General features: G+C 32.9%; 8 protein-coding genes across 10 annotated transcripts in view; 2 read left to right on the top strand and 6 right to left on the bottom strand.

The window, feature by feature from the left end:
* Positions 1 to 746, bottom strand: part of LOC133690151 (alpha carbonic anhydrase 7-like) — a 1,977-nt gene extending 1,231 nt beyond the window's left edge. The window contains exons 1-2 of the mRNA XM_062110364.1: positions 506 to 746; positions 125 to 342 (exon numbers count right to left, since the gene is read on the bottom strand). Of these exons, the coding sequence (XP_061966348.1) occupies positions 125 to 342; positions 506 to 596 (309 nt within the window). The 5' untranslated portion in view covers positions 597 to 746. The remainder of the gene's footprint in view (positions 1 to 124; positions 343 to 505) is intronic.
* Positions 747 to 21,457: 20,711 nt separating this feature from the next.
* On the top strand, positions 21,458 to 25,417 carry LOC133688657 (probable pectate lyase 12). Its single transcript, XM_062108227.1, has 5 exons — positions 21,458 to 21,799; positions 22,072 to 22,535; positions 22,900 to 23,342; positions 24,475 to 24,683; positions 25,112 to 25,417. Exons 1-5 carry the CDS (start codon positions 21,669 to 21,671, stop codon positions 25,323 to 25,325), a joined length of 1,461 nt encoding a protein of 486 aa, XP_061964211.1. The 5' UTR covers positions 21,458 to 21,668; the 3' UTR covers positions 25,326 to 25,417.
* A 5,114-nt stretch (positions 25,418 to 30,531) lies between these two features.
* Positions 30,532 to 32,579, bottom strand: LOC133689648 (transcription factor MYB27-like). The gene is made up of 6 exons (XM_062109599.1): positions 32,399 to 32,579; positions 31,821 to 32,069; positions 31,597 to 31,728; positions 31,386 to 31,515; positions 31,191 to 31,291; positions 30,532 to 31,079 (listed from the first exon to the last, which is right to left on the bottom strand). Exons 2-6 carry the CDS (start codon positions 31,828 to 31,830, stop codon positions 30,733 to 30,735), a joined length of 720 nt encoding a protein of 239 aa, XP_061965583.1. The 5' UTR covers positions 31,831 to 32,069; positions 32,399 to 32,579; the 3' UTR covers positions 30,532 to 30,732.
* Positions 32,580 to 32,724: 145 nt separating this feature from the next.
* Positions 32,725 to 36,507, bottom strand: LOC133689650 (uncharacterized). The gene is made up of 3 exons (XM_062109600.1): positions 35,901 to 36,507; positions 35,228 to 35,296; positions 32,725 to 33,134 (listed from the first exon to the last, which is right to left on the bottom strand). The coding sequence occupies exons 1-3, from the start codon at positions 36,159 to 36,161 to the stop codon at positions 33,084 to 33,086; spliced, it is 381 nt and encodes a 126-aa protein (XP_061965584.1). The 5' UTR covers positions 36,162 to 36,507; the 3' UTR covers positions 32,725 to 33,083.
* Positions 36,508 to 42,599: 6,092 nt separating this feature from the next.
* LOC133689920 (serine/threonine protein phosphatase 2A 57 kDa regulatory subunit B' beta isoform) lies at positions 42,600 to 47,018 on the bottom strand. 2 transcript variants are annotated; one of them, XM_062110023.1, is made up of 3 exons: positions 46,741 to 47,018; positions 45,360 to 46,542; positions 42,600 to 43,148 (listed from the first exon to the last, which is right to left on the bottom strand). In XM_062110023.1, the coding sequence occupies exons 2-3, from the start codon at positions 46,506 to 46,508 to the stop codon at positions 42,825 to 42,827; spliced, it is 1,473 nt and encodes a 490-aa protein (XP_061966007.1). In that variant the 5' UTR covers positions 46,509 to 46,542; positions 46,741 to 47,018; the 3' UTR covers positions 42,600 to 42,824. The 2 variants fall into 2 exon arrangements, with proteins under 2 accessions (XP_061966007.1, XP_061966008.1); XM_062110024.1 differs by having other exon boundaries at positions 46,758 to 47,018.
* Positions 47,019 to 47,759: 741 nt separating this feature from the next.
* Positions 47,760 to 49,739, bottom strand: LOC133688154 (protein NUCLEAR FUSION DEFECTIVE 4-like). The gene has a single exon (XM_062107556.1). The coding sequence runs from the start codon at positions 49,728 to 49,730 to the stop codon at positions 47,898 to 47,900; it is 1,833 nt and encodes a 610-aa protein (XP_061963540.1). The 5' UTR covers positions 49,731 to 49,739; the 3' UTR covers positions 47,760 to 47,897.
* A 12,165-nt stretch (positions 49,740 to 61,904) lies between these two features.
* LOC133689429 (uncharacterized) lies at positions 61,905 to 66,822 on the top strand. Its single transcript, XM_062109286.1, has 13 exons — positions 61,905 to 62,150; positions 62,348 to 62,485; positions 64,625 to 64,706; positions 64,830 to 64,906; positions 64,989 to 65,095; positions 65,253 to 65,361; positions 65,464 to 65,580; positions 65,705 to 65,796; positions 65,890 to 65,956; positions 66,028 to 66,109; positions 66,232 to 66,323; positions 66,416 to 66,559; positions 66,672 to 66,822. The coding sequence occupies exons 1-13, from the start codon at positions 61,905 to 61,907 to the stop codon at positions 66,816 to 66,818; spliced, it is 1,500 nt and encodes a 499-aa protein (XP_061965270.1). The 3' UTR covers positions 66,819 to 66,822.
* A 1,882-nt stretch (positions 66,823 to 68,704) lies between these two features.
* Positions 68,705 to 69,853, bottom strand: LOC133688864 (uncharacterized). Of its 2 annotated transcripts, none has more exons than XM_062108494.1 (4): positions 69,707 to 69,853; positions 69,542 to 69,619; positions 69,358 to 69,462; positions 68,705 to 69,042 (listed from the first exon to the last, which is right to left on the bottom strand). In XM_062108494.1, the coding sequence occupies exons 1-4, from the start codon at positions 69,707 to 69,709 to the stop codon at positions 68,980 to 68,982; spliced, it is 249 nt and encodes an 82-aa protein (XP_061964478.1). In that variant the 5' UTR covers positions 69,710 to 69,853; the 3' UTR covers positions 68,705 to 68,979. The 2 variants fall into 2 exon arrangements, with proteins under 2 accessions (XP_061964478.1, XP_061964477.1); XM_062108493.1 differs by having other exon boundaries at positions 68,705 to 69,045; positions 69,707 to 69,852.
* Positions 69,854 to 70,603: the final 750 nt, after the last annotated feature.

Genomic DNA, 70,603 nt, shown 5'->3' with positions numbered 1-70,603 from the left:
CAGGGCATTTCAGTCGCCGGGGAATTTGGCATTTCAGTCGCCGGCTAATGACATGAGTTGCACTGATGAAAAGCTTGAATTTTATCACCTTGGAAGGAAAAAAAGAGCATAATAATATCCTTACCATAATGTCATGGCCTCGATTCTTCAGGGTTGCATTAAAAGGTCTGTAATTCCTCTTTATGTTTTCTGTCTTTCGGACCATTTTCACTCTACGATCTGACATGTCAATGGGAGATTGCAAACTTCCGGTTTTGCAATCTGCCCATTCGTTCTTAATGTCTCCCCAATGTGCTGGCCCCTTCTCGCTCCCTTCAGTGTAATCAAACTCCCTCTCATCCTCTGCAGCACATAATTATATATCTATACATGCATCAAATATTGCATATCTAAGCTATAACCCGCTACTTAAATCTCACCACTGAAAATACCAAAATGCAATGGAATATAAATGATCATAAACTAATAAAATAACAGAAAAAGTTTAAGAAAATGCATTCATTACCAACTTCTTGAGCTGTGACTGATAACGGTGAGAATACAAGCACAAAAATGAGAGTACAAGAACAGAGTACGTATGTCCTTTGTTGCTTCATGCTTCGAGGACTGGACAGCCAAGATAAAGGGCTGCAAAATGGAAGATTTGCTGGTGAAAGAAAACGAAAGCTTCTTTGTTATTCCAGATGGTAATTTGATGCAAGAGGGCGTACGTGGGAGGTTTAATATATAAAGAAGGTCTCTCTCTTGAAGAAAAGAAAAGAAAAGAAAAAAAACAAAAACAATGACCTGCATGGAAGCTTCTTTTCGTTATTTAATCCGGCTGATCAGAAATGTTCCCTACGATACATAGATTTCTTGGATCCTTTGCTTGTAACCCAGAAATTAAAGGTCTTAATCAAATTAAAGTTGACATTATTGTTAAATAATAATTAAAAAAACATGATCGCTTAAAAGAATCCTTCAGCTGTACCGCGTCAACTCTTTTTTGTCCTTTTTGTCCATGAAAAGAGCAATTACGTACAGCAAGGTTTGACCTTTGAAATTTATGAATTTGTGGGAAGATTTGATTCGTTTATTTGTTTTTCATTCATTTTCTTCCCACCTAACCCTCTTAAGATTCGATAGGATGGGGAATTAATGCTTCAAGGCACTCCTTTTATTTGCAAGGAACTCTAAGAAAACAGACACAAGCACAATCACTCGAAAATATTTTTGAGGTTAACTGATATCGCTATTCCTGTTCCCAAACAAACTTACCTTTCATGAGCTCAAGAACATTTCATCAAAATCTCTGAGTTTTGCCCGCATGCATAGTTCCCCACAATAATTTGGAAAGCCCTTTTATTTTCCTTTGTAAAACTAATCTTGCAGTAGCTTAGCTGGAATCAAAATACAGTAAGGAATTCACCAAACACGTTTTCTAAGAAACATTACTCAAAATATCTAGCCACATAGTTTAATGATTCATTCACTGAAAAATATAAACTAAAAAGGATACATGATTAATTTCAATCAAACTATTCAACTAGCATTAAAATTAATTTTACAAGATAAACTATAAATTTAAAATAAAAATATACAGCAAACTTCTAAAAATTAAACAAGAAGAAAAAAAAACCATAACATACTAAAAAGATAAAAAAAAAATCAAGTTAGAAACTTTTTCTTTGTTATTTCATAAAATAAAAAACTCTTCCTTCATCTCTTATTTTATAATGAATTTTAGAAGTTAAAAAAAATAAAGAATTAATAAGAATTAATTCCCACTATTATCAACTATTGATTAATCATCATAAATCAAGAATTAAATATATATAAAAAAACAAAAGTTAATTTTTTGAGTGGAAAAATAAAAAAAAATTAGATTAATTTCTCATTCACCTATATAATTTATTTATTTAAAACAAATTTCCAACACTATCTCCATAGTTTTGATTAACTAAATTCTGATATGAGCTTAATAGAAAGTCCACAATCAGATATTGCTAGGTTTTCCACCCTCTCTCCCCTTCTTTAAGTAGCCATGCATGTATGTATCTTCTTCCTAAGCATAAAAATTAACCACTTGCAAAAGCTAATTAAAAATTAGAGTAATAAAATACTCCAACCACCCTCAAGTCCATTATATTTTTTTTTTCTTAATGTCTCTACATGTGATGGTTGACTTGACTTTCGATGGATAGAAAAAGATAGATGTTGGTTACTGAAAATAACTCTTAACAACAATTTTGATGTTGCGGGTTTGAAATTGTAGGTAATTTAAAAAAATATACGAGTATATGTCAAAAATAAATTATGTGTAAATAAATTATGTGAATAGTTTATTTAAGACCCTAACTTTTAATTCAATTATTTGATCAAATTCAACTATTTGATGAGGTTCAAATTTATAAAAGAGGTTTTAGAGGTTATTTTCTCTATATTAACTCTATTAGACGCTACATGGACTATTGAATCATGATATGTCAAAAATCTCATCTCAAGGCCCTGATTTGGGTAAAAAAAAAATATTATTATTATTATGTATTATTTTGGATTTTATGATTATTTTCTTTGTATTTTCAGATTTTTATTTTTTTTTAGTTGGGATAGAGTTTTTAATCCAATTAAAATTTTATAAACTTTCTATTAAGGTAGACTTCATCAGTATTATTAAATAGAAATAGAGTTGCAAGTTTAAAAATTATATATATACAATCTTTTTTGCTCATCGAATTTTAATGTTCTGCGTTTGTTTGTTATCTTTAGCTCTGCACATCATTAAAAGATTTATTGGGTGATTAGATGCATGATTTAATTGTTACATTAATTAATTTCCTTTTTTTACTTGGCTTTAGTTTAAAAGGAATCAAATTCTATTATTAATTAAATATCAACTAATATCCTCAATTGAATATTTGTATGATTGAGATAACCATCTGAGGTGCAAAATAAATAAATAAAAGGAAAAGCAATCATACAAAATAAGCAACCATGAACAAGCTCAATAGGGCGACCGAGCATCCATAATCATCGCCGTAAAGTCAATAACGCAACAAAGGTATCTTTAGCACGATATATATATATATAACAAAGGTATCTTTAGCACGATATATATATATATATATATATAAAACAAAGGGAACATGACAGCTCTAGCTCCTTGTATTTAAATAGATTCAAATCGAAATGGGAAAAAAAATTAAAAAAATAATTAGAAGGGGCTAAGTTACCGTGCAAGAGTGCATTTTGTAAAACCTAGTGATCGCTTTGTGTTTTGAGCAAGGAAACTGAAGCCAAAACATGTGGAATCAAGAAGATTGCATAGATCATCAACCAGCAACAGATTTCATGACACAAAGGAAGTGTTCAAAAGCTTTGAATTGACCACAAATCCTACCTTTAATAGAAAACAATTAGAAGTCTGAAAAGGTAAAAGAAATAAACAAGAAATCCGAATTAAAATATAGAATCCAAAAAAATTATAGAAAAAATAATAAAAACTGTCATATCATGAGTAATAGTGCTCAAAACATGATTATAAAAGATCTTTTAATTTGTTAAGCAACATAATGGTTATTCTAGAAAAAATTATCTACAAAATTACCTTAAAAAATTGAGTCAGATCCAATTATCAGATATCATGTTATCACAATTTTAAATAATGAACCAATCCTAACCGTTCCAAACATTTTTTTTGAACCTAAACCTATCTCACTAGTTCATAAAAGAATCTACCAAATCATTTATAAAATCTGATTAAATCAAATCTTCATTTAATAATGTCACATCATTACTCAAATATTCAGAATTGTCCATATCTATATGCTCAACTACATCACATTACCACTACAATCTTGTCATATTGGTTTAACAAAAGAAGGTATGAAATGCTTCATAGAAAAAAAAAAAGAAGGGAAAATGAACAGCCGTAGCCATAGACAAGTAAAGAAAAGAAAATCAAACAAGATTAAATTGTGTGAGAGTTGAGCCAGCATGATCTAGTTAACTTAACGGGTCTAAAGAAAACTCAAACTATCAATAAAAATATAGTTTGACTCAAAAAATTCAAAACAATATATGTTTCAAAAAAATATTAAGACAACAATATTTTTGATCAACCGAAGTTAACTTGCCAAATCTACAACCCATGTCATAAGACCGTGAAAAAAAAATTATGAAGTTCAATTATCAATCAACTTAGTGTTGAAGGATTAAAGTGAAAAAATAATAATAAAAAAGAAGATAATAAAAAATAACTCGAGTTAACTTGTCAAACTCACAATTTAGGTCATAAGATTAGGATAACTCCATAAAAAATAAATTGAACAAATTATGAAACCTAATTTCCAACCAACCTAATATTCAAAGGGAATAAAATTAAATTAAAAAAAAAGACATAAAAAAGACCTAAATTAACTTAGGTTAACCCGCCAAACCCATAACCCGAGGTCATGAGGTTAAGATAACCTTATAAAAAATAAATTAAAACAAATTATTAAGCTCAATTCTCAATCAATCCATTGTTAAAGTATGAATTAGAAAAGAAATTCAATCTAAAAAATGACACAATAAAATGACTTTAGTTCACCCAAGTTACCTCGCAAAACTCGTGACCTGAATCATGAAATCAAGATCATCTTATATAAAGTAAATCAAGATAAATCATGTAACCTCATTCCTAATAGACCCAAAGTTAAATGATGAAATTAAAAAAAATACTAATTAAAAAAAAAACTCAAGTAAAGTGGGTTAACATGTCAAACTTGTGACACCGGTTATGAGATTAAGATAATCATATAGAAAGTAAACCGTGACAAATCATAAAGCTCAACCTCCAAGAAATTAAGAAAAAAACATATTTTTTAAAAAGAAATGCAAGAAAAAAGAAGAGAATGAATAGTATTTTGTTAAGTGATGTACAGTAAAAACATCTTTTATTTTAGTTTTTTTAATTTAATTTTATAGTAATTTTGAAAATCAAATTGTTTTTCTTGGCATTAACGAGCCTGGTATGCATAATTTCCAGCCCTTTGCGCAAATATAGTTAAAAAAAAACAAATTATAGTATTATCGTTTCATCAATTCATTTCAGAAGTTCCAATGATGATAGATTTTGTGTTTTATGCTTGAGGCCTCTGTGGTTCCAATCCAACTCCACTTTGAATTATATCATTCAATTGCTAGTCTGGGCTTCAGGTTTTCTAACCTTGGTTGGTGGCTCGTTTTAGGGCCTCCTCTATCTACTACTGCATTGATTGGGCCGTAATTAGTTTGCACGAAGCCTTGGTTTCCCTTGGAAGCATTAACATTTACTAATTATAGGCAACCCTTTTCAAAAAAAAAAAAAGAATAAAAAAAAGAAAGTATGTATAAGTATTTTTTTTAAAAAATTACTAAAATTATTTATTATTTGATAAAACCTCATACCATTTATATTTTATCAATTACTGAATTTTATATTTATAATTACTTAATTAAATATTATGAGACCTACATTTTATTATTTGAAATTCATAGTTCTGTCATTTAGTAAATAAATTCTAGTAAAAGTATTTACTGCCCCTTACGTTACATATTCACACAATGAGAGGATTTTCTTTAGACAATCGTATATATTCTATGCTAAATTAGTCATAATCCTCCTTTAATGGTTTGTGTAAAATAACAACAACAATAATAATTATAGTCAGTAACAAGTTTCTTGTGGACGACCAAATATTACCAAACTGGAGTTAATTAAAACCTTATAATTCTTATTTATTAGAGAATGAGAATGATAATATGCAAAAATAAAATAAAAATTCCAGCCATTTAGAACACCCTTCCATGCATTTTTTTTAGATTCCTAGGAGTCACGCCCACAAACTTTTTATGCAAATAGTTTTTTCTATGAGCATATAAATTTTTTTATATATATAAGCATATACTATTTTCTACACCAATAACATTATTTATCATTAGTATTTTCACCAATGACATGCAAGACACAATCCAGGCATGGTACAACAACCAATAAAGTCATTATGGCTAGCTAATAGTAGCACACAAATTTCTAAATCAATGATACATCTATTTCTCTATTAAGAAAGTTAAAGATATAGGTGTTTAAATAGGGTGTGTTTGGCTTGGAGATGTGATGGCTTTTTGTCAAAGGTACAATACCTTTTAAACACAAACCACACCTCTAAAAGCTATAAAAACATGCTTTTTACTCAAAAAAGCACAAGCTACCTCCCATTCAAACACCCTCATACACCTAGTCACTAGCCAAAATCTAAATTTCATCCCTGGCCACATTGAGCTATAGATAGGCATAGAAAGTTAAAGCTCGTTTGGTGTTATGATAACAATTGCTTTTCAAAGTGTTTTCACTTGAAAATATATCGAAATAATACTTTTTTTATTTTTTAAATTTTATTTTTAATATCAGCACATCAAAACAATCTGAAAACACTAAAAAAATTAATTTGAAGCAAAGAAAAAATAAAATTCAATTCAATTTTTTCATAAATTTTTTAAAACGCAAAAACAAACAAGTTATAACAACACAAAAGTTAGAGCATTCACAACCACAGTCAGGCCATACTATACAATTTCTAGCCAACACATACACAAGCTACACCTCAAATACACATTTTCTATGACTTCATTTTATTTTTTTTTCTTCTTATACATTATTTTATCCTCTTGCATTTACTAATTTAAGCATAGAAAACTCCTTTATTCTTCAAGAAACTTGTCTTTTCAGGAAAACATCTAGCCATCAGACTAAACTCATCAACCAAAGGCCAACCTAGCACTTCATCACCATTAACCCAGGAAACAACCATGGACATTCAATTTCCATCTAAAGTTTTTTCACGACTTCATCAATGACACTATTTATAGGAAACTGAAAAAGTGAATTCATTCCCTTTGACCTATCATATTTTTTCATGGCTGATAAAAGTCCAGAAAAAAGGAGTAATTAATATTTTTACTAGATAAACTCAAGCTCTTTAATAGCTCTCACATCAAATACAAGTGCTTAACAATGTTGTTCTAGCCATACAAGAACAACATCGTACCCTTACATTTCATCAAAAGGAAATATAAAATACAGCTCCATTACATGTACTAGAGGTAAAAAAGACAATTAGTTTCACGAAGGAACATGATAAGCAGCTATAAGCCATTACATCTCTAATTTTCTAAAAGTTAAAGAGGCAAAGTTAAATACCTTATCCATTAAAAATATTCTCCTTATCCATCAAGGCAAAGAGACAAGTTTAGTAATTCATTTTTGTTGAGTTAGACTTCTAATTTTCTACTCCATTAAATACTTTAAACTGTGTTGATCAGTTTTTATGTTAACGGGTATAGCCTTCACTTTTGTTCTACCAATACTATAGCTAGAAATCTTTCTTATAGGTAGGTAGATAATAGTTCCTTCCTTTTAAGTCTTTTACTAAAATAAACAATAGTTTTTTTTTATTATTTTGCATTAGTACTGCCCCACATCTCTTTTTAAAGCATCATACTCTACTATAAATACTTTTAAGAAATCCCGTAGAACCAAAATCATGGCTTGAAAAGTTAAAGAGGCATTAGTCAACCCAAAAGGCATTACTATAAATTTATAATACCCTTTATGTGTCCTAAAAGTTGTTTTAAGTATGTCTTCATCCTTCGTACAAATCTGATAATAACATGAATATAGATCAAGCTTAGAAAATAAATAGACCCATGTAACTCATCTAGAAGTTCCTCCACAACTGGAATTGAGGATTTATCCTTGATGATCTCTTTATTAAGGGCATGGTAGTTTATACACATCCTCTAAGAATCATCTTTTACTATGTTCTCAATTTCTGTCTTTTGATAGTATAAGTATCGGTAAAGGTGAACATTGATAGGTGAAGTTTCTTCCTTCAACACTATAGTATGATCATGGCTTCTAATATGTGGCAATTCCCTAGGTTCCTTAAACACTTTATGAAACTCTATAAGTAAGTCATACATTTGAACCGGTACCTCATTGAGACTTTATTTCATGGGCTTATATTTGCAAAATCAAATCATTTACCTCTCTTTTAAGCTTTGAATAAACTTCGGCCCACAATCAATTTTGGACTTTTAGGCTCCAACCTTTTTTAACTCTATAGGAAGCCCATCAATTTTAAAAACCATAATTAACTATGTAAAATCATATAGAATGGGCTCCAAGCCTTTAAGCCATTGAATCCTTATGACCATATCATACCTACTAAGTTGTATTATTAGAGCTTGTGTTAAAAACTTATACCTTTAAATCTCCAGCCTAACTTTGAAACACCTTCCATTACTTTATAATCGAATGTCATCTGCTATTTTGACCCCACCTGGAGAATGTGATTAAACTTTTAATCCAACTCTTTTTACAGCCCTAGGTACATAAAATGAGTGATTCCTATATTAACAAGAATAACCCAATATTATTTGTTAAATTTTGCATGTGCCCATATTGTCCTAGGACTAGGACTACTTACCACAACATGCAATAAGATTTCAACCTCCTCACTATTGTTAAGAGGTTAACCAAAATCAATTAGATTTCTTGTTGTGTTCATATTTCCTTTTTCTTCCACCTCATCTTCCATGTTTTCAATTAAAAATATTTTTGGGACTTCACATTTATGACTTATTATTACTAAAAAAAAATACAAGTTTTTTTCTTGCTTTTCTTTTAATTAGGTTAGAGTTAGCATTTCTATAAGTGGGCATAATTTATTCCCAATCTTAGAAGGAGTTGAAGAAGTTAAACTCGCTATCCTAGAATTGATATTAAGTATCTAATACCTCTTCATGGTCTTCAAGTTCTCTTTCTTCATACAGCCTAACCTATAAGTTACAACCAAATTGGGTGGTTAAGCATTCTTAAAGTCTAAGTGTATCAAATAACCCCAATTTTAATCTCTTCTCAAAGTCCTTTAAAAAAAAAACTAAGTCTAAATGTATCAGATAACCCTTTCACCCTGTTTGAAATCAACTCAAAATGGATTTTATATTCCTCCATTATAGATTTATATTTAAGATATATCAGTATTTTCATAGGATCATCATAGGTAGAAACTAAAAAACGTACCTGTACTGTTTTAGTAAAAGACTCTAATTTATAACCTAATCTCCTTCATTTCTTGAATTAACCTTGCCTCTCTCTCCCCTATTTTTCCTATAAATACAAGGGGAAGAGAGTAGGGAAAAAAAGGAGAGGAGAGGCTCTGAAAAGAGGGAAAAAGGCAGAAGAGGAGACCAGAAAAGAAGAAGAAAGAGAAAAAAAGGAAAGAGAAAAAAGAAGAAGGAGAAGGCAGGGGCAGGGGCAGAGAAGGAGGACGACCACCTTCAACCCAACAGTGCCTTCGTTGGGCTTCCTCTCCATCACCACCACCAGCAACAGCTCGTCGAGCAGAAAAAGAAAAGAAAAGGAACAAAAAAAAACAGATGCTCTCGCCTCTGCACAGCGAAGAAGAAGAAGCCAATAGCGCGCCACCATGCCCCCAGCCACCGCTAGTAGCGCCATTGCAACCACCACCGCCAGCAGCACCCCCTCGACGCCATCATAGGTCGACCTTCTCTGCAACCTTTATCGTCCCTTCCACGCCTCCATTGTTCATGAGCATCTGAACAGTGAAGAGCATTGTTCACACGGGCTGGGCTCAGCCCATTTAAAAAAAAATTTAAAGAAAAAAATATTTTTCAATATTTGTGATTTCCCCACGTTTTGATTTATGTCTTTTTTTGCTTAATATTGATCTGTATTTTACATCATAAAAATAAAAATCTGGTATTAAAATACACGGTTTTCGTCAACTTTTGAAAAGTACAAAAACAAATTTAAAAAAAAAGAGAGGAAAAAAAAAGAAGACAAATATTTTTTGTGCATACAGCCAAGTATCTCAAAGCTAAAAAATCATATTGTGTTTTCCATACACTAAAAAAGAGTTATTTTTTTAGCATGCATTTTGGCTTTAATAACCAGTTTATTAAAGTCACGAGAACGTTGGCTAAAATTTCAAAAACAACAAAATTTTTTATTTTATTTTTCTTTTAGTATCTGGGGTACGACCTTACACGTAAGGTGCATTTCGGATATCAGTTTCTTTTTGTGGACACTAGAATGATTAGGCTTTTACTCATAAGATAAAGAACCTTCTTATTGAGGAGGGTTTTTTCTTGAACCCTTAGAACCGACCAACGACTAGAAAACACAACAAAACCTTAGATTTTATCAAACATTAAAACAATGCAGTCTACCTTAGGTAAGGCGTATTTGAGGTGCTAATACCTTTCCTTTACACAACCAGTCTTCGTATCCAATATCTGAAACTAGTTAGGGTTCCTAGTGACCAAAATACTAGGTGACAACTCTCATTCCCTTTTCCATGGAAAAAGACAAGAATTTCTTGTTTTACCATACTTGCCTAGACAGACGACATACCTGAATAGTGGATGATCACCGCGACGCCGCACACGTGCGATAATTTTTACGCCAATGACATTGCTCATCACCAACATTTATAATTATAGTGTGCATGAAATGATAATCATGGCATAACACAACAACCAACAAAGCCACTATGGGTAGCTAATGGTAGCACGTTAATTTTTCCACTAATGATATATCTCCTTCTCCATGAAGAAAATTCAAGATTTTGATGTATAAATACACTTAGTCACCAGTTAAAATCAAGATCCCATCAGTGACCACGACCACACATAACTATAAATAGCCATAGAAAGCCAAGCATACTAGACTCTACCATACAAGTTCTAGCCACACAAAAATCAAAGCATTCACAACCAGAGCCAATTTAGGCTATACAATTTCTAACCAATATATATATGCAGGTTACACCTATCTACGCATTGCCTATATCTTTATTTAAAAAAAAAATTATACATTATTCTGTCCTACTATATTTATTAACTTAAGTATCATAGAATCACCGGATTTATTTTTTAAAACAAACATCTAGCCACCTGGCCAAGTCTATTAGCTGAAACCAACTCATCACTCTATCACCACCAACCTAGGATGTAGCCATGGAAAGTTCAATTTATATCTAAAGTTTTTTCACGTCTTCATCGAATACAATCTCATACGATATATTGGAACCTCATATAATAATTTAAGGTTTTATTTTAAGTTGAAATGATTTTTTATATGGTACCAAGATATTTTTAATTAGATAGCAAGGAGTTCAAACCATATCATCTACTTTTTATTTGATGAAATTAATTTTTAACGTAATGGATCTCCGTAAATTAAATTAAATTAAATTAAATTTTGGTTGCAATAGTTTTCTTTTCATTATTTAATTACACATGGGAGCAAGTTATAAAACAATATACTAAATATTGAGCTTGACCAACAACTTCGAGAAGCTGCTTTGAACAACAGATTACTTTAGTTAGTTTATCTGTCTTTAAGCGTGCGGCGAGGTTAGGAATTTGCGCAATCGAAGCAAGCACGTCTTGAAAACCAGGAAAAAGCTTCCCCTCCGCAATCCAAGCAAATTGAAATTATCCTTCTGCTCCAACATTTAGGATTAGTTTTTATCCCCCGAGGGGCATGCGTATCCACTTTTAACTGCACCCTATTTCTCCTCCACAAAAGTAAGGGTCAAATGGTGGTCCTCTCTGGCTAGCTCTGGTTAAAAGTAATTTCAAATTACATTAATTAATTAACTAGATATAGTAAAAATATATATTGTAAAACGTTCTTTCTGCCTCGACCAAATTACTTTTAGATGTCACTAATAAGTCATTTGACTTGTGCTTAATGTGAGCTAGATCTCTTTTTATTAAAATATATATAAATGCAGGTTTTTCAATATGTTTTTTATATAAAAAAATTAAAATTAAAATATAAAAAATTATGCATATATATAATCAAATAAATTAAGAAATATATGTACTAATAAATAAATAAAAACAAAAATAAAAAAATCAAGAAACATATATGAGTAATGATATTTATCCTCGCAATAAAAGCTTTTGACCTACTTGTATTTAATGACTTTTTTTACTAGAATCAAATTTTTATTTAATCAAATGATAATAGGAATAGACACACATAAAATTAATTGAATAAAATAAATGAGAAAAAAAATATTATATAAGGTTACACATTTTATAAATATTATCAAAAAATAAATATTTTCTATTCATATAAAGCATAAAAAGAAAAAATTATAGATTAATTAGAATGATCATTTTCAAAAATAAAATGCATATAAAATAATTAAAAAAATAACTGTCATTTAAAAACTTATAAATAAAAAATAAAATGATTATTAATTTAAATCTACAAAAAAAAATTATTTTGAAAAAAGACATAAAAAGAGATAAATAAATAAAAAAAAGGAAAATGCCATGCACTGTTGGGTTTGGTAAATTTAGTAAGGTTCACGTGCTTGGGCATTAATTATTTTTTTTTGTTAATAAATAAAATAATAACATGTTGTCTGTTTTGGATATTTCTTTTTTAAAAAAAAAAGTTAAATGATGTAGTGTCTGATCGTGCCCAGCTGTAAGGGTCCTACACTTCAACTTAAGTAGAGAAAACAATAATAAACCAACCATCTTTGTTTTGCCCGTCCCCGGAGGGCCCCAAATCAGCTGTGAGTCATTTAAATTGGAAGAGCTGATTTTGGGTTTTTTTTCAAACTACAAGGTATTTTAAAAATTATTTTTTAACTTATTTTTTAAAACAATATTATAAAAATCTTATTAAACTAATTTAAGATATTAAGAATTTTAAAAAACTACCTTAAAACCTGAAATTATCTAGAGATTAAAAATCTTCTCGATATCGAATCTATTTTTAAACACTTTTAATATTAAATAAAATTTAAATTGAATTGATTTTATTATATAAAAAAGATTGATTATTTTGGTTGTTGGAATTAATATTAATATTATTATTTTTTATTGCTGGAAGTCAGTAATTTTTTTTTATTTCTCAAATTTAGAACTAAAAAAAAATAAAATTTTTAATCGAAATTAACTTTTTCAAAAAATAAAGGGACACAAAAGACTAAGGTAAACATTCCGAAAAAAAGTTTCTAGCTAAAACACCGTTATTCTTCCTCACGTGTTTCATTTTAATTCCCTGTCGTTCAATTTTGTTATTTGTTAATAATTTTAGCTGAATTAGCCTCCAATCAAGCCCATAAAAAGACAAGATTAAAAAAAAGAAAGAGAGATAAAAAAAAAAAAAAGAAAACTCGTTGACACAGTTAATCCACATTGCCCATAAAAACTTAGTTATAGCGCGCGGGGAAACAATATTTTCCCCACGTTTTTTAGAGTCTTTGTAATGTACGTACTAACTGCCAATAGGCTGGTTGGTTATTATTTGTGGTCAAAATATGTTGCTGAATTTTATTTTATTTTTGAAGATATGTTTCTATATATGCACTATAAAATTCTTCAAAATTAATATGTAATGGCATGAAAAAATTTATTAACATATCTATATCTAATTAATTATGTTCACAAAAATATTTATAAATATGAAAAACACAATTAATATTTTTTAGGTATTTGACTGTATATTAATCAACGCAAAGTATTAAAGCTCATATATCTTCTAATTATAACACGAATGCCTACAAAGCTTTTTCTTTAAACGGTGTCAAAAAATCATCTCAATTCAATAATTTAAGCTATTAAATAAGGTTCCAGTATATGATTTATATTATTCTTTAACACACCCTCTCAAGTGAAAATCTTTTGGACTTGAAACTTGCACAATCACACATTATCTTGTGCTTATTTTTTATTAAATAAATGAGAATGGTGAGATTCAAACTCGTGACCGCTTGGTTATCAAGGTTTTAATATCATGTCAAAGAACCATCTCAATCTAATAGTTTAAGCTGTTAGGTGAAGTTTTAGAATATGATTTATATTATTTTATATATATATCAGCTTAAATTTTATTTTATTAATTATTTAGTACTACTGTTTTATTTACTTTTATCACGCTAGCTGCCTTGTAATATTTTTTTTTAATCTTCTCATCAAATTACATTAACAGGGCGTTTTACATGGCACCATGCATGCATGTATGAGTTGCTCTATGATGCCATAACCCGGCACTTAAGATCTCAATACTAACTTATACCAATTACAGTCAACAATGATAAAAGAAAAGGAACATATATTATACATGAAGAAGAAGAAGAAGAAGAAGAAGAAGTATAAATGCACCTTCTATTTATATATAAAAAGAAATCCTACAAAATAACAACATAAATGTGAACCGCAGAACTTGCAGCCTTCTCTCCAGAGTGGGGACCAAAGTGTTCATCCTGAGAGCAGGACTTTCTATTTATTTATTTTTTTTACCGTTGAAATTGAAATTATGTTTTGTGATTTTTTTATATATTAATATTAAAAATAAAAAATATTAATTTTATATATTTTCAAAAAAAAAAAAAACACTTCAAAAATACCCAACTTCCAAACACAAAAAAGCAGAACCATGACTCTTAAGGGAGTATCTACCATGCTTGCTTTGATCTGTGAATATAAATGGAAGATTTCGTTTGTTTTTGTATTTTAAAAATATTTTTTAATAAAAGTAAAAAAAAGTTATTTTAAATTAATATTTTAAAATTATTTTAAAACACTAATACTAAAAATAATTTTTAAAAATTAATTACCACTACAATTCTAGGCAAACAAACAAACATCAGAGACTTTCAGCAGCAGTTAGGAATCGGAACAGAGGAAAAGGATAGCTGACATTACAATAATAGCTAAAGTCCAGGAATGTTGTCCCGTTCTGGATAAGTTTCGAGGAGAGAAAGATGGCATCTCCAGCAAAGAAATCTTGACTTTTGGGGTATTTATAATCATATATCCTCCATAATATACACGCATTTTGGTTGAAATTCGGGAGAGAGGTGGATTTATGACATGTTACGGGCATGTAAAATTTGACCAAAGGCTAATGTAAATGACCCTACCACCATGCATGACTTATGTCAGAGGTGGGATCTACGAGGCCACAAGAGTCAAAAAGCAACCCTTCAGTAGGCCTCCTCATGTGCAGTGCTTTGGGTGGAGAAAGTCTCGATACCTAAGGGACCCTATACTGATCAAATTATCTAGGAATTATATTAAATTTTAATGCCTTTTTAATCATAACGAGGGGCTGCTTAGCATGAATATTTTGTTGCTGGTTCTCTGAGTTAACTTGTGTATATTTCCATTAATTTTATAAATTTTAAAGTTAATAACTATATAAATTTTTAATAATTATTATATAAGCAATCATAAAATTCAAATCTAAAATTATAAAAAAAAATAAAAATTTAATCCTAAATTTTTACCACTAACCACCACCTAAATAGTTGTTATCATCAATATTAAAACAGAAGAAGGAAGAAGTAGAAGGAATGCAGAGCAACGATACGATTTTTTTTTTTAAAGGGCAAACAATAAAATATTTGACGAAAAGTAACAGTCATTTATACTGTATATTTGACGAAAAGTAACAGTCAAGTTAGTAACTGATTTTTTTTATGATTTATTATAAAAATAACTCACTAAAAAAATATAGTATCAAAGTGTAATTTTATTTTTTAAAATAATAATTTTTTTTAAAAATTTTTTTTTTAATATTAATATGTTAAAACGACTAAAAATTTAAAAATTAATTTTAAATAAAAAAATTTAATTTTTTTAAAAAACACGGTTTAAAATACAATTTCAAGCTGCTCTCATGGCCATTTTATGTAATTTACTTGGGCAGAAATACTTGAAAATTTATAAATTTTATTGGAGAATCTGGATGCACGGAAGAATGCTCCAAGACCAAGTCCCGACTCGTGATTCCTAAGTCGTGTTTCAGTCCAGAAAAGTGATTTTCATTCATGAGTCCAAAACTACTTTTCTCTTTCTTTGATGAGGAATTTTTCTTTTTTTGTTTTCACTGAAAAAATGGGACGATTATTCCGCCAATCATAATCTCCCAGTATGAACTTTAAGAGGTTGTTGGGTGCATTAGGAGATTTGATCCTTTTCTTTTTATTTTCTGTACTCAAATCTTGAAATTAACAGAAGATTTTCACCAATATAAAGTATATGTCTTTAATTTTCTCTTCATTTTGGGGGAAAACTGCATGTTCACTCGCTAATATAGTCCTTTATGTCATCAAAGATGTGCAATTTACCCCTCTGCATACTTTGATTGACAAAGATGAAATCCCCACAGCGCAAATCCACAAAGCATCTGACCTCCAATTCCAATAATATATATTATTCTTCAGTTTATTTTCATATAATTCACATAATTGAACTCTTAATAACCTCATCGATCGAAGTGTTTTGATGGGAAACTAGAGGTATGTGAACTACACATACATAAGCGAAGCTGGGGCTTTAATTTTATTTATAGAAGTACTTCGAAGGGATGTTGAAGCATTATAATAACCATGCTAGTTCAAGGATGACATTGTTAAAATTAGAATTTAGAGCGCTAAATTAAGATATAAAGTATAAGTAAGGGGTACATATCTAGTTTGTCATTTTTTTAATCCAAAGTAATGTTCCATGTTCTGCTTTGCATGTTGTTGAGGAAAAGAATATACGAATCCAGTGCTTTTGAACAAAATTTCAAAGACGGGAATCACAAAGTTTTTATTCCTCGATAACCGGTCAAGTGACCGTTTGGAATGCGAAATCAACCGTGTGTTTAAAAGTTTTAATTTTTTCATTGTTAAAAATAATTTTTTTATGTTTTTTTAGATTATTTTGATATATTAATATTAAAAATAATTAATTTAAAATAAAAAATATTATTTTGATATATATTTAAACAAAAAACACTTTTAACTATAATCATTATCACAATCTTAAATAAACATAAAGTCAGGATACGGTGTATCAAAACTAACAAGAACTTTTTTTAAATAGTCGTTGAATGTTTAAGAGTGTGGTAATAGTTGTTTTTCAAAGTGTATCTTACTTGAAAATATATCAATTTTTTTTAAAAAAATTATTTTTAACTTTAAAATAACAAAAGGATATGAAAAATAAAAAAAAGAATTTTTTTTTTTTGAATATTTTTTAAATTTTTATTAACAATGTTTGGAACACGACGGCGCCAAAATTAATCCAACATCCAATCTGCTCAATGCTATTTACTTACAATTTTTCTTCAAGGAGAAAAAAGAATATAGTGCCTCCAAATGGGATGCAGGGCCACCATGTATTTAGTTTCCTTAGGAAATTTTATAAAATTATTATTTTTTATTTAAAAGTATATTAAAATAATATCTTTTTATTTTTTAAAAACCATTTTTAACTTTGGCACAGGAAGAAAGATGTTTATTATCTAATTGCTTGGAGGAGGAGACATGGAATAGGATTTTGAAGTCCAAGGAAGTTCTTCAGTGAAAACTGGATGCTGTAAGAACAGAGCACTGCGCACGACATTAATTCAGATGTCAGAAATTGAGGGGCCCGAAACGGGAAAGGGAAACAGGACATGAAGGCAGCACAGTTGCTTCTTTGCTCATAGCAGATGTTCTTGCTTGCTTTACCAATCCCCGTGTTCTTGTCCATAAAAAGAAGATAGGCTCTCCATTGCTGCCCGCATCAACCGGGAAGAATCTTCATTCCCTCCCAATTGCTCCCTCAATTAACGTAATCAACTTTTGAATCTAACATTTTTTTTTAAAAAAATTGTATTTAAGTTGGATTGCGACTATTAAAAAATAAACAAAAGAAAAGATAAGTTGGACAGTAATTTATAGCCAAAATAAATTATTAATTTGAATTTTTTTATTAGCATGGATATTTAGATCAGCGTGTATATATTTTGATTAATTCTATAAATCTTGAAATTAACAATGATATAAATATTTAATAATCTTAAAAAACTCAAACTCTTGATTATTAAGTAGTAAAATTAATGTCTGATTAATTAAGTTAACTTTAAAGAGGTTGGACCAATTTCTTTTAAGGATCCCAGTCTACTTGATATGTAAAACGGGGGCTAAAAAAAATCAACGTGTTTGAAAAGGATTGCTTATTAAAAAAAACAACAATGAAATAAATATATTTAGTCTATGTAAGAATAAAAAGAATATAATTTGTACATTACACACACACAGACCACACATCGAAGATACTATCTTCCAAGAGAACATTAATGGAATGGCATAATTGAAATTTAAGTTTGCTAAGAATATGTTTGGAAACATGGTGGAAATTATATTTTTAAAAAATTTAATTTTTTTAAATTAAAATTTAATATGATTTATATATTTTAAATTATTTTGATGTACTAATATCAAAAATAATTTTAAAAAAATAAAAAAAATATTATTAATATATATTTCAGTATAAAAAATTATTTAAAAAATAACCTTTACAATAATTACAAACACCTTCTAAATCTGGTGTTCCCATGAATGCACTGCCCATACGTACACCCTTCTTGGCGGAGTGAATAGGTGTCCCTTCTCAACATGACTGAGTTCTTCATCCTCTTGTAGATGATCCGTCTACGTGTCTTCCCCCACACAATTTAACCTGACTGTGCATTCTTTTTTAACGAATTGGTCACGCATCCACCTTTTGGTAGAATCAATATGTTCCCTCGTCAAGAGATTTGAAAATGTTATAGTAATTATTTTTTTAAATATTTTTTATTTGAAAATATATTAAAATAATATTTTTTTATATTTAAAAAATTATTTATAACACCAATATATTAAAATAATTTAAAAAATAAAAAAATATTATTTTAAAATAAAAAACAAATAAAAAATAAATTTTTTTATAAAAATTTTTGAAACGTAAAAACAAGCTCTTTGATTTTCTTACAGGGTGTTAGAGAATAATATAAATCATATCCTGTGACCTCACCTAAGAGCTTAAGCTTTTAGGTTGAGATGGTTCTTTGACATGGTATCAGAGCCTTGATGACCAAGCGGTCACGAGTTCGAATCTCACCATCCCCAAATCACTTGAGGGGGTGTGTTAGAGAATAATATAAATCATATCTTGGAACCTTACCTAACAGCTTAAGCTTTTGGGTTGAGATGGTTCTTTGACATGGTATCAGAGCCTTGATGACCAAGTGGTCACGAGTTCGAATCTCACCATCCCCATTTATTTGATAAAAATTAAGCACAAGGTAAAGTGGGTCTGTGCAAGTTTCAAGCCCAAAGGGCTTTCACTTGAGGGGGTGTGTTAGAGAATAATATAAATCATATCCTGGGACCTCACCTAAGAGCTTAAGCTTTTAGGTTGGGATATGATTACATGCTCTCCCCATAACATTCCCCCTCTTAGAGGAATGACCAAGCGTCCCCCTCATTATGTCATTTTTTTCACTTAACTTTGAACTACTAATAATTAAAAGCTATTATCTCATAAAAAGATATCTAAGATCGGTGTCATAATATTTTTTTTATTTCTAACATTGTTTCCATGCAAGTTGGGGTCGCTCATGACTATATAAATGTACATAAGCTATCAAGTAAATAGTTTTCTCCAAGGCTTTTTCCTTCAACATCAATGGTAACTCAAGCATCAAAAGATAACCTTTAAGGCTTTATTTCTTCTACACTAGTGCTAACTTAAGTATCAAAGAGAATTCTAAACCCAAGTTATCGGTCTTAATCTCCCACCCCATTCACTAGTTCACAAATATATTTTTAGTCAAAATTCACTTTTTTATTCTTATATATTGTTTTGTTTTAATTTTTTTTTATTAGAAGTATGGTTTATTAACTAAAAAATAAAAATAAAACAAATATTTTAAAAAATCCTACTGATTTGAAATAAAGAGGAAAACATATCTCTTTAATCAAAAATTCCCTTTTTGTATTCATGTGTTGTTTTAAAAAAAAAACATTTATTTTTTATTAGAAGAATTATTTTTTAAATAAAAATGTATCATAATATTAAAAGCAAATATAATAACTTAAAATATAATAAAAAATCATTCATCGATAAATTTTACCATAAATGTTTTTGTTAATATAAGAATAGGAAATCTAACAAAAAATATATGAAAATTTACAATAAAAAATAATAAAACATATATTTTACTCAATATTCATGAATAATTGTTTTTTTTAAATATGAATATTAGGTTCATATATAATTATTCAAAAAGTAATTATAATATTACCATAGAAAGCTCTAAAATTATTTAAGAACTATGACATCATTGAATAATTATTTAAATATCATTATGATATATTTATTTAAAAAGAATTTTATTATAAAATATAAAACAAAAAATAATCAAATTAAAAAAAAATCATTTTGAAAAAGCTAGGCGTGTATAGGCTAAAAGGATGGGCCTGCGTGCTTGGGTCTGGATGGCTTGTCTTGCATGCTTGGTTTTTTTTTTTTTATAAAAAAACAATCAAATGACATGTTATCAATCTTTATGTTTTTTAAAATGATGATGTTCACCTGAGCAAACAACAAGTTATATGTCTGCAATATTTTTCTATAATTGGAGGTGACTTTAGTGACCCAGGAATAGGTTTCAAGTATTTGGACTCTAAAAACTAAAATTTCAACCTCTTTTAACCCAAAAATATTATATTGACTTCTAAACTTCATTTTCTAACCACAAAACATATTTTAATATGAAGAAAAACTTAAAATCAATTTAAATAAATATAATTTATTAAGCCCTGATTTATGTTTATGAGCATTATTTAAAGTAGAAACCATTCCCATTAAGTTTTTTTTTCTTAAAGATGAATGCATGGATATTGAAATCATAGTTATTGATGGTTGAAATTTGATCACTTGAGAACTTTTTCTCTCTTCTTTCTTTTCTGAAGACTTTCTTTATTCTTTCACAATGACTAGGACTAAAATACAAAATAAATAAAGTTTTATAACTAAAATGTAAAAGTTTAAAAGAACAGGGAGTAAATTATCAAAAGAAGAAACTTTAGGGATCAAATAGAACTTTTTTGTGTCTTTTGAATAGTGTAAGTGGAAAAGATGTTTTTTATATATATATTAAATTTGATCTTTGATTTTTTAATTTTTTGAATGATAATCTAAAATTATATTTCACAAAATTGATTTTTAATACTCTATCATATATTGTACATGGGAGAGCATGTAAATCAAAATAGATTCTGACTTGTAAAATAATTCCAACATAACTTGGAAGGATGAGACTGGAATAAACACACTTCTCTTCTCCATAAATTATCACACAACTAGAGATTTCTGTGGATAAAAACTATCTAATTAAGGAATCATTATACGCCGAATTAAGTTCATATGGATAAAAACTTGATCAGTGTAGTGGAATTGGTATTAGTAAATGATTATTTTGTTATAAATTGTTAGGGGGTGCCTGATCTCCTTTCCTTTTTACCCCTGTCAAATGAAATCTCTAAAGGGTCAGTTTCCATGATTATAAATCAAACACTAATGGGGATAAAGAAGACAAAAGAGTGAGAGAGAGATAAAGTGGTTATCTTCTCCACTCATACACATGTATGAATAATTACATTTAAGACTTAAGAGTAACATTTCTACTTAGGTCACAATATTCAAAATTCCCAAAAGAATGCTGCAACTTGGAAAGCTGTAGCGCTGCCTCTTTAGAACCACGCTCCAGTGAAAGCACCCATTTCTCCAGCCTCAACTTGAGCAACACAATGCTTACAATAAGCTGCATTGTCCTAACTCTGATTCTTAGCTCATTTTCTCCACTTGGGTCGGCAATGCTTAACCGCACCCTTCTCACCCCACACCCCAACCCTGAAGAAGTTGTTCAAGAAGTTCAGAGGTACAATGCCGAGTCTAACTTAGCCCTGTCGTTTTAATTTGTTCTTGGTTCTTATATATATGTATGTTGGCTGACTGAGTTGTCTGCATTTCTTTGTATTTTACTCCATTCATGTTTTCCAGTTCCCAGCTGCAAAATTTCTTTGTATGAATTGTTTTGGGTCCTGCAGGTTCAAGATTAAACGGGATCCTTGCTGTATTTTCATTTTTTTCAGGGTTACTGTGTCGTTAAGGTCACTCTAGTTCTAAAAATTGAACTTTCATTGAATGCAGAAGAGTAAATGCTTCCGTATCAAGAAGGCAAACGCTACAAGTACTATCTCAAGAAGATCAATCCACATGCCTAACAGGTAACCCCATAGATGATTGCTGGAAGTGTGACCCAGACTGGCCCAACAATCGCCAGAGGCTGGCGGATTGCGCTATTGGGTTCGGGCAGTACGCAATGGGTGGCAAGAACGGTGAATATTATATAGTGACCGACTCCTCGGATGATGATGCTGTCAATCCAAGGCCAGGAACTCTCAGATATGCTGTGATACAACCTCAGCCCCTTTGGATTGTGTTTCCCACTAACATGCTCATTAAATTGTCCCAAGAACTCATTTTTAATAGCTATAAAACCCTTGATGGACGTGGGGCTAATGTTCACATTTCGGGTGGTGGCTGCATTACTCTGCAGTATATAAGCAATGTTATTATTCACAACATACACATTCACCATTGTGTTCAGTCAGGTAAAGTTTTGTCTCCATTTGCTCCTTTATTTTCTTCTTTTTTCCTTTCTGAGTGGCGCAATATATCCAGGATTTACAATAATCCAAGATGCTAAAGAACTTTTTAGCTGAACTTAGGATCCGTTTAGAATCCTGCCTTTTCATCTTTAACTACTTTCTTTATTGTGGGTGGGTCCTAGTAACCCCAAATTTCTTCAGGTAATGGGAGAAAACTGAAAATGTTTTTTTTTTTGGTTGATCCTGGAGTGTGGGCAGCTGCGAGATATTGATTAAAATAACCATAAGATTCCAAAATTGCAGTAAACCCTCTCTCAAGAACTGGGAGAAATGGTGACAAACTCTCTCTGTCTTGTTCCCAACGCAGGTAATACTAATGTGCGTTCAAGCCCGACCCACTTTGGGTACCGGACCAAGTCGGATGGTGATGGCATTTCCATCTTCGGCTCCAAAGACATATGGATTGATCACTGCTCACTTTCTCATTGTAAGGACGGTCTGATTGATGCTGTGATGGGGTCCACAGGGATCACAATATCAAACAACTTTTTCTCCCATCACAATGAGGTTATGCTGCTAGGTCACAGTGATGATTACTCGCCTGACTCCGGGATGCAGGTGACCATAGCCTTCAACCACTTTGGTGAGAAGTTGGTGCAGAGAATGCCTAGATGTAGAAGAGGGTATATTCATGTGGTGAACAATGATTTTACACAGTGGGAAATGTACGCTATTGGTGGTAGTGGTAACCCTACCATTAACAGCCAAGGGAATCGTTACACAGCTCCTTCCAATCGCAATGCTAAAGAGGTAAAATAAAACTACTGCTGATTCACACTTTTGCTCTTACTTTTTTGTAATGGTGTTACTATTTTGCATTTTGATGGGCCTATGCCCTAATGGCCAATCACCTGATTTCAAGTACTTTTCAAGGTGGGGTTATCATTGCTGAATTTATAAACATGAAAACCCTAGTATATAATATAATATATATTTTATGGTGGGAGTTTTTCCTTTGAAGATTTTACTCTTGTCATATAATCCGGCCACTAGAAAAACAAAAAATGGTACTGGTTCGCATCTTTAATAGAATCCCAAATCCACTTTTATATCTAAATATTCCAATCTCTAAGCAATTTCTATTCTTGCTTTTGTCTTTAACAAGTCTTCTTTTTGAAATATGCCCTTCAGTTTGTTGGCAGGCATGAGCACAGATAATAATTGAGACAATTTTTCAAAACAAGATTTGACCCGTATGTCGCCATTTTCGAAGAAAACAGAAAATTCGGTGCAAAATCCTAATTATTAGAATAACGCAAAGCACACAGCAGGAGCAAATGAGTAGAGTAATAATACCAAGAGTGTGTTTGGTGTCTTGATGGTCTTTGGGATTTACTTTTTATTTATATCGAGTGTAAAACTTTAGTTGTTTTAATTAAATATATATATTTTAAAAAAATTAGAATTAAAAATATTTTTTTAAATTACAATAGTAAAATCTAAACACTAAATATTTTATAAAAAAACATGTTTATGTCTTTTAATATATATATATATATATATTTATATTTAACATTATTCAAATTCGTATAACTAAAGAAAAGTTTAATCTTAAACTAGTTGGGTTCTGTTAGATGAATCGTTTCGTATCATTTGAAGTGAACATAAACCAAATAATATAGAATGAAAAATTAAAAAATAATGAAGCAAGAGTTTTGACAAAACTCTTGTGTTTTATATTTTTATAAAAACAGTGTTTAAAAACACAATTAAAATTGTATTTTTTTAAAATTTAATTTTTTTTATATTTTTTATTATTTTAATATTCAAATATTTAATATATTTTCAAGTAAAAAAATATTTTTAATCATAATTATTATCATATGCTTAATAGCTAATGTCGAGTAGAGTGAGCATGAAAGGGAGGGTGTGGTTTGTGCAGGTTACGAAGCGGGTGGACACGGCTGAAGATGATTGGAGAGGTTGGAATTGGAGATCGGAGGGAGACATATTGGTTAATGGAGCATTTTTTGTGGCCTCAGGTGCGGAACTAGAGGTGAAGTATGAGAAGGCCTACAGTGTGGAGCCCAAGTCAGCTGTTCTCATTGACCTCCTCACCATGCACTCTGGCGTCCTCGGTGTTGGTGGCAGGTACACAGTGACATTTCTTTCCTTTCCTTTCCTCTCTCTCCCCCTTACTTTCTTCTTCTTTTTTACCTTTAATTCTATCCCCTTTTCTCTCACTAAATTTCTAGGAACACCCTCAACCCTACTTTTTGTTTCTGATGCCAATCAAATCCTGGGATTTATTTCCATTGCCATACTGGGCTTGATTTTCTGCCATATACCTGGTTCTTAAGTTGGGATTTCGGCTGCTAAAAGGAGTCATGACTAGTTCAGAACTGTACACCAAATGAATAGTTTCTAGGCAAAAATTAATACTGAACCGCAGGTTTTGTTTCACTTTGATGCTATGGGCTGCAAGAAACAGTGAAGATTAAGTAATCAGTTGTTAGTTAATGTTAGAAGAATTTGTTACGACTTACGTTAGACATGACTGAGTGAAATGGAATGAGCAGGAACAACAATCTGGGAATGTGGAGCACAGGGTCAAATGGCGGCAAAGAGGGATTAGGATCCGGCGAAGGCGATGACTATTTGGATGACTACTCCGGTAGCAGTATTTCGTTGCCACCTCCCTCTCCATATGCTCTTCTTCCTATTTTGACTGCACTGATCTACCTGTTATCTTTCCAGTACATTATAGAAGCAGCACTGACATCCATGTTGTAGCAGGAAAACTAAGTTGTAATTTTTCCTTGGCGGTGTTGGTCATCGCCGTTAAACTGAACTTTTAAAAGATTTTTAAATTTTTTAGTTTTAAATTATTGTATTTTGTATTTTTAAATTATTTTGGTGTCTTAATATTATAAATAAATTTTTTAAAAATAAAAAAATTATTTTAATATATTTTTAAACTAAAATACTTTAAAAAATAATCTGTATTATATTTTCAACAGTATAAAATTTCACCATTTCAATTTAACATCCGGAATTTTATTAAGAACCTGTTTTCACCAATTCTTGCAATGATTATCCCATCTAAATCTTACGGTTCTAATTTTATACCTCTTAAAAAAAATATAAAAAAGAAGCACGTGACATCCACAAATGCTATCGAGGCATGGTTTTTATTAGATATCTGATTTGTGCTTCCTATCAAGTTATATTACTTTTTTAATATAAAAATTTAACTATAAACTCAAAATTTGATGTATATTGAACACCATCTTTTTTAAAAAAAAAATACTAGATGATGACATGCTAGACAATATTGTTAATGGAAAAATAAAAAAAAGAAACAATTTAAAAACAATAAAAATCTAAATATTGAAGGTTAAAATTGAAAACGAAAAGAATTAAAAAAAACATAAAAAATAACTTAATTAAACCAAGTTAACTCTTTACATCCACGACTTGGGTCATGAGATATAGATATCCATATAGAAGGCAAATTGAAAAATATTTTAAAACTTAATTCTCAAACCAACTCAATGTTGAAGAGTGAAACTAAAAAAAAATCAAATTAAAAAAAACCGAGTCAACTCGAGTTAACCCACCAAACCCACGACCTAAGTCATGAAACCGTGATGATCTCATATAACAAAAAATAAATCATGAAGTTCAATGCTCAAATACCTTAATGTTAAATGATGAAATAAAAAAAATCAATTTTAAAAAATGACCGAAGTTAATCCATGTAACTTTCCAAATTCAGGATCGGGTCATGAGATCATGATTACACATAGAAGGAAAACACAAAAAATAACAAAGCACAATTCTCAATCAACCTAATGATAAGGCATGAAATTGAAAAAAATCAATTAAAAAAAAGATCAAAAACAATACAAATAGTAATAAAAAAATAAAAATCAAGTTTGACATAAAAATAAAATGGCAGAACCCCTTGCTATTTTGAAGAGAATGAGAGTGGAAACCAACAAGGGGAGAGAAAAGAGAGGAGAAGAAGAAAATACAAAATAAATATCCATGCACCTCCATCAAATACACGTGTCGCATTGTTGGGACGGCCTCACTGAGATGCTTTTAGAGCCACCAATGATGGTGATGTTATGACACTTGACGAAGCTGCACATGCTTCTAGAGCACGGCATCTTCCTTCACACACTAGAATGTTCAATGCACTTGCCAGCTTCTTTGCCACTATTCGTTGACCCTAGCCCCTGTAATTTTTATTAGTTTTAAATTTGATCCCTCAAGTTTTAATTGTTTTAGATCAATAAAATTAAACTTTATTTTATAAAATTGAATATCAACCACGCGTCATAAGCTTTCCTTGACATCGTGGGACCCTTATTTTAGGCAAACAAAAAAAATATTGTCAGGTTCAATCCGAAGTAAACTCAATTTTAAAGGATTAAATTGAAAAAAAATGAGTGACAAAAAAATAAATGGTGTTGATCTTTCCATTGCATATGCAATTCAATTCTTGATCCTTTAAAGAAAAGGGAGGCTGAATATTTATCTATTGTTCATAGTTTCAATTGTTTCATATCAACAAAAAATCATTTAATATTTACCAAATCGAGCATCAACTAAGCGATATTTTTTTCTTGAGACCCCATAAGTCAGGCAGTAAAAACAAACGACTAGGCCTAATTCCAAATAAATGTAACTTCAAATAAAAAAAATCAAAAAAGAAATTGAGGGATAAAAATGAAAAGAAAAGGAAGAAGAAGAAGAAAACATTGTGGATTACTAATGGGTGTCGGTGAACATTATCTTCATAGTTTCCTTTAGTTTTTTTTTAATCCTAACCTTAATTGATAAAAATTTAACTCATTAGATAAGTCCATATGTAGTTATTTTATTCTCAATTGTCTTTGTGCAATAGACTGGCCATATAATGACGATGAGCATGCGGATTGCATCAAGAAAAATACCTTCTAGTTGGAATTTGTAATGCCACGCACAACCTAATTAACCCCTCAAGATATTGCAATGAAAAGAGCATTACAGTTTTTCTCAATGTGAAGCAAGCTTGAGAACAAAAGGAGTCCTTATGCATGGAGAAAAGACAATTTGCTAAAAAATTAATATTATTTACATGTATTAAGCAAAGAGAATTTTGGCAAATGAGTATTCCTTGCTTAAAAAGCAAAGAGAATGAAGCAACTTGAGGAAGAGGCAAACCAGAAAGGCAGAAAATATACATGAGGTCCCAGTTATACTAAGATATCATATCTTATCTAATTATATTAAAAAATATATAATCCAAATATGATGTTAGGAGGGGATAACTCAGGGAGATTCTTGTCTCCACCAGAAAAGGGGAACTCTCAGACTGTAGAACTTGTTTGTGAGGTGGGATATTGTACTCAATATTCTCCAAATTGAATAAGAAAAAATTAATATCTAAATCTAGTTCTAAGATATTATAATGAAATTGATGCAACTTCGATAGAGACTACAGATTTGTTTATGGTGGCTTTTTACCAGCTTAATATTCATTCACCATTAGAAAATTAATAAATATAATTAGAAATACCGACAAAAATTTTTTGTCCGTCTATTATAGTGACCTTTACCAACATAATTTTCTATCCCTGTATTCATTGGTAAACACCAACAGCTGAGAAATTCTCTCAACACTACAAGATTTCATAGTTTTACTGACGAACATATTTCGTCGGTATGAGATTCAGACTTCGTTGGTAATTTTTTTACCGACTAAATTGCCGACGGAAAACTTCCATCAGCATAACGTTTGTTGGTAACACCACATTCCGTCGCTAAAGTTGTCAGTAAAAAAAATATTACTGATACTTTTACATACAGAAATTGCGCGCTAAAAAAAACTTCGGTAAATCAGAATATGGATACAGTAACCACAAAACTTAAAGAAATATGACTTGTGCTGAGAAGAGGGAGATTTTTTTTGGGAGGGGCTGGTTGTTTGCAGTATGGGAGAGTTGGGATGGGGAAGAAGAAGGAGAAATAGAGGAGGAGAGGGTCGGTAGAGTGGTCATATATTAACTTTTGCCGATGGAATCACCGACAGACTACTTTTGTCGGTAATTCTGTCGGCCATTCTAACGGTGAATAGATCACATCACTGTACGGAGATCCCGATTTGAATCTCTCGGTGATTCCATCGGCAATTCCGACGGTGAATCGATCACGTCACTGTACGGAGCTGCCGGTCTGAATCCCTCGCTGATTCTGTTGGTAAGATCACCCGCAAAAACTTTTACGTCAACGAACAGTCTTTTTTTTTATTCTGAATATTTCGTCTGTAGTTCCGTCGGCCGAAGTAGTCCGCCGGTATATACCGATGAAATTACAGACAGAAAATATGCCATCGGTAATTATAACCTCAAATTACCGACAAAATTATTCTGTTGGTATTAAACGAATTTCTGGTAGTCCAATATATACCGACAGACAAATAAAAACATCGATGACGACATTACATACGGTTTTTCTATAGGTGATATGTTAAATTTACTAATGGAGATACCGACGGAATAGAATGAGTATATTGTTTTTTGCGCGCTTTGTCCGTCTGTAAATTCATCGATATATTTATTTCTGATAGACTCACTGACAAATCATAAATTATCAACAAGAGTTTTTTTGATGAACTATAAGTGTAAATATCAACAAAAATTTCCATCAATAAAATTGTTAAATCCAATAGCGATTGCAAGATAATCTATTTATTAAGTAAATCATTAGAGCATAGAGAGAGATACGAAGAAGATGACGTATTTCATGGTAGGTTTTCAGCCTTCTCAGAGATTAGAAAAGGGTAAGAAGGGGTGATCTTTCCCTTAAAGCAAAGTGACATCAACCAAAGTTTGTTCAGTTCACCTAAGCTTCTTTCTCTCATTATCAAGTTGAATAAATTAAATAGATAATATTATCTTTTTCCTTTTTTATCACGCTTGACCAACTTTTGGCTCATGAACATTATGATGAGCGTATTTACATTGCTGGCTTTTCTACATGAATAAAAAACTGCTTCAAGTCATCAATTATAACTGCAAACTGTTCTGCCTTCAAATTGTCTCTCCTCTGCAGCATAACAAAATATATCTGATGCTGGTAAGAGTAAATAGCAACTGCTAGATCATTTTATAAAATAACAGTGAAACACTAATTAATAGAGATGGTTTTAATTGGTTCATTCAAGCTTCTATGCATTGATGAACCAAATTCACCTGTTCTTCAAAAAAATCCAGCTCGACGCCGCCCTAGACTTTGATTATGTATCAGAAAATAGAGAGGCAGCGATCTGTACTATAAAAATTATGTCTAGGTTACTGGAAACTTTCGGAAAACATTCTCCGAGGAATAAGTAACTAGCTAGTGCGCAAAGTGCTTGTGAGCATGATCGTCCATTCGATACTAAACAGCACAATTTATCAACTCATGTTCCGCTCCTACTTTCTTATGGGATTTCAGTTCTTCACTGTCTTTGTCCCTCTGAGGAACAGGCAACGGCTTTGGCTTGCTTGAAAGTTGAAACCTTGTTCGTGTCATAGACATAACCTTGCACCCTTGAAACTTTTGCTCCGTGCACACTTCAAAACTTATTTACTTGCTGCATTTTCTAGTCTGCAGTTCATTAGTATTGTGCTGAACGATTATCCCCACACCATTTTCTCACCAATAACACCATTTCGTGCTTAAAAGAAGGTTTACGTAATTAAACTGATGATGATGAGGCTGGAAAATATCCTCCGTAGATAGAAAGATTGGAGGCGCTTTTCATGGACTAATAAAACTAGACTAGGAGGATTTAGTAGGCCTGACGACACTTGTAAAAAACACACTCTGAAACTTAAATCGGTATAACGTTTGTATAAGAGACAGGAAAAATGAGTAATTTCTTAACTTAAATATTCTTTAAACCTTGTTTAGGTTTTGTATTAGACTTGTGTTGTGTTAAATTTGAAATACAGATAAATGAGTCTTGGAAAGATAAGTTACGGTGGATTTTGCATGATATGGTAAAAGCAACACAAATCTATATGTTCATGAGCAACAAGTATTGCATCATATTGGCACAAGTTGGTATTTAGCAAACGTGGCTAAAACACATCTTTTTTACAGTTGGAAGCTTTCGCATATTTGCGATTCAACTGTCAGTGTCACTATCAAGTGTGTGCTCAATTCATATCCCAAGAGAACCCAAAGAGGCCAATGTGCTAATGTCACTATCTTCAGAGTTCCAAGCCGGATCACAGAAACACCAGTCTAAGCCATTACCCTCCCCATGAACTTCTGTTTGACTCTGATCATTGGACAACTTTGGAATCCAATCATATTGCCTGGTCTCATATGGTGAGTTCATGTGTGTCAGGCTTGGTAACTCATAATGTTCCAAGGAAGAGCCTGCGGGTCCGATATTATCATCAACAGAGTTGTAGTCTCTGATGCTATATTTCCAGGCACTAGTACTGTCGCCATTTTGATACAGCAACTCTGGTTTGGCACTGTAAACTTTGGGCTGAAAATTTCCTGTTCAGAAAACAGATTGTTAGTTAAGCTTTGTAAATGGTTGTTACCAAAGCACAAAAAGGCAAATAAATAAGTTTCCATGACAGGAGGAATAATAGAATTGCACCGCACCTTCTTCTTCGGTTTGTATTTCCTTTCTCATATGAGTTCTCCAGTAGTTCTTGATCTCATTGTCAGTTCTACCGGGCAACCTTCGAGCAATCCTTGCCCATCTGCAAGAGAATATAATAAGAGAAAAATTTGGGTACAAAGAATTTGCTTGTATTAGCTTAGAACTGTCAGAACTAGCACAGGAAAGAACATTACTTGTTACCCCATTGCCCATGAAATTGAATAATAACCTGCTCTTCTTCAGCACTTATATGACCGCGCTTAAGATTGGGTTGAAGGTAGTTCAGCCACCTCATTCTGCAACTCTTACCGCTCCTCATCAGACCTGCGAGTGAACACATAAGAGGGAATTTATTAAAGAGATCAAGAAGAAATCATCTCTTGCGTTCATTCCAAAGGATCCTACCAGATAATCTTGCTATGGAGTCCCACTTTCGTTCCCCTAAAAGAGTTGCAGAAGCTGTTAATCGCTCATCTTCCTCCTCCTGCCAAGACCCTTTACGCAATTTGTCTCCTTGACAAGCCATTATTGTAATGACTGCTTCACAGAGGTTTTCGTATTCTTATATGTCGAACAAGGTGGCAAATAGCAGGGGAAAAGCAAAAGAAAGCGTGACCAGAAAATCTTACATGGCACCATAGGTGGATAGCACTAGTTTGTGGTAACACCACCATTGGCTTAAATGAAATCCAAGTAAAATGTTTTTAATTTGGACATCCTAGGCTGTTTTAATAATAATGACATGAAGATGGATGGAGTTCCGATCCCTTTATGCATCACCATTTTTGGCTTTACTTCCAAACTCAAACTCGCATTTACATGCTGTGTAGGACGTGCAAATAGCCCTGCTCTTGGATATTTTTCCTCTCTGGTCTTGGCTGGAATCACAAACCAGCAAGAAGCCAAATTATCTTCGTGCATGTCTTAAGAAATACCTTTCTCAAAATCAAGAAACAGGCACCCTTTATTTTAAGTTCTTTATTAAATCGCGTTACGCTTTGTGATTAATGATTTACTAATCTCTCCATTCTATAATTAAATAATATGCATTCTAAAACTAGTAGAAGAATACATTCTTCTAATATGCTAGACTGATGTGAAAAACATGCTCCTAAGATTATCCCAAGGACCACACAGATTATTCTCAGGATCTCTCTTTACCACCAATTTAAAACAAATAACAATTACATTCCATAAGATGAAATACCTAACAAATCTTGGTCAAAAGAATTTTAAGTCCCGCTAGCATTCTTCTCATGTCTTGTAAAGGACAATTCCATTCGGGCTAAAAACGTGTTGTTTGGTGATGACAAAACAAGATTTTAACACTTGGGCCATTGAGCTGAGGAAGAGTTCACAGAAATAAATCAGAGAACCAAGATGCACCGCACACTTCATGCTTATTTCTTTAACATTATTGCTCTTACAATTTTCCATACTACTGCCAAAATATTTTACCATCGTCTTAAAGACCACAAGTAGCTCATAATCAATTGAATTGGATGCTATCTATGATCACATTATTGTACATCATAAACCAACAATAATCCTTCTCATAGGCATTAGAAACATCAAAACTACATGCTCCAGACCTTTTTTTAAACCACATCTATTTAAGCAAGTGTGGTCGATTTTCAATGTCATTGAATTTTAAGAGAAAACGCAAGCAGGACAAAACTGTAGGGTCAAATGAACATTGAAGAAACAGAATCCTCGTCAGCATCCAACATAAAACTGTCCGACTCCTGACTTGAAATTGTCATTAGAACTAGAAATTGGCAAGGAAGATAACATAAAAGGATATCTTATCTATAGCAACTCTGCTTGGCTAGGCTTCTGCTAGTGGCGAACCCAAACTGCAGCTGCCAGCAATAACCAAAAACACCAACCAACTAGCGGTCTACAAATGACTTGTTCATCAGGTTGACAGCATCATCCATGAACTACATAGACAAGAACATTAACCACCAAATAAGGCTCAATAGAAACATAGATATGCATGTTTTATGAATGCAATATTTTATTCATTCATTTCCTAACAATCTTGCAGGAAAAAATAAAAATGTTGAAATGAGCACCACATAAACTTAGATTGTTGAAAATAAATCTTTAAGATAGTAAAGCAAAAACAAAAATGAAAAGAAACCAGTCCTTTAGGCAGTATTAGTCTTCCACTCCAGAAGATGTGATTTACAGTTTTGCTATGTTCTACCAGAGGAATTCACAGGTAAATAATGATCTCCTTTCTCAAAATCAACCACAACACAAGATGCTGGATCCATGACAAGGTAATCTACACAATTGTTACTCTGCATGTGACTTATGTATCACGCTTTGAAAATCATACTTTATGACCATAAATATCCTGTTCTAGTCAATGATATATCAATGAGTCATGCAAATCATTAAGTGCCCCTACTATCAAAAAACAGAAACAATACTTGACCAATAATAGGCAGATATTTGGACTAAACATGCAACTAACAGTCCTCCATTTTGACAACTGTATATTTAACAGTTCGCTTGTCTCTGAAACGTTTCAAATGGATCTATTATTGTGTAATAGACCAAATCATCAGTAGAAATTTATACAATAACTCTAATTGAGACTCATTCATACACTCGAATGTTAATCTCACTTTCAATAGCATCCAACCTTCCAATCAGAATCAAGGGGAAATGGCTCAATATGTCCTTATTTAATGGAGTGAGTTTTCAATCTATTCTTGTATCCTTAATTGAGTCAATTTATCCTAATACAATAACTGGGTTTCCAATCTAACATTCCGTTCTTTTATGTCCAAATTAAGATAATCAATCATGCAGGCGACTTAATATTATACCAAAATGGCAACCCTGATGGAGGAGGAAGAGATCAACGGGGAGAGAGAGGTTCTGTCTAATGTGAATCTTTTGTAAAAAAAAAAAAAAATTATGTTTGTCACATGCTTTGCACACAACTGACATGTCCATGGTGCTCATGGCCATTCAGTATAATATTAAGTTAAATGCATGATTGATTCAGTTAATTTGAACAAAAAAGAGTTAACAAAAATGATAGATTGGAAACTTAGTCATTTTAGAAGGATAAAATTGACTCAATTCAGGATATAAGGACATATTGGAGACTCACTCCATTATATAAGGACAGACTGAGCCATTCCACCAGAATTAAACATTAAAAAGCAGGGATCAGTTCTCCAACTTCTCAACTACCATGCAAGGTATATTTCTCATACATAACTCCACTGGTATTTATGGAAATGTCAATTAGTTGCAAAGAAGAGATCTGCAGAACCATAGTAATCAGGCAAATGCTGACTGGATGATTGGAGATTCAGGAACCACACACCTCATGCTCACAGTTTGTGAAAGTAGAATTGACCCGTCTGAAGGAATTTCTTGAGGCTATTGAAATTGACACGAGTAGAGATATTCTAATATTACTTTTAAGTCAATTTTCACTTTATGTATCAGAAAAACATATTTTTCCTCTTCTGTTCAGTTCTATTATAATGCCAAATTGGTTCGAGTAGATAAATCTACGTGCAAGCCTCTCATTAATTTGAATAGCATTCAAGGATTAAGGGGTGTTTGGGACAGTAATAGAGGTTGTTTTTCAAAATGTTTTTCGCTTAAAAATGCATTAAAACAATTTTTTTTCATTTTTAAAATCATTTTTGACATCATCATATCAAAACGATCCAAAAATACACAAAAACTAATAATTTAAAGCAAATTGCAAAACTGCGGTTCAACTGCAGCGCCAAACATTGTCTAAAACAAGGCCTAAGGGCATGGCAGATCCCAAGAAAGGTTAAATAAAAATAACCAGGGTAGTTCTGACAATTTAAGGATTTAATTGTTGGAATTACAAGATGTGAGACCCTTTCAGCAAAACCTAAACCTAATTGAACATGCAAAAAACACGATGGTCCATGTATGGGCATAACTGTTTCAACTCCAAAAACATCACTATATTTGAATATCATTAACACGATTACTAGAACAAAGTTATGCTGAGATTTACAGTTACCTTTCCAAGTAACTTAAGTTCTCGTCCAACAGGTTCCATAAACTTCAAGTCAAACTCAATAGGCCAAACCTGTTAAAGGAAAAAAAAAAACCAATAAATTAAACAGGTAATTATGAAAAATAACTCCGAGAACTTTCAAGCATTAGACAGTAAAAAATTGCAGAAATAAGTTCTGTTAGCTAATTGTTTCGAACTTTCTCTCTCTCTTTTTTTTTTTGGAATGGAATATTAAATATTGCTTTATGCAAATAAGCTGCGACACAGAGCATGACTCCAACATAAGAGAAGTTCCTCCAATACATGATAAAAGGCCCAAGTCAATCGTATAAACCTGAAAAATCCTAGAATATTCCAATTCAATTATATGAATCACAATTCGAAATTGGAATCGCTACCTGCTCACTCGTCACCATTAAAAGCTCTACGTAATTTAACCTCGTTAGTTAACCTATTAGTCCAGAGTTCGGACCAAAAACTATTAGTTCCAATTACATGAAAGCTTAACAAAAGGATTGTCGTCAAGTCACACTTCTATATGTTGAGAAAACAATTAGTTGAATAAGAACAGTAGGTTGTAGAAAAATCCAAGGAGAAGTAAGAGCTAATGAACGAAAAAGGAAAGAAAGAACATGAGATTAAAAACATTAAAATCAATGAAAAGGAAGAAGAAGACCTTAAGACCAAGCACACGAAAGGGAGTAATCTGGCCAGGGACGATACAATCAGGACCAGCAGCTTCCACAAGCGCTTCAGCAGCTAAGCCAGTTCCAATGGGATTAGGGTGCTTCATGACAGAGACGGCATAATCGGAAAATGGGTTTTGAGAGACGCGGAGAATAGGAGAGTGGTGAATTTTGGGAATGGGTTTTGAAGTTGATACCCTCCATGGGACATCCTTTTGAAGCCCAGGGGTTGTTCCTCCTCTTTTTGACATACCTCTCTAATACTTGCACTTCCAATTAGGGTTTTTTTTACTGATGATTGAATAAATGCAAGATACCGAAAGAGGAGGAGATTACTATGCCAAGGAAGAAGCAAACGTAAGGTTAGGAAGGGAAGATAGGCTTCATGGATGGATAGATGAGGTTAGATGGGATGAGATGGGGGGAAGGGAGGTGGGTGCAATGGCCAGATAAAATGAAATTGGTTTAGACATAAAAAACAATAATCTTGTTTTTCAAGTTATCAAATTTTGTGGCTTGTTTTTTCTTTCTTTTTTTTTAAAAAAAAAAAACAAAAAAAATCTACTTTTCGTTCTAGTGAACATATCTGAAAAAATTACAAGGAAAAACTGATTGAATGCAAATTTAATAGGCTTATCAAGAGAAACCAAAAGTCATTCCTCAACACCACCATAGCAAAAACTAGCCATCAAGTGCCCACCTATACTAACATCGCTACCAAGATGCTTCCAAGAACACCAAGAAAAACCATTTTTGGAGACCCACACGCTATGAAATGCGACAGGGCTCACAAGCCTCCTTTTTTTTTCCCCCTTCGTTGATTTTGGTCCTTGATTGTATCGTGAGTCCTAAATTTCATCCCCCTTGGATCCAAAACCTTTTCTTTCTTTTGAGTCTCTTATTATCTAATAAATTTTCAATTTAGACTTAAATACAATCCAACCTAAGGATAATTGAAGGCACAATGGGGAGAGATAAACGGACTGAAGGCACAATGGAGAGAGATAAAGGGAATGAGAAAGAAAATGATAGTTACCTAAGTATTGTGATCATGCCTATGATGCAAGTCATGATTTAGCTCAACGCAGGTTGATTAAGGGTACTTTGATATGTGTTTGCCTCAAAGTTAAACAAAAAATATATCATGTTGATTCTGTTTTTTTAAAGCCAAGCCACTTTCATTGGTCATCTTGATTGCTTTTGGCTAATCAAATTGATTTGGTCATGTCATGACAATTCTCACACGATTAGTTTGAAGTTTGGGCTATGAAAATCATCGGGTTGAAATGCTTCATGTAATGACCCGACTTTTAATATATTTCCACAATAAACATTCAATGTCATGTATAAAAAAAACGGTAATTTCTTTTTATCTCAACAAGTCATGTTTCAATTGTTGTTAATCATTTAAGATTGATTTATCCTCTACTGAAGTTTTTGTCAAAATTTTCGCATATTTTTCTTTATATATAGGGTGTCATAATCCAATGTTGGGTTTCCTAAAAAATCATTCTTTTTCTTTTTAAAAAATAAAAAATGAAAAAGGAGCAACAATTTGATTAGCAAAGATAAGTTAAAGGAATTTGAGTGCAAAATTGGAAGCTCAGTCGCACTTTTGAAGGACCCGAATGTGAAGAACAATGTGAGCCATCAAATTTGATCACGACTTGATCCATGCACTAATTGAGCAATGGACACGTGAGATACACACATTTCATCTTAGGCATGGAAAGATGACACCAACACTATAAGACGTTGCAATTTTGTTTGAACTTCCGATTGGTGGACAAGTAGTCACATCTATTGGTGTGCATAATCAAATTGCATTGTGTAAGCGTGTATTTAAAGTGGCACCCTCTCCTTCTAAAAATTGAAGAGGGTGACATGTGTCTTAAATGGAATAATTAATAAGACATTTACCATACCATTAGATGATACTAACGACGAGGTCTTGCAAAGATATCTATTAAATTATGATTTGAATGTGTTGATTATTTGTTAAGTATATGTGAATTAATATGATAATTTTAATGTGTTATGTAGGTATGCTAGGTCATATATATTGCATCTATTTGACAGTGTATTATTATTTACAGACTTTCACGGAGAGATATATGCTTTTAATTTATATAACGCTTCTGAATGATTTTAATGTCATTCCTACCTATAATTGGGAATCTGTTCTATTGGCATGCTTGTACATACATTAATGTCTTGCATGCATGAAAGGGAGCCAAATAAGTTGAGAGATGTTTGCTACTTTTATATGTATGAATCAAAGAATTTAAAATAATTATTTAAATTTTAAATATTTGTTGTTAACACAAAATAAATAACTCATTTTTTTTATTTAATAACAATTATAGCTTTGAGAGCATCTTCACGTGGGTCGGTTCTAAATGCCTAGATTGCTACTTGTAAATGTCCAAACTATAGGGGTTACATTTTAGCTCCCACAATGATGCATGTATTGCAATGTTATTTAGCAATTATATGCATTTATATTGTCTAATTGTAACTTTAAAAATACAATTAAACTGACATATTTATAATGTTAGGTGGTGTGTTAGTTGAGTATTTGATAATAATCTAACACATGTGTTGTTATTTTATCGGAATAAGCTAGATAGATAGTAGCCAATTTTTTTGAACCATTTGTTAAAGAAAAAACTTAACTTCACCAAATTATTGTTGTTTAATATTTAAGAAACTTATTTTTTTAATGTGGACGCCTTATGAATAAGTAGTAGTCTATCTAGGTACCATTTATTAAAGAAAAAACTTAACTTTATCAAATTATTGTTGTTTAATATTTAAGAAATTTTTCTTTTACAAATCATGTAGACTTTTTATGAATATTAAAGACTGGCAATTGCTTCAAGTATTTGCACTCGCGGGATGAATATATGAACATTGGTGGTCCTATTGTTTTTTTTTTTAGATGGTGGGCTACATTGCCCAGATCTGGTAATGCGACAATTCGACTACAAATAGCACATTCCGGTCAAAATCAATACAAGTGATGCATTGCATGCCATAAATCATCAGGGTAGAAACAATAATTATGACTAGCTAAGCCATCATGAAGCTTATATATCACAGTGGGATGCATAGAGGAATGAAATATTTACAGAGATGCATCTTGTGATTATAGAGGAGGAATATATAATTTGGTATATGAGTATCATATGTCGGGTCATTACACCGGATCCCATGTAGGTTCCTCCACCTACATACATGTAATACGAGCAACATGTTCAGCGGATTCAAAATACTATAAGTAATTAAATCTTTTTAGAATTAATATATGTTAAAGAGTTTATTTTATTTATTGGTCTTTTAATTTTACAATAATATTTTATTAATATTAGGTTAGCCTGTTTCCATGAGAGGGTCGGGAGGCCATAGTTGTGCTTTTGTAATAATGATGAAGAACACAGAGGATACACCTATGCATCTTAATGGTTCAATGTTTGCCGCAATGAACTTAATAACTTTGAAGAGATTTTAACTCTAGAAGATATGGTGGTGGAGGATGAGGTCACTCAAGTAGAAGCAAGAGTAAAATATAGTCGTGCTATTGATGAGCCCGAACCATCTAGTAGATAACGTAAACGTAGTTAGATAGATGAGTTATGTTAACATATTTCAGGATTTTGATTGCTATAACGTATATTATTTAAATATTTCATATTTCTTTTGTGTGTGTGTGTGTACATTTTACTCTTGCTTATGTTTATTTACATTTCTAAGACTATATGTAATTATAAAATGTGAATGTTGTGTTTAGTTATGATGATTTTTTGTAAGTATTTTTAAATAGTATAAAATTTTAAGTATAATTTTTAAATTAAAAAAACTCTATCTAATTTTATTTTATTTTGTTAAATTTATAGAATTTTGTTACTGAATTTTCTTCTTATTGGATTTTGATGGAATGGTTGGTATACTGTCGTATTTTTGAACCAATATGCACTTCAATCGATTCCTATCTCCCTAGGGGGTACTCCCTTTTAAGCTTTATAGAATCCAGTCTCGTTACTAAGTGAAGTACGGTAGCAAGTCATATCAATCTCCTCACACAACAGTCAATCAATCGTTATGGTTCTAGAGAATCTAACCTTGTAAATTAAGAGACAAAAATTATCTCATGATCTCATCGCTTCACGCTTGGTCTAGGTGTGGGATTGTTCCCATCTATTAGCCCAGCCCTTCCGACCAAGGTTGTCAATTCCGTTCCGTTTCACCTGAAATAGCCGAAACATTTCATACCAATTCAAAAAACAGAACAAAACAAAACAATTTTCATCTCATTTTAAATCTCGGTCCGTTCCAGATTTTTCAACTAAATTTCGGCCGTAATGTTTCGGTTCCATTCCACATTTTCGTTCCTGTCTTAAATAGTCATTGAATCAAATTGAACCTAGTTCAATTTAATTAATTAAACCACCCAAGTATAAAAAGCCTTTTTTCATTACCATTTTCAATAACAATGATATTAATAATAATAGTGAAAATTATTATTACTATTTTTATTAACAATGATATTAATTTTTTTAAATTAGATTTATCACTAATATATATGGTTTATATTCATGTTGTTTTTTTTTCATGTTTATACTTTGTAGGAATTTGAGCAAAACAATGGATGCTTTATATCCCATTAGCTTTGATAATATTGATCTAACTTTATATTTAAAATATTTGTGTTAAAACATTTTACTTTCATAATATTTTGATATTTTGTTTAAGTTGAATTAATTTAAGTTAAAGATCTATTTAATCTTGACTATTTAGAAATATTTTAAAATTATATTTGTTTGGTATTGTGTTTGTATTGCATAATTTATAATTAATTTATCTTGAATTTAAATTATATTTATTAAATATATATATATATAACCCCGAAACAGCATGCTGAAACACTTCAAAACTAAATATTTCATTTAAATTAAAAAAACAAAACACCTATCAAAACAAAATTGACAACCTTTCTTCTATAAAAAGTAGCAAGGCCTTTTCCTAGTGTCCATGCTTAGCCACCAGGACGTCAGCCTAGCTATCATGGAAAGCATCATAAGAAGAAGATGTTAATCACGATAGATGCATTCGCCATAGTTTTAGCATTACGGCAAACCTGTGTCAAATCTAGCCAGCACTTCGGCTATTACTTCTCCATTACTATGCTCTCATAAAACCGCACCAATCACAGCTTCTTCGAAAAGACGTGTGAAAAGCGTCTCGACGCCTAATCTATAGCAGCTTGTACACAGATTCCGATAACAATGGTGTAATTCCTCCTCTAAGAACTGATTCAATGGCATCGCTTACTCATTCAAATGCAAACAAGCCCTATGCTTTACACATGCTCTTCAATGTGTCCTAGCTTGAAGCTATTTTCTTACTTATGAGAACAAGAATACAAGGCGTCAAAAAAAGAAAAAGAAAGGAAGAAAGAGTCGTTTACATTGATCCAGAGTCCAGATTGGAATGGGATATGGATGGTTGCTATATATCTGTATGGATTGACTCTCTCTCGAGGTTATAAAGTTGCTGTGTTGTAGCGGACCCCTCTTTCCCTAGCTCTGCACACAAAACTGCCATCGTTCTCCTCAGTGCTCTTGCCATTTTTCAAAGGGTTCTACCACAGGATCGGTAATTTTCATCAGAGTCCTGATACACCCTTACGGAATGGCGCTCACTTCGGATTAATTACGCCCGTTGAGATGTGTAAAAAATACTGTAAACTGATTACAAAATATTCTTCTTTCACCTACTGTTTAGGCCGAATACATGTTCCTCCTACCCTCTTCAGACTCATTTATGGTGTCATCTGTCATGTCATGTGTCCTTACGTTTAAACTCTGAAAGCAAAAGGGCAAAAAGAAAAATCCAGGGCTGCTATTTGATATTATTTTTCAAAATATTATTTTGTTTAAAAATATATTAAAGTAATATTTTTAAAATTTTATTTTTAACATTAACAAAATACAAACAAAAAAAATAATTTTAAAAAATAACAAAACTTTTATTTAGACAATCCCTAAATATCCTAGGTTTAATAGGACAAATAAACAGAAACATGACAAATTAAAAGGGTGTTTAAGAATACAATAATAATTGTTTTTCAAAGTGTTTTTTGTTAAATAATATATCAAAATAATATTTTTTATTTTTTAAAAATTATTTTTAACATCAATACATTAAAATAATCTAAAAACACACACACACACAAAATTATTTAAAATAAATAAATAAAATTTTAAATTTATTCAAAAACATTTACATTTTATAAACAATGCTCCAAGAATAATAGTTTTTCTCCCAGCTTGAAAAGAGGTGTAAAAAACACTAGTCCACACCACGGCCAGGGCATACACTGATACAGTTTTCATCCCTTCATCCATTATTTGCTTAACACAGCAAGAATAGAACTCAAAACCAAGTAACCAACCCTCTTTTTTAACGCCGCTAAATAAAATATACATTAGCATAATATATTATTAGAGTATTCGATGCAGTAGTTCCTGCACGGTATCATCACAATTCACAAAGCTTGGCGTTCCGCTGTGCAAGACCATCTCACTCGAATACCTCCTTCTAAATAGTTCACCTGAAAAAGAGATTCCCTACCAACCTTTTATGACAAGCAGATTCTTTCACAAAAAGGAAAAAAAAATCAGAAGAGAAGATCACAAATCATTCTTCATGCGCGCAGCATATTGCTAACAAATTCCATACATTTTAAATTACAACTATGGCTGATTTTTCTGACATTTTTAATGATTGGATCGAGATGAAAAAAAATATGGAAAAAAAAAATTAGAAAAAGAATAATATCCTCGAACACTTCCCTCGCCTGCCATCCATCCATTTTTCGCATGGACCATGACCGTCTGACCCAGAGAAATCAGTTAAACAGTGATCATATCCTCCCCCCCTCTCTGTGCTGCCACATCAGCCAGTCTCTTCCATGTCAATTCTCGCTGCTCTTCCACATCTCTGGCCCTAGACTCTTTCTCTGCATACTGCCTCTGACACACTTCAAATAACTCCGTATCCATGTCTAAGAACATTTTCCGAATATTAACAGATAGTCCATGAACTGCCTGGTTCCAGTGACTCTGGATATTCTTTTCCAAAGCCTCAAATATAATTGGTAATACGACAGTTCGATTCTGGGCAATTAAATCCACTATGTGCTCATTATTCCACAAAAAAAGAGCTCGTTCAGCAACCTGCCAACAGAAATTTACCTGAGCAAAGACTTCTAAAATAAAATACGCAATTGCTATTCCAGTAAAGTGACTAAAATCAATGTCAAGTACATGTGTGGAGAGTATCTGACAGGCTTCTCAACAATTACAGAAGGCCATCTGGAAAAAGAAAGAAGGCAAGCCAAATAGATGGGAACAAATCTTATGGCAACAAGGTCATTTGCAGTACAGCTTAAAGAGTCCTTGACAAAATGAAAGTTGAGGTTTAGTCTCATGCATCCACCACATAAAACTTTGATTTTACACCTTTTTTTTTTTAAAAAAAGAAAGAAACTGGGTAAATGGTTCTCAGCTACAAACCAAATTTCCAGCAGCAATATACAAATATGCATTACTGAATCAGCAGGTGCAATCACCCCCCTTGCTAATTATCTGGAACCTTTAAAGAGTCCAAGTGAATGATTTCACCACTAAAATACAACAACCAAACATTGTTTAAATATCAAATCCCATGTGTAATTTGGAAATTAAAAACAATAATTTTTGGCAAACTAACTTCTTTTTTTAGCTTTTATTGACAAACTATTTTTGTTTTTTGGCTAAAAGAAAATTCTGAAAATGAACACAAGAACAATGAAAAAGTGAATTCAGACAGAAAAAGAAACAGGATAATATCAAAGGAAATTAAGAAGCAACCCCATCAGGGAAACACCATATGCTACAAATCAACAACTACCATCGATTGACTTCATGAAGAATTAATCCCAGAGAATAATATATCTTGAACGCACAGGATCTCAAAATACAATTATGGTGAAGCAATAACTCGTAACTCAGCAAATTCTCAAGAAACACTAGAACTGACCTAAAACTTCTACAAACGAGAAGCTTTCAAAAAAAAAAAAAAATTGAAACGAAAAGTTGGGAGTGGGAAGATAGCAACTCCAAAATAAAACTTTTTTGGTTTTCCCTTACATTAATCATGGCTAGCAGATTGAAGGTGGAAATCTTGTAAGCAAGAGGAGACAAAAATGGACAACAGTCATAAGCATCAAGCAGCATTCACTGCAAAAGAGTACACGACAAAAATGATTTTTGCAACTCAGATTTCAGAAACACACTAAGGCACCGTTTGGGAACGCGGCTGCGGCCGCGTTCCCAAAAAATTTGAAAATTTTTTGGTTTTTTTTTTTTGCTAAAATTTAATATGGTTTGTACGTTTTGGATCGTTTTGATGTGCTGATGTCAAAAATGATTTTTAAAAAATGAAAAAACATCGTTGGCATGCATTTTGACACGAAAAGTTATTTGAAAAGCACCCGCAACCACACTGCCAAACACGCTCTAAGAGCCAGTGCTGAGATCGAAGAATAAGAACTTAAAAACTGCAGTTGATGACCTTACAACAGAACTAGCTTTTGATCCAATTCAGTTCAGAAGAGACAGGAACAACAACACACAACCACATGGGTACAGTTAGTAATCACATTAACCCACATATTTCCTTTTTTAAAATTAAATAAATAAAATTGTCAAGTCTACTTTCTCCATGATTGCAAGGGAAACAAGAAAGGGGATAAACCTAGTATGATCATGAAAGGCAACTAGAGTTTAGAACAGTTGCAAATAATTCATGGACAGTAAGAAGAACACACATGGGCAAAGAATACCACAGCCATTAGATAAAATGAAGAAGAAAGTTTCCCATGGAAAATAAAAGGTAAAAGCTTCTGATTTGTCCTTTCAAATAGAATGTAAGTAATATTACTAACATTAAACACCTCACTAGCGACATAAAAATAATAAGACAATGGCGGGTCCATGATCAAGTTTCTATATGGGGAAAAGCAGTAGCCAACAAAGTGGATTGCCAGTAAATCTAGGTATAATACTGATTCACCAAAGACCAGCTAATGTTATGACTGGCAAGGGTACAAATTATATGAATAATGCAAAAGTGAAAATGTAGCAAGGAGAGGAATTTTGCACGCAGAAAGAAACAAAAAATATAAATAAAAAAGAATAAGAATAAAAGTTCATCATACACACAGAACAAGCAATAGATACATCATAAAAAAAACCCAATTATCTCAAACAACCAATGAATTGCTCTCTTGGCAACAAACGCACATTTATCATTTGGAAACACATCCAAAGGCACGTTTGTACGAACTTATCAAAATTTATAACAAATAAAGTTTACGAGCTTAGCAAGTTGTAACAATCACAAACCTGAAAATGGGAGCTGGTAAGGCAACGTGCAATCTGTCTGAAAAGAGGGACCATACAACGCTGAAACTCTGCAGACTGTGTTGCCTCCAGCACTTCTTCAAGTTCTCCAAGGAAGAGAACTTCCTTTTGACAATTAGTCACTGGCCAATACTTCAAGAAACCCCTAATAACCGTATCAGCCAGCTTGTAATCCTTTTCAACAAATTGAATGATGCAATATGACAGCTGGTGGTGGTACACAGATATTTGCTTTGGTTTATGCAATGGTATAAGCGCCCTTACAAGGAACAACTTATGTTCCTCTTTCATTGGCAGCGCAAACCCATTTATAATACTCCCTAGAATCTCCAACAGTTCCCCAATCCCACTGTGCCTCTCCGTCTCGTAGATAAACCGATAGAAAATATTATTTATAGCCTTCCTAATAAAAGGACGATGCACCATAAACTTGCCATAAATCCTATGAAGAATAGTCTTCAAATACTCCCTCTCTCGCGGATCCTCAGAATCAAACAAATCAAGCAACTTCAACACAAACGAATGATCAACATACCTCTTGGCAACCTTGGTGTCTGTATCGGACATCACAACATATCTTAAAAGAAGCTCATAAACAAGCTGCAAATGAGGCCAAGATGGTTCCAAATAAGGCTCCTCCTCTTCAGGATCAGTGGGTTCTTGCCCTGTATTTTCATGCGGAGGCAAGCACCGGAATATATTCACTGAAACCATTTTTATCATTTCCTCTTGACAATTCTCAGTAATCTTTCCCGAACCCGATTGAATAAAATCCACAAGCTCCAATAAAGTTTGCCTCTTGATTTCCTTCTCTCGCATCGATTTTACGGTATCCGTAAAGTCAAAATGGAAGCAGCATAGCTGGAGTTTCCGTAAGAACAGGTTCGGACGTTCAGAAACCGGCACATCCCGGAAGAAAGGGAGAGGTTCCACCGAGTTCATTGGCGGCGGAGTAATGACTGTAGGCCCATAGCGTGGGCTTGGAGGGCCAGGAGCAGCCCGGGACGAATGGTTAACCACCACATTGTTTGCGGGACCAGACCCGGAGTTCGGTGGTGGCCCGAACCCGAAATCATTATCGTCTGATTTAGAGGGCTTCCGATGCCCTCCTTTCATGATTTTCCTCAACATCAGTCAATTCAAATAACAGCAACAAACCCTAACCCTAAAAAAAATTGCGATTGATTAATTAAGCTGGAACAACCAGGCGGTGTGATTCAAAATTTTGATGATTCAGTGAACAGGGAATAATAACCCATAAGAGTGAATCAAATGTTTGATCCAGTCATTAAAAATCATTTAAGGAACAAGCAAGAAAAGAGGATTAATTGTATCTGAGCTAGGGATTTGAAATGAATTGTACCGGATTGAGAAACGAACCGTAGAGAGATTTGACCGGCGGCGAAACCTAAAGAGGAGTCATTTGAACTGATGGATGAAATGCTGGTCAGTTCATCAGACGGAGGCGATTGATCCGATAGAGAGACAGCGAGACAGAGAGGTATGTCAAGAAGAGAGAGGAAGAGTGTGTGAAGACAGTAGAGGATAATTAAGAAAAAGAAATAAAATTAAAGAAGTGACGAAAGAATCATAGTATCAGTATGAACGGATTTTATTACATATTATTTGGCAACTAATTAATAAAAAGGAAACCTCTTTATCTCTGTTTTATATATATATATATATATATATATATATATATATATAAGGGGACAATAGCAGTGTAGTCGGATGTTATAAACGTGGCTTATAAGCCAAGGGTTGACTGAGTCAGGTATGGAGCAACTACTGTTTTATTTAAAAAAACAATATTACACTAAAGGTTTTCAATTTTAAATAGGAAATAAAATTTTGATATTCGTAACTTAATTTAATTAATATTTCTTTAGGTGTGATTAATAAATGTTGACCCATTGAAAATGGCATCCAGCATAGCATATAATAATGTAAATGACATTGTTTTTTAAAGTATTTTTATTTAAAAATTCATATTTTTTTTTAAAAAATTGACATCATATTAAAATAATATAAAAACATAAAAATATTCATTTTTTTTTAAAAAAAACACAGCTTTAGTGCTTATCGCCAACGCATTTGATAACAAGTAATGCCGCATCAGTGGTTGATTTATTTAGTTTTTATTTTTATTTTATTTTTCATGATATTGTTAAATTGAAATTAGATATTCGAAAAAAAACTAAATTAAGACTTAAATCAACAAGGGCCTTTTTTTATTATTTTTTTTGGGTCACAAGGATATCACAGCAGCAAAAAGCTTGGCAACACCAGCGGTATCAATTAAGACTTGGTTCTATTTAACAAACTGAGCTTACACCAGCGGCCACAATGGTTATGTGTTTTGGTGCAAGCTGAATCCTCCGTTGTTCTTCTTTTTTTTTACTTGAAATGCTAACAAGAGTCCAAATCCAACCAAATATCATGTATTATGTTAATCTATCTATGAACTAATGTTGACCATTGCAGGGGAAGTGGCATGGTGTCATTTCTGCAACGAGCTAGCTACCGATGACCTCCTCTGGCTTCGCACTTTCTCTCCTCTGTTGTAATTCCAGATGAACCTGTAACATTCTCGGCACCCTCGGCTTCATCTCTGAATTTCTTATAGATATCACCTTTGTAGAATTTTCTGGTCCTTAGGGTCAAAATAAACGAAGCAAAGCTTCCAAACAATGTCGCTGCAGTAATTATTATAGAAGACATTCTGTAACACTGCACACCGTTGCATGTCAAGTCCTCGCCTTCTTTCCTTGTAAGACCTAAGGCCTTCATTTGCTTTAATGCTTCTTTATCATACAAGTCACCAGCAATTACCACATTAAGAATGTACGAACCAACAGGGCTAGCAACAGCACCAAAATTGTACAACGTGGAATAGTACTTGAGGCCAAAAATCTCAGAAATGATGGCATACATTAATGGCCACTGCGCTCCAAAGCAGAATCCGAGGATTACTGATGCGAAGTAGAGAGAATTTGAAGAAGGGAAGGCAATTAGAATATGGCCAGCACAAGTGAAGAGAAGCACAATCGAAAGCAACAGAGGACGAGGGATCTTGTACTTCTTCAGCAAGATCTCTGAGGCGAAACCAGAGACTACTCGACCAAGATAGTTCCATATGCTAACAAGTGACACAAAGGTAGTGATACTACGACTCGGATAGCCTAGTGAATGGCCAATCTGACCCAAGTTGTCAACTGCAGTTAATGTGCCTCCAATGCCACAAGTTGCCGCAATAAAGAGTACCAACATGTCAAGGCTGAAAAGTGCTTGCAATATGGTGTAGTCTTCACCCCTTTCTGGTGGCTTGAAAATGTTTTCAAAGCAAGAAGTTTGCTTCTCTGCAGACGTTGCAGCAGGACCAGAAGCATTGGACGGTAATGATTCCGGTGGTTGTGTTGATAGTGGCAACTCTACTTCCGGTGGATTTTCGGTCACAATTTTCACCTGAGAAGGGTCACTGAAAACTACCTTTTTGCTCTTCCAGATATCATATTCCTCTTTTATAGCAACAGCTACAGGGAGAAAAAGTAAGATAAGAACAACAATAGCACCTCCGATATACTCAATCCTGGTAAACCTGAACTTGTTCTGTATGATGATCAAAATCATGAGAAAACCGGCAAGGCCAAGCGAAATATAGAGGAGTTGGTAGAAAACTTTGATCTCATTTGCTTGGCGAACAATCTTCATGATCCGAATTGTGCGAAGAAAAATGAAAGAAACAGCAGCTGGAAGCCAGGCAATAAGCAAGATAAAAGCCTTTGAGTCATTTCCATAGAAAGCATGGTAAACTTGTGTCATAATTGCACCACTTAGACCAACAAACCCCTTCAACAAGCCTAAAACACTTCCTCTGCTTTCTGGGAAGTTCTTGACGCAGGTGACTAAAGCTCCAGTAGTGGCAAATGTTTGAGAGTTTGCCCCAACACAAATATAAAGACACATCTGCCAAACTTTTGGCTTGGCAATTTTGCCAGTAATAGCAAGCCAAATCATGAAATAACCGAAGAAATTCATGACCACTCCTGCAGATAGAATCACCCATGGAGGTGAAACTTCATTGATGACCCCTGGCAGGAGTCCAACATTTCCACCCACGTCCTTGAAGAAGCTTAGCAAATTGAGCGTGGATTGGTCATAGCCTAACGACTTCTTGATATCAGTAGAGTATAGACTAAACATGTAGGTGGCACCAGACATGGCCATGATCAAGAATGAGGCAAAGACCATGAACCACCGCCCCAAAAGAACTTGCAAGCCGAATCTCTTCATCTCTCTCCAACCACCACCACCACCACCACCATCACTACTTCTAAAATCAGCCCCCGCCATTTGAAGAAAAAAACCTTTTTAGCTTGCTATCTCTACCAATGTTACAATGTTATTACTAAGGTTATGAGGGAATTAGTAGAGCTTATATAGTGAAGTTAAAGTGAAAGTTTTGGTGGTCAAAAGTTAGGTCTGAAGCCTGAACAAAGGAGCTTCATATCTACTTGGAAGTTGACCAGCACACTCGGTTTCTGGGATTGCGGCTCAAACTAAAATTGATCAAAATTTAAATTTTTTATATATATTTTTAAATTGTTTTGATATATTCATGTGAAGAATTATTTTTTTAAACAAAATATTATTTTAATATATTTCTAAATAAAAAATACTTTAAAAACATAATTTTGATCACAAATCACACACCCTTTAAAGATACAAATAGATAGGAGTTGGGTTTTTTGGATTTTTGTAGCCTGCTGCGTGTGGATAAAAACAGCAAAGTTACCAGCTGTTCAGGATTCAAATGGAGGTGGTTCAAAAAGTTGAATTGAAACGCTCTAGCTGCCGGGGAAATCTGTCGTTTCCAGAGAAAAGTGTATGACATGAGGTATCCCAAGTTTTCTGATTAGTTTTGAGCTCATTAGCTGCGTCATGCTGCCGACCTTAGCATGAAACTGTACGTATCTATCTTTGAAAACTAAGCTGCTTACGCCATACATTTAAGAGTTTCTTTCAGGAGCTTGCCTAAAACAGAGTATTGAAACAAGTGGAAATTAGTCATCAATTCGCCTAAGTAAATATAAACGTGGAGGTGATGATGGGTTCGAATTAAGCAGTCAATGGTCATCTACCTCGTGTACAAGTTTGAAAGGATAGCTGTGCCATCAGCAAAACATCTCCACGATGATTTCATGGGAATCAACTTCTAATTGAAGTTCTTTCAACACTCATATTCCAAGCCTACTCTTATCCAATTTCAACAGCCGTCAGTTCAGTACAATGTGTTATCCAAGTATGATCTAGAGGAGACCATGTTGAGATTTTATTTTATTTTATTTTATTTTATGTGTATGTATTTAGAGTTAATTTTTTAATTATTAAGTTCATGATTTCACTATATAATTAATTTTTAAAATTAATTTGGTGTGTGTATATATTATGGTACCTTTCTCGTTCTCTCAATAAAAAAAACCAGAAGAGTCTTTTTTTTCTATTGAAAATATAATATATTCGGAGCTAGATTTCTAAAATCCTCGAACCTCTTATTATTCTTCTATTGTTATCTTTTTTTTTTTTTTTTGGAAAGTCTTTGAATCCTCTCAACAAAAGACGTTAAATCATTCTCTCCTTGATTTTAATAATAAAAAAGGTAAAAACTAAGTTAATTAATATTTGTAATGATATTATAATTGTGATTGATGAGCATCTCATTTCATCGTATGCATGTTAGAAATTCTTTTATGTTTTATTATAACATGAAAGATGATTATTACAAATATTATAATTGTTTTTAGTTGTGAGCTTAGATTGACTATTATAACAATTTAATGATAATAATGACTTTCAGCATGGAGAATTATTCAAAAAAATCTACATGGGAATACATGATTCAGAAAAAGCATAATTAGTTAGAAGGTGTGCAAGTTGAAGATATTATCATGTGGATTGAAACAATCATAAAAAGTATGGTTTAAAAGGTTAACAAAATTTATTATAGCCATTAATGATATATTTAAATTAGATTAAGTTTAAACATGTTTTATATAAAAATCATAGAAACAGACATATGAAATTGAATAAAGAAATTCATCAACAAGTCTAGAAAACAAAATAAGTGAAGACTTGGCTATCAAGGATTCATTTTAGAGCCTATTATTAAATCTTTATATCTTATTCAATAAGCAAACTAAAATGAACTCACACACTTCACATTATAAAACTAGCAAAGCTAATTTTTAAGCTGAACCAATCAACCAATTTAACTATTAAAAACCTTCCAACAACTATAAACGATTAGTTTCTTTTGGAAGTGTGTGTGTGTGTCTACATACACACACTTATATGCAAAATAAGAGAGATTTTGAATATACATTATATAGAATCTATTCCAAAAGAAAAACCATCTAGAAATCATCAATCTTAGCATACTTAAAGTTATGCTAAATTAAATCATTTTATTTTAACACAAGAGTATAAGATCTCATACTAATTACACTTACACATCTTTGCCGTATTCGACATCACGACGACTTTAAAAAAATTAATTTCATGGAAAAGAACAGATTTTATGGCATCTTGTTCTTAGATATAAAAGGTCTTATTTAAAGAGTCACCACCTAGTATTATGGTGAGGAATCCTAACTGGTCAATAAAAATTTTATAGTATGAGACTGGTTACGCAAAATGAAAGATATTATCACCCATTAAACGTCCTACCTGGGTTAAATTGAATTGTTGGTTTTGTTTTAAATTGTTAAGGGTTTGTTGTATTATGATGACCTACATGTAATATTTCTAATTCAAGCACCAATAAATATTCAGCTGTAAATATTTCTAATTCTAGCATTGACGTAACACCAAAAAAAAATTATTAATAAGTGAATAAACTAATAAAATATAAATATGCGAGCACGCATGCTTGTTGCACACAGTGCGAACGTAATTAATTACCTTCGCAAAATGTAATGCAGATTTAGAAGAAAGCGGGGAAGAGATGAAAAACTTACCCTGGTCTGGAGGCGAAAAGGATGAAGACAATGGCAACGGTGCGATGACTGTCCAATGTTCCCTGCTACTGTTCTGCGTTCACTTCTCATTTGTTCTCTCTTTTGGTCTCCTTTTTTTTTTTTTTTTTTTTTTGCTTTATCTTATTCTCTGTATTCTTCCTTCTTTGTGTTTTTCTTTCTGTTAGTTTTTTCGTTTTCTCGTTCTCAGTTTTTTGTGTCCCTCCCCTGTGTTTTCTTCGTTAGTTCCTCTGGTTTTCTCTCCTCCCAGTATCCTCTGTTCGTTCTCTGGTTTTCTCTCTGTTTGCTCATCTTCTCTCTCCCCTGTTTTTCCCTTCCTTTTCTCCTTCACGTCCCCGTGTTTCTTTTTTTCCCTCTGGTATTCTTCTGTTCGCTCGTTTGTTCTCTCCTCCCCCCTTCGTCTTCCTGTTGTGTTCGTATTTATAGGCAAGAGAACGCCCTTGCACCTCTCAGAGTGGTGCTCGTGCAGCTGCTGGGATAGCATGCATTATTGGACTATTAATGGCACATCGTGGGGGAAAGACGTTACCACGTTCTCTGCCGTTTCCGCTGAATTGGGATGAAGAAGATGAACAGTTTTATTTGAAACGATGTCGTTTTGGGAAGGGAATAGCTATTTTCAATTTGGTCAGGGAAGTTATGATATGTTGTAATCAAGGCCCTGGGTAACTTCCAATTAGACCCTTTAATTGTATCACTATGTATAAAATGGTCCCGGACCTTTAATGTCTTGCAATTATAACCTAATCAACCCCAAACTTTGACATTCATTCAATTAAGCCCCTGATTTCATTAATTAAACTAATTTTAAGTTCAATTAAGTTTTCAAACTTATCAATTCTTCAATTAATCTCTTAATTTGATTAATTAAACTATTCAAAATTTAATTAAGTCCCAAACTTCTAAATGAAAAACTAATAATACAACCAAGAGGAAAGAAGTGATTGTTTGCATCAGTGGCAATCGCTGATAGTACAGTAACTTTATAATGATCTTTTCCAAATGTTGCATCTATTAATAATAACGGGCGACAAGCATTGTTGGATCCAGCAATTTGCAGATAAAAGGAGATAAGGGGTCGTAGAAACCAATTACCTTCTCATGTTATCTGAAGAATATACATTTTATATTGATATTTTACTTAATAATTTAAATATTTTTTTTTTTAAATTGAAATGATTTTTTTATATATAATATCAGAGTTTTAATGACCAAGTGATCACGAGTTTTAATTACACAATCTCTATTTATTTGATAAAAAATAAACATCAAATAATATATATCTGTGCAAATTTTAAGTTCAAAAAACTTTCATTTGAAGAGATGTTTTAGATAATAATATAAATCATATATTGGATTTCACCTTACAACTTATTTGTTTTTAAAGTTGAAATGATTATTTGACATGCAGAATATCTAGATTAGTTTTAACTTTTAAGTGGTCTGGGTTTGGTTTAAGTGGTCCATAAAAAAAACATTAATTTTACTTTTATTAATTTATTTAATCTTTTGGTATTCTAAAATATTGTTTTTCAAATAAAATTAATGATTAAAATGTTTTCTTAATAACGACACGATAATATCATACATTCAACTAAAATTACATGTTTTTTTATGTTAATAATATTAGTGGTTATTTTCAAATAATTAATGATATATGAAGCTGATGTATATAATTTTTTTTTAAAAAAAGGAATAGTCTCTTGAATATTCATTAGTCTTTATTAAAAAAAAATGAAAATTAGTATTCTTATTTAAAAAAAAAAGTGGGGATAACTTAATTTGACATTTGATGAGTAATTTTTCAAATTTAAAAACCATGTGCTTTAAATTTGTCGTCCGGTCTTAATTAATGCTGTAGTCCCCTCTCTCACAGAAACAAGCAGTAAAAGTTACATGGCATTTGGACGTCTGCTTTCAAAATATTATTCAATAGAAATAGGATAAATTACAAGCAGCTGTGCGTTATTACACGTGCGCGCGCGCGCGCGCGTGTGTAGTGCAGCCGTGTGTGTGTGTGTGTGTGTGTGGTGCAGCCGTGTGTGTGTGTGTAGTGCAGCCGTGTGTGTGAGTGTAGTGCAGCCGGCTCAATTGTATACTTTATTGTAATAATATTTTACTCATATATATTAACTAATTAAGCCCCATTTAATTAAGTCCTTATCGTTGTCCGACTGGATACTGTTGTCGCGGAACCAGAGGGTCCAGATTCCAGTTTTCATGCATAGTGCATCTCCCGCCTCCTCCATTACCTTCCTGATGCCTTTATTTATTTATTCTAATTCAAGACAATTCTCAATATTATTCTACACCTGTATGTTGGGAAAACTCGGGACAACTAACCGGATCAATTCAGCGGAATACAATTCACAATTCACAAGTCCCAATCCTTTTTCCCTCTTTGTGCAGTAAAAAAACAGATTCAAACAATGATCAAATATAATGCAAATAATCACACAAATTAACACCAAGATTTTTACGTGGAAAACCCGATGCGGGAAAAACCACGGGACCGGAGTCCACCTAAAAACTTCCACTATCACAAATAATGGGTTCACAACTGTTCTTCCTCAGATTCAACTAAGGGATACAACATATATATCATCAAGAACTACTTATTCTCGGATTACAACAAGATTAAAGGAGAATTATTTGAGAAAAACTCACAAAACTGACAGCCCCGTTTTCTGTCAAAACGGCCAGCTTCCACACCACCAATCTTCGATCCAACCGTCCAGAATGAAGAGGAATGTGTCTAGAAGCTGCTGTCAAAATCTCAGCCCGATCCAACGGTGAACGAGCTGGAAATCGAAGAAAGAACACAGGCTGCTCTGCTGCCTCTTCTTCTCTTTTCTCTTGTTTTTCTCCCGTTTGTGCTACTGCCTCTACAGTGGCAGCTCCTCTATTAATTCAAAGAGACAGCCTTGCCTTGCTGTCTCTTACTAATTAATGTGGTGGTCCCACCATCACATGGTGCGGGACCACACACAACAAATCTCCCCCTCACGCACCATGTGAGGAATTCGCCATACTGGCGATCAACATGTAAGCTTCAATTTAGGAGGCTCTGATAAGCCTGCTTCCCTTCTACAAAACTCAAACTTCTCTCTCGGTAGAGGTTTGGTCATCATATCTGACACGTTGTCATCAGTATGGATCTTCTCAACAACAAATGACTTCATCTCCATAGCATCTCGAATCCATTGATATCTAACTTCAATGTGCTTTGACCGAGAGTGAAAAGTAGGATGCTTACTGAGATGGATTGCACTTTGACTATCACAATGCAACACAAAGTTCTCTTGAACTAGGCCAAGTTCATGTAAGAACTTCTTCATCCATAACAACTCTTTGCCCCCTTCAGTAAGAGCAATATATTCAGCCTCTGTAGTAGATAATGCCACACATTTTTGCAACCTTGATTGCCATGAGACTGCTCCCCCTGCAAACTTCATCAAGTATCCTGATGTGGACTTTCTAGAATCAACATCACCAGCCATATCTGCATCTGTGTATCCATCCAACACAGGTTTATCATTACCAAAACATAAGCTGAGACTAGAAGTACCTTTGAGATACCTGAGTATCCATTTCACTGCTGACCAGTGTTCTTTACCAGGATTGGAGAGGAACCGACTAACCACACCAACTGCATGAGCTATATCCGGCCTTGTGCAAACCATGGCATACATCAAGCTACCAACTGCGGATGCATAAGGAACCTTTTCCATCTCATCTCTTTCTTCATCACTTGAAGGACACTGCTTAGAACTTAGTTTAAAGTGGCTTGCAAGTGGAGAACAAACTGGTTTGGAGTTGCTCATGTTGAATCTCTCAAGTACCTTTTGGACATATCTCTCCTGAGATAGCCAAAGTTTCTCCTTCTTCCTGTCACGTGTGATCTTCATGCCAAGAATCTGTTTTGCCGGTCCTAAGTCTTTCATTGCAAAAGACTTGTTTAACTCTTCCTTCAACATCTGAATCTTCTTAGCATCATGGCCAACAATCAACATATCATCCACATACAACAGGAGAATAATAAAGTTTCCATCTGGAAACCTTTTCATAAATACACAATGATCAGAAGTGGTCCTGTCATAACCATGATCCACCATGAAAGAATCAAACTTCTTGTACCATTGTCTTGGAGCTTGCTTTAACCCATATAAGCTCTTTTTCAACTTGCAAACTAGCTGCTCTTTACCTTTTGCTTCAAACCCTTCAGGTTGTTCCATGTAGATCTCCTCATCTAAATCACCATGGAGAAAGGCAGTTTTTACATCAAGTTGCTCAACTTCAAGATTCAAACTAGCAGCTAAGCCAAGCACAACTCGGATTGAAGACATCTTGACCACTGGTGAAAAGATTTCTTCAAAATCAATACCCTTCTTCTGACCGAAACCTTTCACAACCAATCTTGCCTTGTACCTTGGTTGTGAGCAATGTTCATCAATTTTTAACCTGAACACCCATTTGTTCTTGAGTGCTCTCTTACCTTTAGGAAGCTTCACTAACTCAAAAGTATGGTTTTCATGCAAGGATTTCATCTCTTCTTGCATTGCTTTCAACCACTCACTTTTCTTCTCATGTGACATAGCTTCATCAAAGCATTCTGGCTCTCCCCCGTCAGTAACCAATACATACTCATGAGGAGAGTATCTGGTGGAAGGTTGGCGAGGTCTAGTTGACCTTCTCAATTGTGGCTCATCTGGAGCTTCCTGCATAACCTGTTCAGGAATAACATCAATATCATCATTAGCTGATTCAGGATCACCAACTAATGGCTCATTAAGAAAACCATCATTTTCATCATTTTGCAAGTCTCCCCCATGATTAGCATGCATCAAAGGTAACTGTGGAGTAGGTGCTGGATTTGAATTAGATGGAATAAAAGTAGTAGACTCTGTTTTCTCCTTCAGTTCAAAGTCTTCAATGGTTTGATCTTCAAAGAAGATAACATCTCTGCTTCTCACAATTTTCTTCTCCTTTGGATCCCATAACCTATAACCAAACTCATCATCTTCAGAGCCCAAGAAAATACACTGCTTTGTCTTGCTATCAAGCTTAGACCTTTCATCCCTTGGAACATGTACAAATGCTCTACATCCAAACACTCTCAAGTGTGCATAGGAAACATCCTTTCCTTTCCAAACTCTATCTGGAACATCAAACTCAAGAGGAACTGATGGAGAAAGGTTGATCATGGCAACTGCAGTCTTCATTGCCTCACCCCAAAAGGACTTAGGCAGCTTTGCATGAGAGAGCATACATCTAATTCTTTCAACAATTGTTCTGTTCATTCTCTCAGCCATTCCATTCTGTTGTGGAGTCTTAGGAACTGTCTTCTCTAACTTGATGCCATGTTCCCTGCAGTACTTCTCAAAAGGACCCCTGTATTCACCACCATTATCTGCTCGAACACATTTCAGCTTTCTACCAGTTTCTCTTTCAACTCTAGCATGGAAATCCTTAAAGACATCAAACACCTGATCTTTGGATTTCAAACAAGTGGCCCAAATCTTCCTGGAGTGATCATCAATAAAACTAACAAAGTACAATGCACCTCCAAGAGACTTATCAATCATTGAGCAAACATCAGTATGAACTAAATCAAGAACATGTGACCTTCTATGTAAAGGTGATCTTTGAAATGCAACTCTATGTTGTTTACCAACTAAACAATGAGTACATGTGTTCAAGTTCATACCTTTTAAAGGAAGGTAATTCTTCTTGGCAAGGATTCCAAGGCCTTTCTCACTCAAATGTCCAAGCCGCTTATGCCATAAATCAGTAGAGCAATCTTCAATTGCATTTACCTCCCCTTTGATCACCTTGGCTTGTGACATGTAGAGACCCATCTTCTTCCCTTTAGCAACAATTAGGGAATTTTTGGAGAGCTTCCATTTACCATCTCCAAAGTAACTGTGATAGCCTTCTTCATCAAGAGTACCAGTAGAGATCAAATGTAGGCGCATATCAGGCACATGCCTAACATCTTTGAGTAGCAACTTGCACCCAGTATTGGTTTCCAACCAAATATCTCCAATGCCCACAACACTAGCCATCCCTTGATTTCCCATCCTAACTTGACCAAAGTCACCAGCAGTGTAGGATGTGTAAAAATCACGTCGGGGTGTAACATGGTAAGAAGCTGCTGAATCTGCAACCCAGGTGGTATCTTGACATGCAAGATTAACACAGCCATCATCACACACAATGGCAACATCACCATCAGATACAACTGCAGCTGTACCATTCTCTTCATTCTTGTCTTCATCTCTACCCTTTTTATCTCTTTTATACTTTCTGCAATCTTTTTGCATATGCCCAGGCTTGTCACAATAATAACACTTAAAACCCTTCCTTGACTGAGATCTTCCTCTTTGCTTCCATTTGCCTTTTCTATTGCTGGATTCTCCATCTTGCTTGCCGTGAGAGAACCTGCTTTGACTCCTCCCTCGACTTTCTATAACAAGTGCATGAGACTCGGAAGTGCTTGTCCCTTTCCTCCTCTTCTCTTCATTGAGGATACAATCCTTCACTGTTTTCAAAGTGAGCTTTCCATTCGGAGTAGAATTGCTAAGTGACACTACCAAAGTCTCCCAACTATCCGGCAATGAACTCAATAGGATTAATGCTTGCATTTCATCGGCTAACTCAAGGTTCATCAATGACAGCTGATTCAAGAACCCTTGGAATACATTTATATGCACTGAAGCATCTTCACCATCTCTATACTTCAAATTCACAAGGTCTCTAATTACAAAAACCTTGTTTTGTGCACTCTCCTTGGCAAATGTTTCTTCCAACATCTTCCAAACTTTATAGCAATCATGTTCTTGAGAAATATGATTAATGGACTTAGAAGATACCCATTTTCTAACATTAGCGGTAGCCTTTCTATTTAGTCCATTCCATTTTGCATCATCCATGTCATCAGGCTTTATTCCTTTACATTCAATCGGCAAAGCCAAATCATTGCAATATAAGTGATCCTCCATCATTGTTTTCCACAGAAAATAATTTGAGGAAGTGAGCTTTATCATGCCCGAATCTTCCTTTTCCATTTTAACTGCACAAGAACTCAATCTACACAACCAAATGCTCTGATACCACTTTGTTGGGAAAACTCGGGACAACTAACCGGATCAATTCAGCGGAATACAATTCACAATTCACAAGTCCCAATCCTTTTTCCCTCTTTGTGCAGTAAAAAAACAGATTCAAACAATGATCAAATATAATGCAAATAATCACACAAATTAACACCAAGATTTTTACGTGGAAAACCCGATGCGGGAAAAACCACGGGACCGGAGTCCACCTAAAAACTTCCACTATCACAAATAATGGGTTCACAACTGTTCTTCCTCAGATTCAACTAAGGGATACAACATATATATCATCAAGAACTACTTATTCTCGGATTACAACAAGATTAAAGGAGAATTATTTGAGAAAAACTCACAAAACTGACAGCCCCGTTTTCTGTCAAAACGGCCAGCTTCCACACCACCAATCTTCGATCCAACCGTCCAGAATGAAGAGGAATGTGTCTAGAAGCTGCTGTCAAAATCTCAGCCCGATCCAACGGTGAACGAGCTGGAAATCGAAGAAAGAACACAGGCTGCTCTGCTGCCTCTTCTTCTCTTTTCTCTTGTTTTTCTCCCGTTTGTGCTACTGCCTCTACAGTGGCAGCTCCTCTATTAATTCAAAGAGACAGCCTTGCCTTGCTGTCTCTTACTAATTAATGTGGTGGTCCCACCATCACATGGTGCGGGACCACACACAACACTGTAGGATTTAAATCAAAGAAGATTTAATATTTTTTTTAAGGTTTAATAAAATCAGATATTTATTTAAATGAAGTCGATACATTTATTAACCTGAATACATTAATTAAATCCTGAATTGACTATTTAAAATGGTGATTGTCTAAAAATTAAATTGATTAAAGGGATGCTCAATAAAATTATATGTGAATATAAGTTTATTTAAGCTATGTAAATCTTTTGTTTTAGCCTTTAATCCAATAAGACTTTATATATATAAAAAAATAAAACAAACAATAAATTTACGAACAACAAAGAATAAATTAGGCATGCATATAAAGAAATATACAACATCAAACTAGCATGTGAATAAAAAAATATTAAAAAATTAATAAAATATATGAACAAACTAAATCACTATTATTAATTTGTTGAAGTGCGTATAAAATAATTACAATAGAAGGGGGTGATTATTTCAAGAGCTGCAAGACAATTTTTGCCCGTCAATTGATGTATACAATAGACGTTAATTGTCTCATAGGATACAGGATTCAACAACCATGTACTATTGTGTTTCTGTGTTTTAAAAATATTTTTTAAAAAGTTTAAAATTTTTTTATTTGTTTTAAATTAATATATATTTAGTGTTTTCAAATCATTTTGATGCATTGATGTTAAAAATAATTTTTAAAAAATAAAAAAATTTATTGACATACATTTTAACATGAAAAGTTATTTGAAAAACAACTGTAACCACACTACCAAACAAATTATTGTTAATGTACCTCAACAATAAACTTAAATGAAATTCAGAAAAATGGGAGTAGAGGAAAATAATTTAGAAATTTTTTTATATATTTTTTAATAAACTAATAAAAATGCCTTTGAAAGAGAAGAGGAGTTCTTATTTTTCATAAGTAAAATAAAAACTATGTCTTGGAAGAGAAAAGAAATTATTTCTTATCAATGTGGGACAAAACTTTATGTTGCATTTGATTTTTGGTCAGCTCTACCCAAGGTTTTTTACATTAATTTTTTATTCATATTCTATAATTAGTAGTTTTGGACATTTTAATATTTTAATATTCATATTCTATGATTTTTGGTCAGCTCTACCCAGTAAAGATTTCTCAACAAAAATCTTAAAAATCGATGGATTTTACTTTTAATTAGACTTCAAATAACAATGTCTTAAAGTCAATTTTCTCAACAATACCCGCTCAAATCGTCAGCAAATCTTTATTGAAAGTTCACATGATTTTTGTCATGATTAATTTTCCTTAAATAAAATATACAATCCATTTAAAAAAAAATAAGTTATTTTATATACATCAAACAAAGCAAATCTACAGTAGAAAAAAATACACAAATCATTCCAGATATATATATATAGTTGACCCGAGATGTCTTTGACTGTAAAAAAAAAGAAAAAACACAAAGCAAGTATGTCTTTGATGACATTTTTGGTTTTAACATGAATTTCATGTCAGTGAAGAGAGGTCTACACCGGAACCATTATTTAGTCATTACTTATGAACCATCCCTGCCGTAATTTAATAAATGGAAGTTTTATTTCAGTTTCTCCTTGCAAGAGACAACAATTGCCGGCTTATAATTTGACTTCAAACTTGTCCTTGTTTTGCCCCATCACTATTAATACTGCCTGCTAATAACACCAAAGATAGAGGTCCAAGAGGAAGGTTGCAGCAATAATATCAGCTATGGAGGACCCGAAGAGAATGGAAGAAGGGTTAGGTCACACTGCACTCGTTGCTAATATAGATGATGAGAACATCCATTTAAGTGAGAAAGCAGGTAACACTGATGGTGGAGATGACAATGAAAAGGAAGAAAGGAGAGCGGTTCATGATCATCTGGCCGAGCATGAAGGAGACAGGCAGCCGGTGGTTAAGCAGAAGAGCAAGAGGGTCGCGACTTTGGATGCATTTAGAGGCCTTACTATTGTAGTAAGTACTGCTCTTAATACTCAATTTATTTATTTCTTTTTATTACGAAGGAAAGGTTCGAGCCCGGAAACTCAAAAAAAAAAGAAAAAAGAGTAATATTAAATAAAGATATGCATGAAAGTTATGAGTTCGGGCATGTGTATGAAATGAGGGTAATTTGTAGCCTTACACATGGAGGTGTTGCTGTTTGCTTGTAGCTGATGATACTGGTCGATGATGCCGGAGGAGTGTATCCCCGCATCGATCATTCACCATGGAATGGGTGCACCTTGGCTGATTTTGTGATGCCTTTTTTCCTTTTCATTGTCGGAGTTGCAATAGCACTTGCTTTCAAGGTATAAACGCCTCTTCATTTCTTCATCTTTATATATATATATTCCTACTTTATTGATAGCTGTATGCTCGAATCTATAATAAATATTGAAAGTGGTTGAGTGAGTTTGAGAATTTGACATATGGCTAGAATATAACTAAGTTTTGGTTTTTTAATCAGATTTTATATTTATTAAAATATTAAGTTTCTTTTTATTCAACTTGATTATAATTAAAAAATCAAAATGAAAATATAAAAAAGCCCTTAAACACCTGTTAAACAAAAATATACTTTTAGAACAAATTAGTCATTTAACTGTATTTTTAAAATGTGAAAAATTTTACTTATCTTTCATCAATATGATAATGAATAATGAATTGATTGTTTTTTTTTTTTTTATTGGTCAAAATGCTAATTACATTGTTTCAATTGCCTATAATATAACTAGCGTGTCTCTTTTATTATAAATCCCTCTACTGTTTCCTCTCTCACAACTATGGATTATAATGGTGCTTTTTAAACATTTTTATTTTGATTCTCATACTTGAACTCTGCACAATTGAGCTCTTTTGAGCATCCAATTGCTTTTTTTTTTTAAAGGAGGGTTAAATTGAAAAGTAGAGGACTGAAGTGAAAAACTTGGGTAACATAGGTGATTTTTTAAAATTTATTTGAAAAGTACATTTTAACCCTTCATCTTTTTAATCTATTAGTTGGTTGATCCATTCAATTTCAGAAAACTTAATTTCGCTACCAAACTTTATATTTATAATTTTTCAATCCTTTTTTTGTGTGAGGAGAGAGAGGCTTGTCGAATTTTAGCCTAGAAAGAAAAAGCTGTTGTTACGATGATTTCAACAACCAAAATGGTTGATTTTTCTACCAAATGATTCCATATAATAAGAGGAGTTCAAATTAGGTGTCTTTAGACCTTGAAAGTGCATGAAAAAAGAGATTTGGGTTCATGAGTTTTTTTTCTGGTTGATTTTGGGTTTTGATGCGGTTTGTTTTGTTTTTAAAGGTTATAGATTTATTTAACAAGGTTCCTATGATATTTTCTAGGTGTTTTAAGTAAAAAATGAGTTGGAGATGGGAATCTAGAAGAAAAACCTAGCAACCTTGTTTTGTAGCCACCACAGTAGCTAGATTCTCGGGGATTTCAGACAATGCATTGTCTATTGTTTTTCCATTAATTTCAAAAAAATAATTAAGCCCATGAGCAGATACTTTTTTTGTGGGCTAGGTGTTAGGCCAATCTTACCAGGGCAACAACACCTGACTTCATTCTTTTTATTTTTTATTTTTTTAATTGGTGTTTTTTTGTATATATTTTTAAAAATATTTTTTTGAGTTATGTTTTAGTTAATACCCCTTCTATGTGAAAATTAATTTTTTTTTGCTTATTTACCGTTTTTGAAATAGTGATTATTTTTTATTATATTGAGTATGTTTGATTTTTTTATAAGAATTCTATACTTTTTTTTATATTTTATATAGATTAAATTTATTTTTTTTATTTTTTTGCAATATGTTTAATATGTGCAGTCTTGCATAGAAAAAAATTATTTTATTTTATTCAATAATTATATGTATGTGTTGATTTCTATTACAGATTGATTTTCATAAATAAATTTATTAAACATAATTGAGTAAATGACCTGTACTGTGATATTAAATATTTTAGCCTATTTTTATTTTTTAATTTTTCTAGATTTTTTTTATTATTAACTACTTTTTATTTATTTATAAAAATTATTATTGATTTATTTAATTAGATGTTTTATGAAATTTTTAATTTATATTTTGAATAGCTTGTATAGCTATGATATTTTCTAAAAGACAAGTTTACAACCCCTGACAGCACGAGTAAATTAAATAGCTATACCTAGTGTGTGTGTATTTATATATTTCTAGCGAACAGTAAATCCTCTCAAACAGTATTTTTATCTCCCCAATTAGCTTTCGGTAATGATCACAACTTCACCAAAAAAATTTAAACATGACAACCACTTCAGATTCCAGTACTGATAGTTTGCTTCGTAAATAACATTTCAATCGATTAGAAAAATATTAAACTGCTATATTTTGCTTAGAGATGCTATGACAATGTAAGCATCTTGTCTAATTATATTCGTATAAATTTTGTATCTTAATATTTCAGAGAATTCCGAAGAGGAGAGATGCAGTTAAGAAGATAATCCTAAGGACACTGAAGCTTCTCTTCTGGGGAGTTCTGTTGCAAGGTATGGTACTTACGTTGTTTTCTAACATATTAAGGGTTTGAGTTCAACTGGTTTTTTGATATTATATCTAACATCTAACAGATTAAGTTTATGAATTGATATAATTCTTTAACACAAGCACAGGAGGATATTCGCATGCTCCTAGTGATCTAGCTTATGGAGTCGACATGAAACTTATTCGCTGGTTTGGCATTCTTCAGGTTATGTTTTCCCTATTTAACTTCGTTACTAGAAGATTTGGCAAATAGATACATAATCTCTATTTCCTTTTTCTGTGAGCAGAGGATAGCGTTGGTGTACATGGTTGTAGCTCTAATAGAGGCTCTAATCCCCAAGAATAGACAAACCATAGAGCCTGACCATTTTACCATTTTCACAGCATACCGATGGCAATGGTAAGAGAACAACCACACATAGGTTATGGCAGAGAACAACATCGTTTGCTATTTTTCCGTTTCAGTTTAGCCAACTTTTGACTGCATTGAGTGAAATTATGTGGTAGATAACTATATATTGTAAGCTGATGGTGAAACTTGTGCAATTTAGGATTGCGGGATTCATTTCCTTTGTCATTTATATGGTCACAACCTTTGCACTTTATGTTCCGGACTGGAGTTTCACTGTCGACCATGGACATGAACGGCGCAGATACACGGTATGAAGTTAGCTACTAAACAGATCAATGCAAGAAGATGTGCACTGGCTTTTGTTAACGAAAACCAGTCTCTGATCCCGACTAGTTATGACTTGATTACAGGTTGAATGTGGAATGAGAGGGCATTTAGGACCTGCATGCAATGCTGTTGGTTATGTGGATCGAGAAGTCTGGGGCATTAATCATCTCTATCAGTACCCAGTTTGGAGCCGCTTGAAGGTTAGTTATGACTCGAGCAGAGTTTAGCTTCAGTAGGAGGTTTCGTCTCTCCGTTTTCCTGCTTCCAGCTTGTAGTGTCGTAGATGTGTGCTCTAAAAGTCCATCTTCTTTACAATATTTGCAGGCTTGCACTCTCAGCTCTCCAGGTTCTGGCCCATTTCGGAAGGATGCTCCTAGTTGGTGCCGTGCACCATTTGAACCTGAAGGCTTGTTGAGGTTAGATCATTAAGACCATGATCAACTTCATGTTATTTCAGATAGGGAAACAATTAGCGTAGAACTGAATATTGGTTTCTCTCTTTCTCTTAGTTCTATCTCTGCTATCCTCTCTGGCACCATTGGCATCCATTACGGGCATGTTCTGATTCATTTCAAGGTAAGAAGTTCTACTTTTGATAAGGTAATTATCAAGCCTATAACCTGGAAAAGCAATCTTACTATATGCAGGGTCATGCTGAAAGGCTCAGGCAATGGGTCTCAATGGGGGTTATCTTACTGATTGTAGCCATCATTCTTCATTTCACTGATGGTGAGATCAATTACCTTGCGATTGTATCCCAAACTCTGAAAAATTATCTGTGTGGGATTTAAAAATGTTGATATAAAGATCAAAACAGAACTTAGAAAGTTAATTCCTTCATTGCTGTGCAGCTATTCCTATCAACAAACAGCTCTACAGCTTCAGCTACGTCTGTTTCACAGCTGGTGCTGCAGGAATTGTATTCTCTGGATTCTATGTACTGGTAAAATACTACCGACCATATACAGTTTTGGGATTTCAATTCTGTGATTCAAGAATGACAGGCCCATCACTTTGTTTGCATTGCATGAACAGATTGATGTATGGGGATTGAGACCACCATTTTTATTCCTAGAGTGGATAGGAATGAATGCAATGCTTGTATATGTGATGGCAGCACAGGGTATCTTTGAAGGTTTTATTAATGGATGGTATTACAAGTCTCCAGACAACACACTTGTAAGTAATTCTATCTCTGTATTTGGCTTGCTTTAGCACTCAAACAATCACTTGCACAATTTTAACTTCTTGAAATACCACCTGCCCTAATGGAAGAAAAAATGTCTTACAGGTCTATTGGATCCAAGAACATGTTTTCAACGATGTATGGCACTCAGAGAGAGTAGGAACCCTGTTATATGTGATATTTGCACAAATCACATTCTGGGCAGTTGTTTCAGGCGTCTTGCACAAATTGGGCATATACTGGAAGCTCTGAGAAGCGGAATTTACTTCTGGAAATAGGAAGTTTGATACACTTGTAAGATTCACATGTGTAATTCAAATCTTCAAAGTTTGTTTGTTTATGGTTTTTTTCCCATCAATATCGTGCCAAAGTGGGTTTGTTTGAGTGAAAATTGGAGCACTTTCAATCTCCAACTTTTCTACTCGTGGACTTCTTGTATAGGCAGGTACTATATAATACTCCTGCAGGTTAAAAAAAAATTTTATGTAAAGAAATAATATCTAGATTAAAAAAAAATTCTTTAAAAATATCATCAAACTACATCATGATCCAATTAATTTGACTAATTAAAAAAAACTAAAATAAACTCAAATGACTAGTAAGAACATGGTTAGATTTAAAAAAAAATATTTCAAAATAACATTTTTTCTTAAAAAAATATTAAAATGATTATAGATTGGAATAGATTAACTCGTCAAACTCATGATTTGAATCATAAAATTCATTAAGTTTAATAACTCTGGTTCTTTAAAAACTATATTTATTTAATTATATGATAAAAAAATAGACATTTGCAAAACCAAGCATTAATTCAATACCGAGATGTTTTTTTAAATCATGATAACCCCATAAAAAATAAATTATGAAACCTAATTCTCAATAATTATGTTTTTTATGGAATTATTTTTTATTTAATAATAATAAAAAAAATAAATGCACAAAAAATCAAGCATCAATCCAATACCAGTATGTTTGTCTAAGATAGTGATAATCTTATAGAAAGTAAATCAAAATAAATTATAAAACTCAATTAATAATAATTAATTTTTTTCTAAAATTTTTTTTATTTAACAATATAATAAATCATTTTTTATTCAATAATATGATAGGAAAAAAAAATTATAAAATTTGAGCATCAGAAATTTTTTTAATATCATGATAACCTTCAATTAATTCTTGTTAAATAATAACCACCAAAATTGATATTATAAATTTTAGAAATCGCTACTTTATTTTTCTAAAAACAAAAACAAAATAAGATTTCACTAATCATGGGAGTGCTAAACGGGACACAAGAAACGATAACGCTTCAATGTCTCACACGGCCACTCCTTAAGCAGTCCTCATAGACACTAACGGTGCTATGCAGCCTACCCAATCCAAATGGTGCAGGATCACTTTCAATTGGTTGGAAACTGCAACCCTGTGAGCTGCGGTCGTATCTTGCCATGCATTCCAATTGTCAAACAGAACATGCATGTTGCTTCTGCCAGTTTAGGCTCCCTGTTCCAGACTTGCTAGTTAACCATTCCACTAAAGGCAGATCATCGTGCACATATAAGATGGTGACAGGTGATTCACAACTCCAAACTTCTTGGGACATGACGGATTCCCTAAAACGTCAGTGTTCCTCTATCTCGTTTCCTTCCACACTTCTTCCCGATTTTGCTCAGTTAGATCCTCTTCAAAGTTCGAAGTTCTTCAAAGCTTAGAGCTTCTATAAAGGTTATCGAATTTTCCCATCAATCAAAACAGTCTACTTAATAGATCCTCTGGCAGTTGCTATTCATCTAATTTCTGAAATCAAGTTGATCGTAAGAGGTTAAACCCACGCATGCAATTTCCTCTTTCAACACAAAAGGTGGCTGTTCTGATAGCGAGAACTTCAATACAGCACATGGGGAGGTGATTTCTGTTTCCTCCTAACCCCGTCATATGATTGTTAAAAAAAACTCTATACAAATCTAATGCCCGAGAAATGCTGATTATGTAGCACGTTGATAAATCATCCAACTTGAATAGTATCTTCTGAAAGTTTTGTTGTATATATATTCTGTGTAGAGCTATGGCAAAATTCACCATCCAAACCCTCAAAAAGGAATATAGTTATCTAAACTGTGTCAACACAAGGCTTCACCTGGATCAATATAAGATAAGTCTATAAAAAACTGCAGTTGTCAATGCAACAAAAAATAGTTTACAGTCACACAAATTGCCAAGTTGATGTTCATTCCAAATTCAAACTTTTGACGCTGCAGTACCTTGAGGAAATCTCAGTTACAAACATTATTGAGAGAGAGAGAGAGAGAGAGAGAGAGTAGCCTGAGAATACTTTATATCTAACAGAGACCTTAGGTTGCATTAAGAAAAACCTCAAGAGCTGATGTTCACGCACATAAAAGCAGTTCCAAATTCAGTCCTGCTTTCCATCTCCTACTGCCACAGGTTTCGCAACAGGTTCACCTTCCGCTTCCACCTGCTACAACATGTAAGACCCTAGTTTAATTTTTACTGTTGAAAGCAGAATACCCACCAAAACAAGCAAGAAAAATCACACCCTAAACAGCCACGCCCACACCTAGCCATCCAACCACAATCATTTTTCCAGGGCAAGCGCAAGGATAGCAATAAAGTTAAAAGCAATCATCTATTGCAAAATAACAAGCAACAACAGGAGTAATCTAGCGAATTAGCATGGAAAAAGAACACCAAAAACTTGGTATCATAATTTCTTACAGAATTCTCAAATTACAGATGATAAGAAGTGAATTTAGAAAAGAAGTGGACTGACTTTGTTAGTAGTGTTAATACTGGAAGCAGGGGGCTTATAAGGACAAGCTGGAGGAGCTCTCTCTGGTTTCCTGTATTCCCATCCAAACAGCGCATATATTTTTCCCTGAGATAAAAAAGAAAATTTTAAAAATATATATGAAAATTAAATGGAAAGTGAATAGCAGAATTCTGTTGGTTGTTACCTTGAGAAAATAGAAGATCAAGGGTAACAGGTTGACGATTGGGACGAGGAACAGAGGTAACAAGCACGCTACGCAAACCTAAAAATTAAACAAAAATTAATCAAGCAGAAAGGAACAACTAAATTAATCGAAATCAAATAAGGAGGAGGAGGATTATAACTTTACCATATTTTCTTCTTCCTATTCTTCTTATTCTTCTTCTCGGTATCTGTTTGGTACGCGAGAGAGCAGAGAGAGGATCGGTCTGCAATTGAGTTCGACGCTCTTTCAAATTCCGATGATTTTTCTCTTTTTATTATATAGATCCGTCAATCACGTTAAACGACTGCGTTTCATATTTATTTACACTTTTATTATTTTCTTCCCTTTTGGACAATTTCATTGATGTCATGTGAATTTAAGAGTATTTTTTTTTAGGAAAAAAACATTATAATGAAAATGGCTACAAATTTACAATTTCTCTATTGTACAATACACAATTGAAAGTTCATAAGAGATGGAAGAAAAAAAAAAGAATCAAGACCAAGTTTAAAAAATCTTGATGCGAGGATGTAACTAAAAATAAATTTACAAAAGAGTCAACGATAGAAATTTAAAAAAAAAAAAGGATTGATATCCAAATATATCTAAAGATAAGGACTGCTCTAAAATTTTAAATGCTAAGTGAAATCTCCAAGGAGAAGAGAGAAAAAAGAGGGGAAATGGCTCCGACAACAATTTATTCATCAAACCCCAACACACATCTTTCTAGAATGGAAAAGGAAATTACGAGGAATTAAATGACACAATGGAAAAAAAATATTGATCATTGTATGACGGCCCCCGCGTCTTCAAAGAACTGTGACTTCTCCTCCGTGCTTGACAATTTTTTTCTGAGTATTTTTTATTATTGTCAAAGACCAATTTACCCCCCAACTAATATGATTGTAACAAAAGAAGTCACTTGAAAATACAAAAATGCCCCCATAGCAAGCCTAAATTAATTCTAAGATGAAGGGTAATTTTGTATTTTTCTTGTGCTAAGAAAAGGGAAAATACAACAATGCCCCCAAAGCAAGTCCG

This window comes from Populus nigra, chromosome 3 (genome assembly GCF_951802175.1).
Source record: "Populus nigra chromosome 3, ddPopNigr1.1, whole genome shotgun sequence".
NCBI lineage: Eukaryota > Viridiplantae > Streptophyta > Magnoliopsida > Malpighiales > Salicaceae > Populus > Populus nigra.
Note: the sequence above shows the minus strand (reverse complement) of the source record. Positions and strands in the feature narration are given on the sequence as shown.

What these genes read in the sequence shown, in the direction of transcription:
- LOC133688657 (XM_062108227.1), top strand. Translation starts at nt 21,669, where the DNA reads ATGCTTACAATAAGCTGCATTGTCCTAACTCTGATTCTTAGCTCATTT. An exon ending in TCACCATTGTGTTCAGTCAG is followed by an intron (nt 22,536 to 22,899) that starts GTAAAGTTTTGT and finishes TTCCCAACGCAG; the next exon opens with GTAATACTAATGTGCGTTCA. An exon ending in GTCCTCGGTGTTGGTGGCAG is followed by an intron (nt 24,684 to 25,111) that starts GTACACAGTGAC and finishes TGGAATGAGCAG; the next exon opens with GAACAACAATCTGGGAATGT.
- LOC133689648 (XM_062109599.1), bottom strand. An exon ending in CTCCATAGCAAGATTATCTG is followed by an intron (nt 31,516 to 31,596) that starts GTAGGATCCTTT and finishes GTTCACTCGCAG; the next exon opens with GTCTGATGAGGAGCGGTAAG. An exon ending in CATGGGCAATGGGGTAACAA is followed by an intron (nt 31,292 to 31,385) that starts GTAATGTTCTTT and finishes ATTCTCTTGCAG; the next exon opens with ATGGGCAAGGATTGCTCGAA.
- LOC133689650 (XM_062109600.1), bottom strand. Translation starts at nt 36,161, where the DNA reads ATGTCAAAAAGAGGAGGAACAACCCCTGGGCTTCAAAAGGATGTCCCA. An exon ending in TTCGTGTGCTTGGTCTTAAG is followed by an intron (nt 35,297 to 35,900) that starts GTCTTCTTCTTC and finishes TTCCTTTAACAG; the next exon opens with GTTTGGCCTATTGAGTTTGA. An exon ending in AACTTAAGTTACTTGGAAAG is followed by an intron (nt 33,135 to 35,227) that starts GTAACTGTAAAT and finishes TTGTCTATGTAG; the next exon opens with TTCATGGATGATGCTGTCAA.
- LOC133689920 (XM_062110023.1), bottom strand. Translation starts at nt 46,508, where the DNA reads ATGTTGAGGAAAATCATGAAAGGAGGGCATCGGAAGCCCTCTAAATCA. An exon ending in TTACCAGCTCCCATTTTCAG is followed by an intron (nt 43,149 to 45,359) that starts GTTTGTGATTGT and finishes TTCTGTTGGCAG; the next exon opens with GTTGCTGAACGAGCTCTTTT.
- LOC133688154 (XM_062107556.1), bottom strand. Translation starts at nt 49,730, where the DNA reads ATGGCGGGGGCTGATTTTAGAAGTAGTGATGGTGGTGGTGGTGGTGGT.
- LOC133689429 (XM_062109286.1), top strand. Translation starts at nt 61,905, where the DNA reads ATGGAGGACCCGAAGAGAATGGAAGAAGGGTTAGGTCACACTGCACTC. An exon ending in ATGAACGGCGCAGATACACG is followed by an intron (nt 65,362 to 65,463) that starts GTATGAAGTTAG and finishes ACTTGATTACAG; the next exon opens with GTTGAATGTGGAATGAGAGG. An exon ending in GAACCTGAAGGCTTGTTGAG is followed by an intron (nt 65,797 to 65,889) that starts GTTAGATCATTA and finishes TCTTTCTCTTAG; the next exon opens with TTCTATCTCTGCTATCCTCT.
- LOC133688864 (XM_062108493.1), bottom strand. An exon ending in TGATCTTCTATTTTCTCAAG is followed by an intron (nt 69,463 to 69,541) that starts GTAACAACCAAC and finishes TTTTTATCTCAG; the next exon opens with GGAAAAATATATGCGCTGTT. An exon ending in GTATTAACACTACTAACAAA is followed by an intron (nt 69,046 to 69,357) that starts GTCAGTCCACTT and finishes TACATGTTGTAG; the next exon opens with CAGGTGGAAGCGGAAGGTGA.